Source organism: Astatotilapia calliptera, chromosome 1 (genome assembly GCF_964374335.1).
Source record: "Astatotilapia calliptera chromosome 1, fAstCal68.1, whole genome shotgun sequence".
Lineage (NCBI taxonomy): Eukaryota > Metazoa > Chordata > Actinopteri > Cichliformes > Cichlidae > Astatotilapia > Astatotilapia calliptera.
This window is the reverse complement of record NC_137422.1, coordinates 31,700,364-31,772,452: the sequence shown is the minus strand read 5'-3', so window position 1 is coordinate 31,772,452 and position 72,089 is coordinate 31,700,364. Positions and strand designations below refer to the sequence as shown.

At 39.0% G+C, this 72,089-nt stretch overlaps 3 protein-coding genes across 6 annotated transcripts in view; all 3 read left to right on the top strand.

Annotated features, from left to right (window-relative positions):
• The window catches only part of irx6a (iroquois homeobox 6a), a 5,173-nt gene extending 3,705 nt beyond the window's left edge, over positions 1–1,468 (top strand). For 3 of the 4 annotated variants that reach the window (XM_026173509.2, XM_026173502.2, XM_026173493.2), the window contains 3 exons: positions 1–243; positions 476–587; positions 907–1,468. The exon at positions 1–243 is cut by the window's left edge and continues 435 nt beyond it. In XM_026173509.2, coding sequence (XP_026029294.1) covers positions 1–243; positions 476–582 — 350 coding nt within the window. In that variant the 3' untranslated portion in view covers positions 583–587; positions 907–1,468. Of the gene's footprint in view, positions 244–475; positions 668–906 lie in introns of all 4 variants that reach the window. The other variant, XR_013907996.1, reaches the window with a different exon arrangement.
• Positions 1,469–46,386: 44,918 nt separating this feature from the next.
• mmp2 (matrix metallopeptidase 2) lies at positions 46,387–61,252 on the top strand. The gene is made up of 13 exons (XM_026173479.2): positions 46,387–47,675; positions 47,876–48,102; positions 48,892–49,040; positions 49,696–49,824; positions 50,596–50,769; positions 51,517–51,690; positions 52,546–52,719; positions 52,863–53,018; positions 53,139–53,265; positions 56,769–56,902; positions 57,507–57,666; positions 58,607–58,716; positions 60,160–61,252. The coding sequence occupies exons 1-13, from the start codon at positions 47,523–47,525 to the stop codon at positions 60,261–60,263; spliced, it is 1,971 nt and encodes a 656-aa protein (XP_026029264.2). The 5' UTR covers positions 46,387–47,522; the 3' UTR covers positions 60,264–61,252.
• A 684-nt stretch (positions 61,253–61,936) lies between these two features.
• Positions 61,937–70,918, top strand: lpcat2 (lysophosphatidylcholine acyltransferase 2). The gene is made up of 14 exons (XM_026173470.2): positions 61,937–62,202; positions 62,578–62,720; positions 64,431–64,648; positions 65,156–65,268; positions 65,437–65,497; positions 65,910–65,968; positions 66,445–66,479; positions 66,700–66,754; positions 66,966–67,048; positions 67,447–67,572; positions 67,702–67,855; positions 68,526–68,624; positions 69,333–69,474; positions 69,814–70,918. Exons 1-14 carry the CDS (start codon positions 62,092–62,094, stop codon positions 69,990–69,992), a joined length of 1,578 nt encoding a protein of 525 aa, XP_026029255.1. The 5' UTR covers positions 61,937–62,091; the 3' UTR covers positions 69,993–70,918.
• Positions 70,919–72,089: the final 1,171 nt, after the last annotated feature.

The following is a 72,089-nucleotide window of genomic DNA, read 5'->3' as shown; positions in this document are numbered from 1 at the left end:
ACTCAACCGGAGACTGCCAGCTACAGAGCACCAGACTTATCGGGGCTCCCACTGGACAATGTGCAGGCATTAGAGGCCTTCATGAATCTAGCAGTGTCACCAATGTTGAGAGCCCCTTTTCAGAGGGCTCGTCCTTGCACTCAAAGGTCTATGGCACTAGCAGCTATGGTCCCAAGAGCCTCCAACTTCACTGTTCATCCTATGCTGCACTCCCAGACACATGTCAGTACTCCACCATTGAAGGTATGTCTATCTTTTACCTGCTGAGTTTCACATAACAGATAACATTGATGTTTGTCTTTTCATAATGAGCCACAAGCATACTGTTTTGAACACATTAATGTACACAAATAAAGCAAAACTTTCCATTTTTGTGTTCACAAACACAATTTATGAGTTACAAAGTGGTGAGGGACTTTCTGCCAACTTGTGCTTGAGGTAAGCTTCTTAGATGTGTTTTCACTTGGGTGTGCAGGATTCTCCAGTGGCAAAGCCGAGACACAGTCATCTGACCTCAGTGAAACCTGTGGGACCGTGCAGGGTGACAAGGTCACTGCTTTCAGACCAGTGATGAAGAGGTGAAGCAGGTGAGAGTCTGCACTGAAGTGGAAAAAAATCAGTGAAGTCATGACACACACATACAGCTTTTCACACAGAAAGAGAAGAGGCAAGTAAAAACATCAAACACTCACAAGAATGCAGTTACTCTTTCTCTTTTTGTTTATATGTTGCTTATTTTTATTTTATTTTTTCTATCAGATTAGTGTCAAATATCATTCATAAACTTGGTCAAAAGTATGTCAGTTCTTCTTATGCTCAACTTCTCTTTGGAAATGTTTCATACCATAAAGTTTTTTTCCTTCTATTTTGTGCGTTTATTTCAATCCCTGCTGTTCTTCCTCCTAGATCGCTGGAAATATACCACAGTAACTATTGGGGCATTTATTATGCACTAAATGACACACCGGCCAACTAGCGGCCTCAGAATGACACATGGGAACTACCTGGCGCTGCTGCAGTGTGAGCTGTCAAACTGTGGACGTGGCTATCATTTTGCACAACATTGTTTTTATGGTGTTAAAGACTTTATGCAAAAAATCTAGATGCAAATGTGTGAGACTGGCCGAATAAAAAAACGGCCGAATTTGTGTATGGCAATCGTGTAGTGTAGCAAACTTATTTATTTCTTTACGTATTTATTATTTTGTTATGTCGTCTGTTGGCTAATTATTTACCGTGTTTATTGATTGACTTTGTATCTCTTTTGAATATTTTGTTACAATTGTCTGTGGCTTCGTGTCATTTTGCCAGATGTAAAAAGAGAAAAGCTTGTCGGACTCAAAGCTGGCTATGAACGACTGGATCCGCTGTGGACTTGGAAATATGTTTTGTCCCTGTGTTAAAATGTGAGCTTCTCCTGTGTTTGCCATTCATGACATCTTTTCTAACAATACATTTTTTCCCAAGAGCTTTCGTTTTCTGTGCCGTGATTATTTATACAGCTTAACATCCAATCAGGCAATTAAAAAACATTTGCGTGTGCGGGTTTGATCAAAGTTTATCATCTTGACTCGATGTATAAAGCCGCTGCGCTGATGGAAGGTCATAATTCAGAGGAGGACGTGAGTGAAATCCACAAGTTGTGGAAGAAAGGGGACATCATCTCTCTATTGTCAGCATCTAATCAGAAGTGGCATCAAACACTTTGTTACTGTTCAGGCTAAGCAACGAGGGAGGAACATAGAATGAATGCTGCTTTGTCCCTTGTGAAGCGAGCCTCTGCACTAACTTACCATTGTGTTAATTAAAAGGTCATTTGTAGGATCAAACCCGGCAGAGAAATTCACATGGTCCCTCAAAGTCCCTTTGATTTGGATGTTTTGCCTATAGACCGTCTCGTTATGGCTTAACTCTTCTGCCTCTTGTACAGACAGCGGTATTAAGATGATCACTGTAGTGTATGATCCGTGTTGACGGTCCGAAAAAAGTTTTTTTTTGTTTTTGTTTTTTTTAATCTTCCTATTTCAAACTTTTAAAATCAAATACTTCTGTAGTAAAAGACGTAAGGTGCTGTGCGTATTTATTTTGCGCGTTACTCTTCCGAACAATGTTAAGAAATATTCAGCGTTACAATTCGAAAACGTGTTTTTTCTATGGAGACCACTCTAGAATAGTCTGAGATTAAGGAGAAAACGCATTTTAAATGATTCATATAGTTGTTTCAAATTTGCGAAACGCGTTTATCTGTAATATTACGTTGCAATTTCCTTCAGCGAAGTGAAAGAAGTTTTATTTTGTTTTGTTTCTGAGTTAATCTCCTGTCTTAATTCCTGAAAATCGTTATTACATGAGCAGGAAGAGATTTAGATATGACTGAATTTAATTCTATACCACCAGCGAAATAATACCTGTAGACCAAATAGCCTACAGTCCCGTCATTTGAGGTAGTACTTGTCGGATTATGCTTGTAATAAAAGTCTTTTCCGTATTAAGGCAATTCGGGCTCAGTTCATAGGCGCTGTGGTCACCCCATTTGTCCTTGGCCAATGGCGTAGCTGTCTGTAAATCCAGGAAAGTCTACATGATGAGGATGAGGAAGGTCAGGAATAATAACTTAGGCCTATTTAAAGTTTTTTTTCCAGTTCAATTTCCCTGCTCTGTGTTAATCTGACAGCCAATAAATGATTTGGCTGAAGTGAAAGCCAAAAACAAATATATTTCTATAGGCTTTAATATTTCTAGAAGATTTTAAATACAGACAAAGCTCCTTAAAGATCTGAGACCACTACAGCTGACCCACCAAAAAAGAAAAATAAAGGGGAAGCATGAAACTAACCACTGACATCCTTAAAAACTGAACATCACATACTTTCTACTAATGGTCACATATAATAGATCACATATGCATCCCGTAGGAGCTATATGAAATTCAGTGTAAACTTTATGTAAAGTTTTTTGAGCCAAGTTTTTTGAGCCAAGTTGCATGTTGCAAGTTGCAAGTTGCAAGTTGCAAGTTGCACTTCTTTAGGCTGACAACTGTAATACAAGACGTGTCAAGCTGCTAACAACTTCTCAACAGTAACAGTAACAGGACGATGCTCGTGATGGATTGCATTTACATTCAGAATGTAGGGTATGACATCAAATATTTACAATCACTTTTAATTAAACCACAGGCCGCAAAGGAAAGTGGCCTTATTCTACTGAAGGTAATGATACATGTGTGGTTGGATTAACAGCATGGCAATCTACCTGGTGGGGATAGATAATGGCCATTATGGGTTTATATAGCAGCATATGCCTGAAGCAGCTAACAGGTCAATTAGTCTGTCCTATACATAGAGTTTTACATATGGTGAAAGCAGCTGCACAGAGGAGATGCAGTCAAGGCATACATCAGCCAGCTGTAAATGGAAGCTGATCTGGATGACAGAAACTTCATTACTGCTATTGACATCTATTACATGGTAATGGTTGGGGTAGGTCTACTTGTATCTGTGTGTGCGTGAAGAGGGAGCTAATTATTATGATTATTAATACTAATAATAATAATAACAACGAGCCACACTGGCAGTAAGGATGAGTAAATAGGCATTTATCATATTTTTTGTTTTTGTTGCAAGGGGGAGGGGACCGACAAGATTTTCTTTTTGTTTGTCTGACATCTATTAATCTGAGGCGAGACATGAAATCTGTGGCAAACTACAGTGATACAGAATAATAAGTTCTTTAGGTGGGATATATGCACATATAAATCTCCCTAATACACGCGCTCCTCCTGGTAAATTACATTTTTCATCTGGGAGGGGCGAAATGGTATGTGGCTATGAGAACATGTTTGCATAATCCAAAACAGATTTTAGATAATCTGTGAAAGAGGCACAAATATGCAAAATAGAAAAACAAGCTAAGATAAACATGAACCCTTAAATAGGTTTGAAAATATCAATCTGTGACCATACTTGTCAGAGTGCTTCATTATAATCATTTGGCTTTTGCTATCAAACACTTCCACAAGTTTTTACACTGACCTTAATAACCCCACCCCAGCCCCACATTGGTCTTTTCTGTGCCAAGTTTCTGCTTGCGTCCTATGCTCTTTTCAAGTCAGCAGGCTAGATGACTCGCATTAATGGGCAAGTATTGTGTGAAGTTGGTAAGTTAGTATGTGGAGAAAAAAGAGAAGAACAAGCATTTTTAAGGCAAAGTCTGCTCCAGCCTAGCGATAATCCATTTCACTCCAGTATTGACAGTGACATGTAAAATTCCCATTTTGAGCAAACCAGAAAAACATAACTAATTTTAATAACTATTTAATTTACTTTTTATTTAATTTATTTATTTATTTTTTACTCAGCAAAGCCCATAAAAACCTGAGAGTATTTTAACAATGACTGTTGTATGTTCTACAAAATTAAGCTATAGGTCAATGTGGGTTAATTTCTGACAAAGCACCGTCAGGAACATCCATCACATGTGCACTTTACATTCAGGGCACTACTAATGAACATGGGTCTGCATGCGATGTAAGAGAGCATGAATTATTTTGACACTATATCAATGGCCTCTTTGTATAAATAGGAGCCATAACATTAACAACAACAACAACATTACAAACAATAATTTGCCCTCTAGTCTGACAAAAGAGCCAGCATGGAGGTGCCATTTGATGTGTCCCACGCTGGGCAGCTAGGGCTCATAAAACAAAGTCTTTGTAGCAATGGCTCAGAGTTCATACGAGGGGGACAATATACACACTTCATTACATTTCGTCAAAAGGCGCAATGAAATGTGTGTGGGACATTGTTTCTGTGCATGTCTCCCTCCATGGAATTTCAGATTGCTGATGTCGCTACAAGGTCTCTGCTAATGAGCTTTGTCAAAGACAATTAAAGACTTGGTGGAATGGCCAGTGAGGGGATGAAAAGCTGGCTTTGTGCAGTTTGGGTAGATGTTGCATTGCGACCCCTGATTCTTTCGGTACCCTGTGGTTGACCTGTGCTTCACGTCCAAAAACAGAGAAAAAAAGAAAAAAGAAAGAAATCCAGGCCTCTGTTGCATCATCAGTGCCATACTTGAGGCAATGTGATCTGCTTCAGCTCTCTTTTCCCTTTTCAAAAGTGTTCCCAACAGGATCCCAATGTACCAGACTAGATATTGAGCATGGCACAAACTGATATTAGTGCTGCCATTTCCCAGGGATGTGATTCTTTTGTAGACCTCATTTCACTTTTCCAAAGAGGGGTCTTCAAGTCTACTCTGGGTTGTTGAGTGTGGGAAAGCTGATGAGAGGCAATAGTTTCTGTTTCATCTCTTATCTCAGTTCACTGACAATCTGTTACTGCTTAATTGAATAGTGTGGAATAGTGAGGTTGCCCCCCCCCCAGCTCAAGTGATACTACACTACGAAGGTAAGAGTCTCACAGTAACAAAGCTTTACATCTTTGCTTTCATGGCTTCTCCTGCTTGTCTAGTGATTCTCCCTTGGTGTCGGTTACACTGCTAAACCAATGGGCAAGGTCAGTCTAATACCCATGATCCACTAGTAATACAGGAAAGAGTGCAAGTGGTACTGAGGGAATAATATGAGCTAAGAAGCCAAGTCAGATATCATGAGGTGGGAAAAAAATGAAATCAACCTTATTAAATTCTGGTAGAAGAAGTGCTTTAGTGTGTATGCATGTGTATTGCACCTATAGAATGCAAAACCTGTGTGTCCTTGTTCCTGTTATCTTCATTGTTGTTTTATGTTTGTCTGCTGGCCTGGCAGTTTTCTTTTTCTGACCTTAGGTCAGCATCACCAACATTAGAATAATCTTCTGTGCCATTTTAATGCCCTTTAATCATCCTCCACATCTCATTTTTTTAATCTCATGCTCTCCTTCTGTTTTTCTTCCTCTTTATGTTTGGCATCTGTTGGCCTTTTGTGCCTGCTGTTGACTTTTAAACAAGGTCCCTAATTCAAGAGTCTATAAAAGCCATGTAATAGCAGAAAATATAACACTAATTTTAGATATGAATCACAATATAGGTGTACATTTCTTTGAAGCACATGAAAGAATATTTAGGCATCCTTTGCTAGGCTGACCGATGCTCATGGAGTCTTCATCACTCTAGGTTTATATTACACTCCATAACATCTTTCTGCAATAGCCTATCTGAGCTTTGATCTCCTATAAAAAAGGTAAAGAAAAATCATAACAGTCACACTTTTAAGGTACATATTCATGTTTGATTTTGAGTGAATCTAATTAGCTCCTTCATGCATCATTTTCCAGCAGACACGATGTGACAAACTGCTCAGTATCACTTGCAGAAGGGCTTAAAGTTTATGACCAAATGGATAAAAAAAAAAGATTTCCCCAGTTTTTGGATGGCCTAATAAGCTAAATATTAAACTTAATTTTACTAGCTAGACAGAAACATGACAGCAAACAATGAATGAATAAAAAATTGACATTAAGTTATTCAACATTAAATTAGGTGAGTGATCTCTGACAACTAACATGAAGAGACAATGAGAATTTATTAGCTTGTGTATATGGTGTTGTCTTTGTATTTGACTGTAATTTTTTTTTCTACCTTTTAGATAGTGTTTAGATAGTGAACGTGTTTTGTTAGTTGATCTACCTGCGCAAAAAGTAAAGCAACTGTAACCTTTAACCTATTGTGAAGCTAGGGTCAAATATACATAAAGTTATATTAACACAGTGAGAAAAAAAAGTTTTAAATTACACTCCTGGTGCCAGAAGTAATCCGTCTTTTAGATGAGATTTCACTATAATAAAAATCTGTTTTGTTTCTTTAAAAAAACAACAACTCTAGAACAACCTATACAGAGACATGTTTTCAAGTTTTCATTACATGAACACAAACTACACACCTTGTCAAACTTTTTTTTTTTAAGGATAAAGCAGGATACGCTGTAGAAAGTCACAATATGTTCTTTTTTGCTGCGCTATGTAGGTGACAGACTGCAGAGGTGTTCATTTGGACTGCAGACCAAAACAGTGTTCAGCAACAGTATTCTGCAAAGCAGCAGCACTATCAATTTTCTTCAATTTATGTCTCCAATTTCCTGAGTTCAGCCTGTGCCAACACCACTGTAGAACTGACAGATGAAGTCCAGCATGTAAAGCCAGCAGCTTGTCTCTCTTACAGCAATTGACACGTTTTTTTCTTTTTCTTTTTCAGAGATATTCAGTACAATGAGTCGCAGTAGCACCTATAATGAACAGCTTCCTTCACCTGAACACAGAGTATTTCCACTACATTAGTTTCATTGGCATCATGCGGGCAGGAGGAAAACTCACAGCAGGGCTGTGTAACAGTATGGTGTCGACAGCACACTTCTCCACTGGGCTCTGCTTGGGGGCCTGCCTCTCTGTGTGAAGCTCCTGTGTAGGATTAGACACTGGTGTGCAAGTCAAATGGTTCCTAGCTAATGGAGTCTCCACACCTGCTTGATGTCTACATCGGCCCTGCTTACTGTTACTCATAGCGCTCATATATCAAGCAGACAAACGAAGGAATGCAGAGGCATTTCCAAGAAAAGTATCTCCATGATTACAGAATGTATCATTACTGTGACAATGCTGACCTCAAAAATCTATGCATGCAAAGTGGATAAAAATGACAGAAAGCCATGCTGAATACCTACAAGAAGGCTTCTGATAAAAAAAAAAAAAAAGCAATTTATGACACTAGACAGAGCCATATAGGCTCTAAATCAAATTATGTCCTATAAATATGTGCTATATGAAATGTGAAAAAATGTTTTTATTTATCATAAAACAAAGTGAATGGACTGTCATCAAGAGTCATCAATGAGTAGACTGTGAAACGTCACACAACAAGTGAGTGCAGTGGTTCAAAACAAGGCATTGTTGCTGCTGTGGCATGCCGGTCGTGACGTGGTTTCATACACTGGAGCAATAAGAGGCATCAAAGGGGCTATTGGAAAATGCTCAGCATGCAAAAAGATAAACAGCTGAAGGCAGAGTGAAAGAAAAAGAGTAAAAGAAAAGGGGAGGGGAAGAAGGTGCCACTCAGACCACACATTTTCAAAGTTCACTCTTAAACACAGTGTGATCATAAAAGCACGAGTTCCATTATTCACAGCAGGAATTCTCTCGCTTATAGCAAGCAGGTAAACAAGCCAAACCCTCGAGCTGTGTCAAATGATGGAGCATCATAATTATGCCCTTTTTATTGGCCATCTTATTCCAGCTATGACTGATGTAGCTCAGAACCCTAAAGTGTTTCCATTTGCACTTTCATGTGGCAAACGAGCAGAGAAGCCACAGCTCGCCTGCGTTTCAAAGGTAGACTTGACAAATATTTATGGCCTTATGCGAAGTCACTTTTAATCAGAGTTGGTGACCCGTTCCTTAGGAATGTGGCTGCTGCAACATGCTTATCTACTCCAGAATAAATGATCCTTCAGAGGACCCACTGTGCTTGCATTATGTGGTTGTCTAAAAATAATAACTGACACATTTCTTTAGAATCACTCATAATCAAGAACCCAGAGGAGGCAAATGCAAATTCCTGCTGTAACATGGCAGAAATAAATCAATGACCTCCCTCTACTGGTCAGAGGCCAAACTACAGTAGAGTGAATTACCAGCCCTCTGACTGTCTGTTTTCAAGAAGAGATGAGGAAAACACAGGAAAGGTGAGCCCGAGGTTGTCACTGATATATCATGCTAACATAAATCAGACGTTATCATTTTTGCTAATGTCTGATTTGGACAACTATTTAAAATATTGCATTTTGTTGTATGCGTTTTGAAATTTTGTTTTGTTAAAAAACAACAAAAAACCCCAAACAAGTCACACACTGAATTAGGAAAATTTTCTATTTTGTTTAAAATAGAAATTACAGACAAATGTTCCCAAAACCTTTAAAACGCTAAGATAATTTTACTTAAACATTAAGACAGGTCCTATTCACTTTTCAAAATATGTTTCTCTATATAACTTGGAAGCAGCTTGAGATATGATGTATGGCAAAAGAATCCAAGAGCAGATATGCTGATGAAGTACTATTAATAGAGACTACCTCAAACTCCCCGAGTTCATATCCAAGCCAGTCGAGGCTGTAATCCTATGGTTTAACTTTTTTCACTATTGTCCTCACATGACATCATACAATGTTCTGTGCTGTCTAGTTTGAAACCTAGATTTATGACACCAATATGTTCTTTTCCATGCTTTAACAGCCTATAAGGCAATATGGGAGGGCTCCCATAGTGAAAACAGATATTTTCCTCCATATTAGGAGTTATGGGGAGAGGGATCCTTAAAAATGAAAGCCATAAATCACTTCCCCCTGTGATTATACCATTAACAGGAGCATGGTTTTGTCGTTTAGTTCATGCTAATAGTTTGGGCTTGAGGTTGTGGCCATGAAGCAACATATGTTCCCATTTGCCAGCAAGAGGGACGCATTGCTAAAGCTGAGTTTGTCTTGGTGGTCCTGCGTTAGTGCTGTAGCTTTCTTAGGCTGATCACTGTAGATGTTGTCAGCATCTGCTCTGGATTTTGCCTTTATTTTTTACCACTGTCTTCCAGTTAGGTTTCTATATTGGGCCTGGTTGTGGTCTTCCAAAGAGACCCTCTGAAAAAACACTGGATGCCAGTAGAGTACATGTTAAATATGTTGCTAATTTTAAACTTGGCATAGTGGACTACGAAGCTGCCACTAGCTCACTGGAAGCAGGCGAGGTCAGCCCCACTGCGACCACAACCACAATACAAACAAAGCATATGGAACAGCAGCTTCCAGTGTATTACTGACAGTAAATGTTTAGAAAAAGAACTTTTAAAAATAACCCGGTGTAATAGAATTAGTGCGAGAGGGGCGCCTGGCAACATACCGATTTCAACTGTTACCAAGAAAGCGCTGCTGAAAACAGAACTCTGAAAATCCAACTTTGATAACCTATTTCACTGTGCATGCTGCAGCTGCCCATGGCTGCGAGTAAAGCAATAGATAGTGCCTGTGAACGTTTGGCAAAAGTGAAATGATTTGTATACATTTCTTACCTTGTCCAGCACAACATATAAGCTGCAAACACGCCGCGTGTGTCAGTGAAAAATCAATGCTATTACATAGATGTGCAAACTTTGCTTTGATTTGGATTTGCAGCTTCAGATTTTTGTGACAAGCAAGCAACTTTTATTTCATAGGTTTATGTCAGTCTGTGTGAGCTACGTGACAGTGTGAAACTCCTGGTGATATTCTCTGGTTTCTTTCAGCTGTTTCTTCTCCCTTTTAGCTCACTGGTGGTGACTAAAGTTACTCTGTTAAACAGGATGTTGTTGCTGGGCCCTGCTGCATCTGTCACCCATGGAACTGCAGTGACCTCTAGAGACAGTTCCCACCACATACAGTGTGACGGCAACCTGAAGTGTTTTGGCAAAAATTAAGTGAGGTAGGAATGTGTTTCTGTGTACGTAGATGGGTGCAGGGGTATATGACAGAGCGAGAGAGCGAGATCACAGACCAGATGCAGACTGCTCGAGGGCCAAGTCTAGATGCACTGTTAAATACACGTGCACAGGTTAAGACTAACATGCGTACACATTAAAAGTTCATTCGAGCACACACAGTTAAACAAACAGAAAATGACAAGAGCCTGGGCCACCCTGCAGATCATCCTGATCAGTGTGGGAGCCACGTCTTCTCTGATCTAATATGTTTAGCAAACATCCATTTATTCTCCCCAATCAATAACACAGAGCACCATGTGTTTATGACTCTGCTTTAACTCACTCAGTTCATCTGCAGTTCATCCAAGCTTAAACACTGCTCTGCTCTCTTGCCTGCTTCAGTCAATGATCAGTTTATCACTTTTCTTTCTCTCGCAGATTTTGGGGTATGCTGCTATGTTTTCAGAAGAAATGTGTCCGTATACATCTGTGAGTTAAAATCTTTGACACCACCACTGCGGTAGGAGAAAAGCAAAACTGCATTTTACGCTTCCTTTTAGCAAATAGAAAATGTTTTGATAAGGAAGCAGATGAAGACATACACATTTCCAAGCTCATTTTGATGTGCAAAAGCGCCACGCCAAGAGACAGAGTGTAACCTTCAGTTGCACTATGAAAGTAGAAGGACTCTAGCTGTAAAAAACAATTTTACGGCATCTTCAGACACGCTGAACGATTCACTACGGAGACTTTACACCCCCCAAATTCCCAAGGTATAAAATTATCCTGAATAAAATGTTCCAAAACATGGATGTGAATCAATATCAGATGCAGGCTGACTTTCATTTGAGGAAAACCAGCGCTTACTTTAACTCTAGGCTGGTCAACATAGAGTATCTAGTACAGAATAGAACACATTCACACCACCAAGTGCAGTAAACATATTTTATATGGGTAGTTATTATTGTTATTATAATTATCATTCTGTGTGTACCATAAAACCGGATGATGGAGAATATATGGATGGTTGAGGCTGCAAATAACAGTTGTGGTGGAGGGCTGTAAAGCTGTCCCTTCTCTTCTGTGGTAGAATAAATAACATGCATGTGCTGCATGTGCATTTGCATTTATCAAAAATCTTCTTTCTTCTGTGAGGTCAATAGGTACGATGACACTAAGATATTTATTTGTCTTTACTGCAGCTTAAGAGTAATCAAGTCTCAATTTTTATATCAAAGAAAATCCTTATGTGACAGATGGAATATAAATTAACATAGTAGAAAGCTAGACAATATATATATCCCAGGTGTGATTGTGTTCAGTACTGTTCTTGTGTGTGTATTAACGGTGCAGTATGTGTTTCCCATTAGCAATGTACAGTATAGCAAGGGGCCGATGCACAGATGCCCTGAGTGGTGCCATACGGCCGATGGCTCATTAGAGCTCAGATGGAAGACATGAATCAAAGGAGGAGAGGAGAGGAAACAATCAATCTGCCTAATGGGAATCCCCTGTGAGGAGGCTGGACCAGCGGTCCCAGTGCAGCTGTAGCCGATTTTATATGTGACCTCCCAACTTAAACGACCCACCAAAATGTCCCCACTGCTGTCGTTGCCACCACCACTGAAGAGCACGGGACACACACCAAAAGGCACAAGGCCCCACAACAAGCTATTAGCAAAAGGGCCTCCCACAGAGTATGTGTGCGGTGATGTGGTTTTCCTAGACTTGATGTTTTCATTCATCTCCAATAGCCTCCTGCATGTGTTGTCCATATCCTTTCTAGCAGCGTATGACACCCAGCTTGATGTGGGGGAAGGAGTAATCAAAGAAGCAACAGGGACTGGATTTATAGCAAGGAGGTTGCTTGTGTCCTAGGAGATACACAAATAGAATGTTTACTGTCAACGTGTGAGGTTGTGGCCAAGATTAAGACATCATTGTTGTGGTACAATATAACTAGTACTTCATGGGGTCAAGGTTAGGTTTGGTGCCGTAGTTTACCTGAACTTCCCCCATTTGCTCTTAAGTCTTCAGGCAGCTTTCAGAAGCTTTGATCTGCCACACCACATGCTCTCTGCCTGCAGAAGACTACTTATCTATTCAGTGTAGAGTTGCCAGAAGCCCTTTAAGAATCGAGTTATGCTAAATAGAGGTTGATTTAAACCAGAGGTTGACCTCTGACCTTAGCTTAGAGGATAATGTCCCAGGCAAGGAGAGCAAAGTCCTGTTACCGTCCATGAATCAGGCCCCCACCGACATTATTTCAAAATTGCTTAGTTGCATGGAACTCCCTTTAGTGCTGAACGGACTTTCATAAAATTGATTTTCTGAGTACACCCTTTTAGCAGCTATAAGCTTGAAATATGAACCCTTCATTGCTGAAAGCATTTCATTTTTTTTTGCCCCTGTGACTAATGATCCAGGGAAGAAGTGTGTTTGAAATTCTCCTCAGCAGCCATTTCCATAATTAAACACTGCTAATTATAGAGCTTTGGCAGACTTTAAACAAACAGGCCCAGTTGCCGAGCATGCTTTCACATCTTCCATTTGGAAATTTATGCAAATTGTAGCCATATCATGTGTTTTCCTAGAAGAAACTGACAACATAAAGACACATTGCTCACGCTCGCAAAGATCAGACAGAGAGTAATGGTGAGAAGGAACTGACAAGCAAGCCAGCAGCGGATTGAAGGAAATACCCTGCACAGGTATGATGTTCTGCACAATGAGGATCAAAGCTTCCAAAGTATCAGATGACTGAATATATTCGCATACATGTGTGCATACATGAATATGCATTCATTCATTACTATGACCACCCTATGGTAGTAAAACGCCCCTGTCTTGGGCAACAAACATTTCTGCATTGTTGATTCTAGTGCTATGATACTGCTTGTCAATTTATCAGCCTTTGACAGCAAGCCACTAGAAGCCATTATATCAAACAAATGAAAATTATATATGAAGATTAACATCAAGTCATTTGTTAGGGAGAAAATAATACCGCTGGAAATAAACAGGGCACAGAATTGAGAGCTATGCTGCCAGTAATTCACACATCAACAGCATTTAAATTATTAAAAAGATTGGAAATCATAATTGGCCATATATTTTTCGCATTCTTCTCCACACAAATGACTCGCCTGGGGTACTTGACATTCAACGGTGGTTTGTAATGTAAATGACAGAATGTATTTTCTCCATATCTTAACAGCGGATGGAATGATTGACTACTGAGTATAAGCAAGCTACAGGTGTGGGTCAATTATCATTTGAATAATCGAGCACCAGTGGCTGCCTGGTTTGACTGTGAAGTGTGACACATTTTTATCTCTATGCATTTCAATGAAGTCAGACTGGTACATAAAAGGTTATCACCTAGGAAACATATTTGCCTAGGCGCAAGTTAAACAGGCAAGTGAGATCAGCATAGATATTCAATTTAACCAGTCAACCCTGACCTATAAATATTTCAACAAAACCCAATGAGGACCCCTCCCTCCTCCCAACCCCCTACTTTCCTTCTTTGATCCAATTCCATTTCAGCAGCGGGAGATACGAGGGGAGAGAAAGAGGAAGGACGTGGGGGAAAGAGGAGAGAAATGAGAAAAGAAAGTCAAACATATTGTAGCTTATCTATTAAGTGAATTGTTTAATGCATCTGCCATCTTCTCACCCTAGGGAAGAGTGCAGAGTGAGAGGGGAGAGAGGGGACAGATTTACACTACAGGGCACTAGTGGCTCTAAAGCTGAGGAGGAGGCATAGACAAATCTATGGTTGTGAGCTGACAAATCTGGCCTGACACAGTGCTCTGTAGCAGGTAGACTCAGGAGATGGGCATTAATCACAGCGTGTGCTCTGCTGAGAGCACAGGCACACTGGGGACACCTCAAAGTGAGCTGGAGGTTATACAGGCGAGGGGATTAATCAATACAGCCCGAGCACTTAAAGCCCCAATGGTACCAAGGTACAACACAGTCACCCTGGCCGGCTTGTTCATACACTCGCTCACAGATACATGGAAGCAGAAGCACTCACGCACACCTGTATATTTCCCATCCAATAATGTGTAAAATGCATTCAAAGTTAGAGCTCTAAGCAGCTTCATGTGCATTCAAGAACATTTAGGCAACTCAACGCCATTTCTGACCACTTGTCAGGAAGTGTGCGATATATGTCCATATAGAGAACAAAAGTTAACGTAACTGACTTAACTATTACATACACCGCCTTAACATCTTTTCTGTAACTAAACTAAAACTGTTTGAGCGATAAGAAAATGGTTAATAGACTGGTTCTTATATAGTGATTTTCCACTCTCCCTGAGCACTCTATAAAACTTGCCTCATTCACACGTGCACTTTTATTTATGCTTTTTCTGCGTAAGTGTTTTCTATCTCACATTCTCACACATTCATTCTCCGATGGATGCATTGGAGAGCAACTTGGGGTTAGTATCTTGCCCAAGGACATTTGGCATGCAAAGTGGAGCAGCTAGAGAGCAAACCACCAATCTTCCAATTAGTCGATGACCTGCTCTACCTCCTGAGCTACAGCCACCCCTAAATGAAAACCTAACTGAAAATTCTTCATTGGAGCAGAAGCTACTTCACATACAGAATTTCATTTCATAACCTTACCTCATCTTAGGGGTGGGCACAAGACCTAGAATGCCACACTGTGCTGTAATTACACCATTTCCTTGCCACACCAAGCTGGAATAGTGGGGCAGGTTGCTAGATAACTGCAGTTACCAATGTGCAACGAACCCCTAAAACCGTCTCAAATGATGTGTCGATGGCTAGTGCCACCCCAATCCTCACTCTTTGTAGGAGTCTGCCACCCAAAGAGAACTTGATCAGCAGCTTTGGCCTGACAGCAGATCTGTTAGACCCCCCCTCCCCACTTCATACAGCTAGTAAGCAGACAGTGTAGCAGGAGGTGAAAACTCTAGCTATTTGTCAACGTGGCGCCTGTGTCAAAATGTCAGGCCCGGGGACATTCCCTGTGCAGCTGGGCTGTTAGCTAAGGAGACAGGCCGTATGGTCGGATCAGGAGCATGCTGTCAACGACCAGTCAAACTGCCTGAGACCAGCAATCAAGAAGCGTTTTCCCTTTCTCACTCCCCCTCTTTATCTATCTATCACAACTCTCCTCCATGTGCTCAGTGTGACTCTTATCTATCCGCATTTTTTTTCTGGCTCTCCCTCTGTCTTTTGTTGACTCTCAGCCATCATCCTCAGCCTCTCCATTTTTCAAATTTGAATATTTTGGTCCTCCACATTTTCATAACAACCCATTTCTCTATAAAAAGATACATAAAGGCGATAAAGCCAACCTTTTCTAGCTGTTGGTAGAATGCATTGATGTCAGTCATTTCATCTGTCTGTCAGTGGTACACCCTTTGCAGGGACTTGGTCTTTTTAGTTCGTTAACCTGTTCCTCATCACCGACTATCTTTGTCTGCTTCAGGCACTCTTGGAGCAGCTCATCTCAAGTGGAATCTTCCTGATGTATTCATGGATGTTCTGTATTTCTTCCTGACTCACTAATTCTTGCCCTGCGTCTTTCAGTTGCTTCAGGGTGTTGGACTTTGGGTGGAGACCTCCATGAACTGTGAGGAGTTTTCGTGTCTTGACAGCAATGGGATCTATCACCTCCTGTGGCCAGCTGGGTATCCGATGACTAGTAGAATGTATGTATTGATAGCTCAGATTTTATTCCTAATGCTGAAATCTTCTCATCAGCTGGCTTACCTTTTCGAGGTATTTTCCTTGGCTGTCCAAGGGCCTTCCATCATCATCATGGTTTACATTTTCCTCTTGGAATCTCAGATACTAGGACACCAGACACTACTAGCTATCCTGTATGCCAGCTATCTTGCTTCTGACCTTCCTTCCTTTGTAACCATTTGTCTACACTTATTTGTCTACATCACAAATTCTGTTGATGTGGATCAGTAACACATTATCTTGCTTACTTCTGGCATACTGCTTGATGTTATCCATGTGCAGGAGAAGAATGATGGTCAATACACTCCTGAAATAAATACGCATCAGCTCTTAGTGATAGCTGGCTTGTGGCTTGAGGTCTATGCAAAACAGCATAGACTGCAATTGATTGTGACATGGAGTTGGCCCCTAGTGTTGTCCATCATAGTCCCACTGAGTTCCTGATGAATGTTATTCATATATTATTAGCTTTGTATAGTGCCAAATACTCAAGTATCCATTTATGGGGGACTGAGTTGCAGGCTTACTTATAGTCAATTCAGGTGGTGCCCAGGTTTATCTGACTGGTCTCAGAGTTTCGGTATACTGCTCTGTCAACCAAAAGCTGGTGCTTCCACTATCTGCCATTATTTTCAGTTGCAATTTGAACAGCTGTCATTTGTTTACACATGTGCCTAATCAGGCTGGTTGGTAGGTTATTATGTTTGCTAAGACAAGTTTCTGTATTTCTGAGAGGAAGATAATTGGCCAGTAGTAAGATGATGCCATAACCTTGTGGAGATCCCTCATGATCAGAATTATTTTGTCCTATGTTAGCCAGTTAGCAGGTACGGTTAGCTTCTTTAGCCAGTAAGCATGGATTATATCAGGTGCTAGTGCTGTCCAGCTCTTCATTCTTGCGACTTATGTTATTATGATGTCTGCCTTTGTGATGTTAACGGGTTCTTGTTCTAGGAGGTTTCTGTAATCTACTTTTGGGTCCACCAGGCACTTGGTGTTGTGCAACACCTCTTTCTCCCAGATGTTTTCCGAGTATTGCCCAGTCTCACCTTTATGTGGGTCTGCTCTCATACTATTGTTCCCTAGCATCTGAGAGTACACTATGTATGGGCCATCGGAGAACAGGCCATTAGTTCTCTTCGCCTCCACTTCTCTGGTATATCACTTAAGCCTAATACTGTGAGCCTTTGTTTTGTAGTTTCTAGAGCCTCAATTATGAACATTATGTTGTACTTCTTATCCACCCAGGACTCGTCTCTCTCTCTGACATCGTTTTGTACCTGTTAGCCAAAAGTTTGTTTTTTTTATATGTGTATCTAAGATTACAGTGGCAGTGTCATTTATGGGCTCGTTGGTTTCAGTGATACTGAGGATTTTAGTGGTAGTGGTCTGATTATCAGCGAACTCCAGTTGTGTGACTATCTTGAGTCTGGCTGCAATCTTTATCCTCAGCTGAGTAGAGGGACCTGTTGTTGCAGGTGGTTGGGCATCATGTAGTTCAGTTACACTGCTCACGTCTAATACGGTCAGCTCATTATGTCAGTATTGCACACTATTGTCTTGATGCATGCTCAGTCATCCGGGTAAGGAAATCCCCAAAAGTTGATGCTGTTCATCTGAACAGCTTCAACTTTTTTGGGCTTGCTCACTATTGGTCTGGATCTCCCTGGATCCCCAGCTATTGAGCTCACTCATCTACGTAATGTTTTTTTTTTGTTTTTGTTTTTTTAATGAAATGGAGGTTTAGTAAATTGTTGAGTAGCTTTTCATTCAAGTTTCAAAATATTATTCATAGATAGTGAATTCTGTTTTGTCTTTTGGACGTTCATATGTTTTCGAAAACAACTAGAAGGGTTAAAATCTCACATAGCAAAATAGTAAACATATTTGTATTTGCTCAAAGAGACAAGTCTAGGGGTGATTTCATTGTCTATCAGCCTGGATGAGATGCACTCTCCCTGGAGAGTACCAATCTCAAAAGATTAAGTGCTGAAATAACAACAACAGAAAATCAAATCAAGTAACATATGAAACGTGAAAAAACAACATTAACTGTATTCATGAGCGACAAATTCATTACTCTATCTTTTCTTAAGCTTCTTTGACTTGGCTTTTACAAGGAGAGGGTGGAGGATTTACTGTGGCAAAATGCAAACAGGGTATTTATGGGTCAAACACAGCCTAGCTGGCTTTATGGCAGATTATACCCTTTTTTTCCCTAAAGGGAGCACAAATTCGGTTCGATAGTTGTTTGATAACACTTTACCGCATTTAATTCGTAATTATTTTAGGTCATATGGTCCAAATGCTTCAGGAGTCAGAATGGTGCAAGTCTGGGGGAGGTTGGGGATGACAATAATGACATGGTAGTAATTGTTTGTGTGTGGGTGTGAATGTGTGTTGTTTCTCTTACTCAGGCTTGCCTACCTCTCCCCTTTTCTGTCCATTTTGTTTTTCTTATCTTAACACCCCTCCCACAGTCCATCTGGTACCTTTTGCTCCCCCTAAGAACATGGGCCGGTGGAATTCCCTGGCCTAATTAATGAGCAGACACTCACAGACGGCCAAAGGCTCACATGTCTGTCTCTGTGCACCTCCTTGCCTCAGGAGGCCCTTTATTGAAAAGGGAAATAAATTAGATCAACTGGACAGAATGTACCAGCCAGCAGCATGAAATGTCACACACAGTTTTTGAAAGGCAATTATGCCCTTTTATACTGAAGTTGCTGACTGTCAATGGTTTGTGATTGTCTTTCAAACCTGAACAGATGAAGTGTTTCTTTGTTTACTCTAGAATTGCTTTCAATATCTGTAACACTGTAAAGATTTTTTTCTATATGCTTTGAAAGGCTAGAGTCTAGATCCTGGACAGAACATGTTTATCCAAAGACTGATGGATAATTATATAAATTCTAATTTTGAAATGCTACAGTAGCTATGAGGCCACCCACACAGTCACACTGGGATCTAAAATTATGTCAATAATTTCATCACCCTCTCCCTTCCCCAGTGCCAAACAAGTAATCGAGAGCTCTCAAGAAAAGAAAGAGTTGCAGAAGAGTGACGGGCAGAGGGCTCTCTTGCAGTTTGTCTGGCAGAGTGAAAATGTACAAGAAAGTGTGTTTGAAAATATTTGCCTTTTTCTTGTCTCCTTTTGAGTTGTGACATTATTAGTCATGTGGTACATCAATCATGCAGTGAGTTAATGACACATCCAGCCCATGAATCTTTCAGCTCCTTTCCCCAACTTCAACAAGGCATGCTGGGGCTGTTCCTGCTCAGCAGCTGCTGGAGTGAGGCTGTGCCGGAGCCCGGGTGTATTTGCCAGCAACAACACTTTGATCTCAGCTTGTGGAACAGATAGCTGTGAGGCTGGGCCTGAATCTGGCTAGGCTGGAGTCTGGATGGTTTGCTGCACAGTGCATACACAGGAGGCCCTTTCCCATGAGCCCTCTTCCTTCCTTCCTTACTACAACATGCACTCCATTTGACCAAAAACTGACCAAAAAAGTACAAATTAAAATACACAATATTTTCCTCAGTGTGGCACTTGTGATATCACAGTTTCATATCTGTGCAAAAAGCTTGTGCTGGTGATTTTTATAACCTACACCGTAAGGTTGCTGCAATAATTAACCAATTGTAGAATCTGATATGTCCATGATTTTTGCAATGAACCCTCAGGCCCTACTTCCTATCAGTTTTCTGAAGAAGCCAGAATCTGGGAACAGCCGGCTCCATTCACACTCTCTGGGCAGTTCCACTGACATACTTTCCCTGCTAATGGGGCCACCTGCAGGTCTGCACAGGGCCCAGTCCGGACAGTGTCAGAGGGGAATGCAGACAGAGCAGGCGGTGACGTGGGCGGGTGGTGGTGCAGGGCATCTGTGACTGGCACCAGCATAAGAGCTCTTTCATTTCCCCCTGTTCTGATGAGTGCCATGGGCACACACACAAAGCCAGGCGCTGCTACAGGCCAGGGCACCAACACATGTCAGGAAATACTTTCTCTGTGATCTGAGTGAGCAGGGCCCAAGTTAATGCTCCCCTGACGTTTGGACAGCAGAGTAAAAGCTGCAGAAAATGTAAAAAAAAGCAAAGGACCATGCAGAAAACACAATGGAAGGCCAATAATTTTACTCTTTTAAAACACTAACATCCATTGTAAATAAGTTGATTTTGAGTGCTAGATTCACTCAAGCATCAATTATTTGAATTAGTTGATTTGCACTTTATCTAAATCCAAGTTCCTTTTTCTGACATTAAAACACATTTTGAACTGCGTTTTAAGAAGCAAAATTAATTTTTTCCACTGTGTTTTTTCCATTATTCCCATTATGTCGATGTATATAATATGATTTGATGTGATACCGACAACCATGTTCTATACCCATACATGCACTATATCTATCATCATACAACACATGGTTAGGTTGACAACTACTTTGGACAGATGCAATTCAATTTTGCTGTTTACCCAAAATCATTTCATTTTTACGTTTTTTTTAACATAGTGATTCGCCAGAACCCTTTATTCCACTGTATCCCACCACCCTAACATCACCACCTGTCTACACATCCTCCTTTTATCCCTCACAATCACTGATGCTTTGTTACTGCATCATAAACATATCTTGCTGTTATTCTTCTTGGGAGATTTTGATGCTGTATCATTCATTATGATACAAAGAGAAGATATTGTGGTGTGCAGTAAATTAGTAAAACTACCAGCAGACATACTCTGATGATGCAATACATAATACAAAAGGAAATGGTATAACAAAATATCAATATCCAGTCAAATCTTGTCATCTAAATGTCTCCACATATTCTTTGCACTATAGTGACAGATCAGTGGATATTTGAGTAGTAGCAACATGAACATTATACTCAGGTTCTGTGGCACCAAGGTGTGAATGTTTGAACCTAATCTAAGTTAAACTCTACTGAATCTAAGAGCTATAATTTAAAACACTGGGTTGATACTATTTATTTCAGTCTGCTTGATTACAGACTGCTGTTACAATAATTTAGTGCTAAGTTGAATATTTAAAGCAATAATTACTAAAATAAAGTTCACAGTAGAAATCTTGCACATGGCAGCAATGAGGGGCTCTCAATTAACAAAGCCTGGGAACGCCTGCTGCCTGGGGTGTAATTTCCCTAAACACCATCTTTAGGAGTTAAAGAGGGATTGTAGGGAGAAGACCCTGCCCTGAAGCAGCCGGGAAAATTTATAGGTTTACTTTCCCCATTACATCAGAAAATAATTAGGTTTTGAAAGTAACCTTGTAATTTTATTGGCTGATGAAGTCCATATATCTGTTTTCACCCTTTTGTCATTTTGAACATTGCAAATTTTAGAAAAGTAAACCTCTCTGATTGTATATGTCCAATTAGATATTTACATTCTTCTATGCAATAATATTGCAGATGGTGAGTGATGTTACAGCATATAAGAGTTATAATAGAATAATCATTTTATTCTGTGTATTAGGAATATGAATATGGATGCAGTCTTTTAACTTAACTAAAAATAGAAGGCAGGTTTTTTGCATGTGATGCGTGCCTATGTTTTATCTTGCTGTCTGACATTTAGTCCCCCGTCACGTTCATAACCAACTTGAAAGAATATCATCTTTACAGTAACAATTTAAAATGATTAAATCTCTGAACTATAATTCTTGTTGACAGAGTACTAAGCACATATATGGCGATACACGGTTCACAAAACAGTGCATCAGAGTGGAAACCTGACTCTCCATTCAGAACAAAGTGGAAAAACACAGGCATAGTTAAAAGGGATTCGAAAGGAGAACGATTTAGAAATTCAAGGGGATCAAATGTTAGCTTTATTAGGAGCTCGAGCAGCAGGGCTGGGCGTCATGAAAGCCTGGTCTGTGTTGGGCCCAACTGGCCAGGTCAGGCAAGACACGCACTGAGAGAGAGCACTCAGGCCTGGAGGAGCCTTCACACCATCGACCGAATCCTCAGGGATCATCCCACCCTCCTCAGCCTCAGTATACAGCTGAAGTAATGTCTTTTTCAACAGGTACAGTGAGTGGGAGGCAGCCAGGTAACTCAATGCTGATGGGATCGCTCAGCCTCTCTGCAGGCAGGGCGGTCATTTTTTGTGATCATCGTGTTAGCACGGTCACTTATGAGATGGCAGGCTTTTAAGTAAATGGGCTAAATGAACGGGAAAAGCATTGCTCTGAGCAGCAAATGCAGGTAACGACAATTCAGGTCAAAGATTATTTTGCATCATGCAGGTGTGTGGGGAACAAATTCAATTTTGACAGCAAGGACAGAGAGTAAACCAGGCCAAAGAGGATATCATTTATTATTACAAGGCTTAGCCAAAGCAAATGCTCCCCCACAGAGAACCGCAACAATGGCCTTAATTACATTTTTTCCTCCAACCCCACCTCAAAGTAAAAACATGGATGACAAATTTGGCATTGGGATTCTGGCTCATGGCTACTCTATGTGCCAATTTCACTTTTTTGCTTGTTGCCAAGACAAATCATATTAACACATTACTAAAGAATACTAAAACCTTTTGGCAAGCCACCAGCCTACCGATGCCAGTAAACTTCATTAAAGCGAAAAATGCTTTTAGGAAACATTTTCTCAGTTGCAATTATAAATAAGTTCCTTGAAGGAGCTCCCGTCATGGGTGGGCTAGCAGCCCAGGGGCCATTGGCTTCCAGACAACTGATCACTAGTCTGAATAGAAAGCAAGCCCAGAGAGCCAGCTCAAGTAACTGCTTTGTTACTGAATAAATGTTGCTAATATCAAAGTTCACAAAGGACCATTTGTCAACATGTTTCTGCAATAAAGCTCTATAACTATGGTGATGACAGGCTAAAAGACTTTAAAAGAAAGTCAGCCCATTGGGGAGAGGAAGATAGTTGGCGTGACACTAAACAACCTTGGTGGAGACCGGTTGTGCTTGGATCGAGCAGCACAAAAGACTACTTGAGTGCTTAATTCAGTACCAATTTGTAAGGTAATATGGCTATTTGGGGGTTTTTGAGTAAAACAATCCATGTGAATCTCACATATTCCTATGAAAGTCGGACATGTCTACCTGACACCAAAAGCAATGAAAAAGACAATGTCCCAGAGTAGCTTTCTCTAATTAAATCTAACTAAAACACACTGAATATTCATTTAGGTGTCTGGCAATGCTTGTTTTTTTTTCCATTGTTGCCTCCTTATACACCCAAGGGGCATGGGCAGGCACAAAATAATACATTAATTTAGCTTTAAACGGCATTATTTATTTTTTCATTTATTTGCCAAAGGAGCACTCCCAAACCTGGAAAACTTTCACATTTTACCTCCTAATAAGCACTCTCCTGAGAACAGGATTTAAAAAAGAAAAAAGAAATAAGCTTGCAAATAAGTAAATTTGACAAGATTACAGTGGCCTACATAAGATGCATTATTACACTCCTAAATAAGGTAATAGTTTATGTTTCTAGTGTGACCTATCAGGAAGTTTAGAGTGTATACATCATGGATGTATATACCTTCAAATGTAAGAAAAAAGTATTTTCTTAATATTTTTCAGATTTTTCAAAACTAGCTTTGTTAAAAAAAAATGTTTTCTTCAATTAAAAAAGAACTTTTTTTCATATTCTCATTTGACAAAGAGAGCTACTGAGTGTTGAGACCCACAGATCCATCTACCAAGCTTTTTTCATCTGCAGCTGGCCTCTTGAGATGGCTATGAATGAGGGAGCTGTTGAAAGAGGCCAGCCAACGGGAGGTTGCCATTCTTGCCACTCCATCACGATGTGACCCCTGCATTGGACACACCAAACCAATCAGTGGAGCGCCCTTAAAAAAAATCACTCTACCTGTCCCAAACAATCAATCACCTGTCAGTTAGCAGTCTTCCCCCTGATAGGCAGGACTGAAGTAACAGGAAGAAGGCCTTCATTTAAGAGAGGCCATTAATCTTTCTTCCCTTCTCTTTTTGACACCTGAACCAGATCTACCCAGCAGCCAGCCACTTCACAACAGTCTCTGATCAGAGCCATGTGGCAAGCTGCCTACAGAAAACCAGCACCGTTATGCTACCTCCAAACACACACACGCACCAAGTAATACCATATATACATGCACATAATTTTTTTTCAGCTCACCTACAGTAAACCCTGTGTGACTGACACTGACAGCAAGCTGATCCCCTCAGCTTGTATACACACAAAAACATCTTTACCTGAAAATTTCAATCACTACAGTCAGATGCCAAACTGAGACGAGTTGCAGAGGTTTTAGGAATGACTTTGGATGCTCACTGCAATCGAGGCACCTTAAAATGCCTTTGAGGATAGGGTTTTACCTAAAAGCACATTTGTTTGAACACACACAGTTGCAGTAAAACCCAAATGTTATTCGTCTGTGACTGACACGAAAATGATGTTTCTCTCTAAAAACCCTGATACCGACGCTTCCTCACGAACAGGGTGGATGATGCGATGACAGGCAGTTCAGAGGATGCTGATGATGTGCAATGATACGACAGCTTACAGCTGTGATACCTGTTTAGACAAACCCTCTGACAACAAGATGTGTCACTAAGTAAGGCTTTAGCACAGCCTATTCCCATATGCTTGCTTTAGAAGTATAGGGACTGTTCTCGAAGCCTCTCTTATGATGGTTAGCACTAAGCCGTAGTGTTTACACAGCCCCGGTGGGCTATTTCACTTTCCAGAACCAAAATAGCAGTAATCGCGCAAATCTTCTCGTGAGGAGAGAAAGTCTCATGGATGAGCCCAGGAGGGGAAAGGGACAAGACAAGCTTGGGGATTATTGCCCTAAACTCCTTCACAGCATACTCCACCGTCTGGTACTGTGCACTGAGCTGTCTTGACAGGAGGGAGCCTTATGGCAATTGAAGAGGTTAGACAGGGTCATGCAGCGTTGCTCAGCGGGGATTAGGAGGCGTGTGGCCCCCTTCACTTTTAATCAAACCCTTCCAATCAGGTCAGATTACAATAGGATAAGCAGGTTCAGCACATTGTGTGGTTAATACTGCTCTCTTGAAGGGTCTCCTTGCAACAAGAGAAGGTCTGCATCATGTAAAGAGAATGCATATTGTTTTTATAATTACTTTTTACAAAGTAGGTTAACCACGATGAAGCAACATCTAGAAATTCTGTTTTGGGGACTATGATTTATGTGTAGAACTGCCTTAAATCCTTTTTTGTGTTACATCTTTTTTTCAAAGGGCTTACAGGAGCTTTCTCCAGTCTCTTTACACCCTTGCTCTTTTTTTTTTTTTTTACACTACTGTCCCTCAGGGCAAATACTCTGCCCTTTTATGCTGGTCTTGTGCAGCATGTTTGATTCAATTTGAAGTAACTTTATATCATTCAGGTTAGTCATGGCTAATTCTTATTTACTGCTTATAAATAACATCTGGCTATCAGGCAGGATCCGTTCCTTACAGGCTTTATTAATAAAGAGGAGAAAATTGGTGAACTTCTTAGTTGTGCACAGCTGATGGTTTGATTCGCGTGCACCTCTTTAAATCCTTGTCAAGCAGATCACAAAAGAGTTTTGTCACAACTGATTGTTTTACTAGTTGTTTCAACTTTGCACAGCTTTTCTGAAGAGTTAGGTAAACAGTGTTAACAAGGTAGAGGGTTTCATGGTCTGACTGAACAAAAGCCTGAGACGAGGCACTTTGCCTGTGCTACCATCCAGCACGATCATTATCCTTAATCTGGGAGTCAGGCTGCATACCTTCTGATTTCTCTGTTAGAACATGGATAGAAGAGCGGTCCACCAAACTTCAAAGGGGCAGGGGGAGGCACATGGCTGCTAATTTTTCAGACTGGGCATATGTGGCGGTGAGCGTGGATTTGAGGCTCTCCTCTCACTTCAAAGCCAGGCGCCTTAAAAGGTCTGGCTGTGTTTTGACGTGGATCTGCAGAGGTGAATGAGAATCAAGCACCCGCTGCAGACCCTTCAGAAGTCAGGCTCACTCTGTTTAACCCCCCTCCCCATTTCTCCCTGTGCACACATTCTCTCCTCCCTGCCTTGACAAAGAGAAGAAGAAAAACAAGAAAATTCAATAATGCCTTTGAGAGGCAGGATTACCTGAGGAGACGCCTGCGCTGCTATGCCGCGAGTGAAATCTCATGTGCCCTCCTCTCCTTCTGCTCTCACCACATCCCTTCCTCTTTTCCCTCCTCTCTCACTTCTACTCCCTAGCTTGGCTAAAGACAGGCCTCAAAAAGCACATCAAAACTCTCCTTTGATGCCATGGCAGGCAATTAACCCCTGGAGTCCAAAATTACAGATTGCTTGGGATGTGACACATTTTGGTTGGTTGGGGTGGCAAGTGTGCATGTGCCTAATTTTAGGGGCTGGGGCGGGCGGGTGTATTGTTTGTTTGTTTTAAATCAGGCTACTTCTTTAATGAAGTGATGCCATGGCAGATTTGAGACAACCCATTTCTGTCAGTTTGAAAAGTAAAGTAGGGTAAACCTCTGGAGAAAGGGCTAGCTTCACCGGAGGAAGTGTTTGCACTCGATTATTTGTACTCCTGCTCACTCCTGATGAACAATGCTGCAATACAGAGGGAACAAAGGAGCCAGGCTCCTTGCGAATTTTAATTAAGTCGTGGGCGCAGCCAAACAATGATGAGGTCTATCCCAATTTCAACTGTGTTTTTGTGTCACTCACTCCTCTTGTGTAGCTTTGCATATAAAATAATTAGGCTGGTTTGGAGCAGCAGTGTTAGATTGAGCTTGCAGATAAAGCCCAGCATTCCCTCGACTGATGTACTTGATGAAGTACATTATACGTCACTGGGTATTAACTCAGTATGAACGCCATGTTTGGTTTTGGCACAGCAAAACGGTTTACAAAATGACTCTATTTTGGAAGCTTGTCAGTTGCAGGGCAGGTGTGTAACAAGTTCTTCTTGCCAAGTAGTGCAATGGCACTGTAGCAGAAGTGTGACAAACACTACACGATGTGACAAAAATGTCCCAGTGAAAGACCAGTCATCCTGTGTGACTTGCTTGATGACCCCTGGCAACAGGGGCTGTCTGTCTGATAGAGTGCTATGGCTGTTACTCTCCTCACACCTGACGTTAGAAACACCAAAACACCTGAAATCATCAGTAAAGCATTCTTCCCCAAACGCCTGTACTCGAGCGATAACGTGTGACACAGACAAAGTAACACCCTTAAAGCAGGAAAAGGGTTCTGACGGAGATGTAGACACTAACACAGCAAAAAAGCAAGAACCTACCATTGCTTTTTCTCATGGTAAATATGATTTGTGGCATGCACCAGCTAGCACAAGATTTACTTGTGCTGTCAGTCTAAGTGGTTGCTGGAGTACTTTTCTATGCTGTGGTGTGCTGGGGGAGCAGCACAGCAAAGAAGGATTCATCCAGGCTGGAGAAACTGATCAGGAAGGCTAGCTCTGTGGTCGGCATGAAGCTGGACACTCTGGTGACAGTGGCAGAGAAAAGGACATTAAAGAAACTGCTGCTGCTGGACATTATGAACAATGCTGGGCATCCTCTGCACACGGCCATAAACAACCAGAAGAGTCTGTTCAGTGACAGGTTGCTTCTCCCCAAGACAAGAACTAACAGACTTAAAAACTCCTTTGTCCCACACGCCATCAAACTGTTTAACTCCTCTCTGGAGGGGAGAGGGAGGGGAAACAGGAGGACAAAGGAGGGGGGAACAACTAAGCTGTAGTGCCTCTTCACCTCACTGTACAATACCTTGCGCAATACTTTTTGTAAATAGTCAACAGTGCAATAGACTCAATATTTGAAATGTGCAATTCACTTGTATTTTTATTTTTTATTCCTATTTATTCTATTTATCCCCTTTGTATATTTTATTTATATTTGTCTCTGTATTTATATATGTGTGTGTGTGTGTGTGTGTGTGTGTGTGTGTGTGTGTGTGTGTGTGTGTGTGTGTGTGTGTGTGTGTGTGTGTGTGTGTGTGTGTGTGTGTATATATATATATATATATATATATATATATAACAATTCTGTAACTGTAACTTCGGTCGTTGCTGTGCTTTTTGGAAGTCGAATTTCCCAGAGGAACCCACCCGAGGGATTAATAAAGTTCTATCTTATCTTATCTTATCTTATCTTAAGTGGTCATCTTTATGTCTGTTCCATGCATGAGGTGGGAGATCCTTTCTTTGCATTGCCAAGAACACTCAGTTGCAGGTGCACAAACGTTTACAGTGTTGCATAAATTTAAGACACCATGCAGAAGTGTGATCTAAACATTTAGAAAAGTGTATAGCAAAGTGGTTTTGCCATAAAGCGACAGTTTTTCTCAGCTAAGGACAAGTGAGTCATCTTTTCTCCTTCACTGCAAACCCCTTGCCTCCACTGCCAGATACAAAAAAAGGCTTCTGATCTCCTCAAGATATTGTTTTATGGCAGGATTTTGCGCCGCCCTCCCTTGGCAGACAGTGAGATTACACAGTGATTATAAGCAGCTCAATATTGTATGACAGCCTCTTCTACGTGAGGGACTTACAATCATGTTTCATTAATTCAGCTTGAATGAAGCCTCATTTCAAGCACAGAGAAGCTTAAGATTTATGTGAAATTAATAACATAACAGATGTCTTCAGAATATCATATCCCTTGTAAAATAAAAATAAATAAATAATAACAATAATAATGATAATAATAATAATAATAATAATAATAATAATAATAATTAGGGAACATTATTTTTTTAGTCTTTTGCTATTAAATAAATAAATACAAACTTTAGATGTGGATACAGGCAGGATTACAAGGGTGGAATCTAAGTACTCAAGGACCCTTTACTTACATCATGCATTGTAAGGTACCAGAGGGGGTGTCAACTGACAGATTTATATCAAATGGCCTTATTCAATGCTGCCTTTTGGCTTTAATGCTTGCAAGCCAAAACGAGCATCGTGTTGTTTTTTTTCCATGAGAGTGTAATCACCTTGGGAGCTTGCTGTAACACGGTATGTATCAGAGCTCTCCTTTTTTTAATTTTCATGACTTGCCATTACTTCTCATCTATTCTTTTCTTCTGTAACAAAATGCATCTGTGTTTCGAAAATGTCTCACGCACTTTGTTCACGCTCAGGGAGCCCAACACAAGATAGCCTCAGGCCAAAACTGCTGTACTCCCTTTCCCTTTTGGATGTACTTTCTGTGCATAGACTAAATATGGGGAAAAGAGCTTCACAGACTACTGTCTTGCATAGTGCTGCCCTCCCCAGGTACTCCACCAGCGCAACTCAAACAGAGGCAGTGGGGAGACAGCATTTCTCTGCTTCAAAGAGGGGGAAAAGATAAATCATTCAGGTTGGGCTTTTGTTCCAATATGCCACGGAGCTGCGATCACAATCCCTTTTTCCACTCTCTTTGTTTCCCAAACTAAAGTGTCTGGATGTGACAGTGAATCTAACTTCCTCTGCAGGTTGTTTATGCAGCTCAATCACTATAATTCTTCATATTCGAAATGACACAATTGACATGTTTGCTTTGAGAAAAGTGGAGCTGTGAGATCTTCATGTGCAAAGATTACCCACTTGTCATTTCAAAAAAAAAAAAAAAACAACAAGCATGCATACATACAGTGTGTATTGCAAAATACTTTTACATATATTTAAACTCTCTATTTTTCACAATGCAGAAAAAAGGCAATACGGAGTGACAGCTCTGAGATGGAATGGTATTAAATATGATTAACAGAAAGTAAACTGACTATAATCTTCAGAATTGTTGAATCCATTTGCGCCAAGACAGATAGTGATCATCTCTGTAATTAATTTAATCACATTTATTCTGTTCGTCTAAGTCAGCTTAACCATGAATTCAACTTTTTGTTACCCTCACTGAAGAGAGCCAGCATTTATTAATGCTCTCAGTCAATGCTGTGAACTATGTGTATGTCTTTGGTAGGCAAAGCTGCACAGCTCCTGTCTGAGCCAGCCCGTCATCCAGTCTGGTTAAGTCACTTAAAGGAATACAATGCAAACAGAAAAAACAATAAAAGGAAATCAGAGTTATTAAATTGGATATCACAGTAATGCATAATCTAACTTCATCTCAATGGATCCGGTGGAAATTCTTTGTTTAGCCAGCGAGATGAGGCACTCCAATCACTGAAAAACTAATTCAAATTTATATGAGAGCCGGGTCTATGCAAAAATGGGCTAATGGAAGAATGAGGTGTAGAGGTGCATTAATCTTTATAACGTTATTATTTTTTCTTCATTTCTAGAATAACAATTGTCTGCAGTATAATAGGATCAAAGTGAATTTGCTAATAATGTCTGAAGACGCAGGGGCTTACTGTATGTCAGTCAAACACTTTCTAATGGTGTCTAATTCAGTGTGAACTCAACAACCCTTTGCACTGCTCATTCTGCTTTACACATCAATGGGCACAGTGCCCCTCCAGCTCCTGCCGAGAGCACAGTGGGGCAGAATAAAACACAGCATTGTGCTAAACTGTCTTTAATCAATTCACTATTAGGGCTCGGCTTATGTTCGCTGTGTCCGTTTTATAATTACATCCAGACAACAACTAGTACAACTCCTAACATTCATTGTACATTCTTGCTACATTGCACCATCGCTCCACGAAATCTATAGAAAGAAATCTCTTAAAATAAGCCTTTATGCATGTTTGAATGCATTCAGATTTTAATTTGACTGACATCCAGATACTTCAGGTCAAGAAGGTGAGGTTGGATATTTGAGACATGTGGTGGTAAGTATGAAGGTGTCAGTGTGACATGGTGTTCATTTACTAATAAATAGAGAAAGGAAGGGTGGCAGAAGGACGAGAAGAAGGAAATTCCTGATTATTGCCCCTGGGGTGATGAGTGGAGGGACATAGAGCCCAGAAGCTTTGGCCACTTGCCAATGTTAACTGTACTTGTCCTGCTCCTCCCTACTGAGGGAACATCCATCTCCCTCCTCAGCCTGACACTCCGTTTATTCCCACATTCATTTGTCATGTCCCCAATCAGCTGGATGAATAGAAATGCTGTGACCATGATAGATGGCGAGTCTCATTAAGCACCCTTCACCCCATCCCAAAAAAGAGAAGTCTGCCTCAGTTTTTTTTTTTTTTTTTTTTTTTTTTTTTTTTTTTTTTTTTTTTTTTTTTTTTTTTTTTTTTTTTTTTTTTTTTTTTTTTTTTTTTTTTTTTTTTTTTTTTTTTTTTTTTTTTTTTTTTTTTTTTTTTTTTTTTTTTTTTTTTTTTTTTTTTTTTTTTTTTTTTTTTTTTTTTTTTTTTTTTTTTTTTTTTTTTTTTTTTTTTTTTTTTTTTTTTTTCTCCACACCAACCAACCATCTGCTCAAACTACCTCAAGATTATGACCTATAAAAGACATGCAAATGACATTGCCATGTGCTGATTTACAAGGGGGTTGTGTTCATTTTGGATGTGCTTAATTGCTTCATTTCTAAAATAACTTTTCTGTTGTTTACCAACGCACTACAGATACAGGCTGTGTATAGCGGGGCTGTACCACATTTGATGTGTCTTTTTTTTTTGTTGGTATATTATTATGTGTATATTATTCCGATATTTGGTCTGCAATGGGTTTATCTAAAAATCACAGACCACATCTGAATAGAGTGTAATGTGGATTAGGGTATACTGGCAGAACCACTGGAAACAAAAATAAACACACATAAATTATTGCACATTAAAACATATTTGGAACCTTTTTTTCAAGTATTTCATGATTGCTATAGCAAAAGATTATATGTTATTTCTGCTTTGTTATACATTTGAAACACTCTGTTTGTTTTATGCAGTCCACAGATTTTGTATGCATTTTGTAACTGCCTGTCCATATGTAAAATTGAATTGAATCAAGACAAGCCAAAGTATAAAATCACGTGAAACTAAAATAAACGATATTATCTTGAAAATTTTTCAGTTTTATATACAGACAAGAGTTACATAGATATAACAGTGAAGTGAGTGCAGTCAGTGTGTCTGGAGCTGCATACAGAGTCAGAATGCAGTCATTCTTTATCTCCAGTTATTTTTTTATTCATAATTTTATTATCAAATATTTATTTTTAATATTTAAAATATATTACAAATGACTTTTCTAACTGTAGGACAAACAAACAAAACCAAAACCAAAAAAAAAACCTTTCATATTTCAAAAGGTGAGAACGAGTATGTAGGTGGAGAAAGGCTGGATTGAATTGCAAGAAAGCAGCATATCTGTGGAAGGAAGTCATGCGTGACATGCCTGCACCCCTTTTAAACATGCAATGCCAGTAGGCGCCACAGAATTTTAAAATCACTGAAAAGAATCAATTACCAAAAATGCAACATGGGCAGTCAGGCATGTAACACTTGACATATCTTTGGGGAGCCAGAAATAGCATTTGGACTATCTATTGTGAAATTCTGTAGGGGAGCCAACATTATTCTAAACTAATATCCATAATACATGGTACATACACCCCCTCAGCTATGTTGGATACTTCAAATACGCATTTTGAGAAAGACTAATACCCACTAACCAAAGGTTGTTTCACATTTGTTATATCAGATATGATGATGTGTTCAGCTGTTGTTAAATCATAGCGGGTTTTACTGAAATTCCAGATATCCTAAAATCATATTTATAAAGGCTAGCAGTTTATTTTCTTTGCATTTTTTATATATTGTAAGCAACAGTGATTATTTTCATTCTTCACCCTTGAATGCCAGACTGTTCGGAGTATGTCCACATCAAAGCTCCCAGTGAAAAGTAATGTGATTTCAGTGGCTTTTGGATTGCTGTTAGCAACTAAGCATTTCAAAATAACCCCAATATTGCCCAAATATTCTTGTTATGTACATCACATAACCTTCTTTGCTTCCAATCAGCGTTGAATCCTTCCTTCAGCTTTATTTCAGCAGTTACATGTCTAATCCCATGTTAAACGCGATGACACATAATAAACGGGGAAAAAAACATCAATCCATGGTCAAGCCCTAAATCTCTTTTCCATGTCCGTCCTGAGTGAACAAGCAATGTTATTTAGTGTGAAACAAGGCAGGGACAAGGATCAGAGCTCTTCTTTGAGCACCCATCTGAAGACTGAACCACTGTTTTCGCATCATATCCGAGTGTATACAAGCTGTAAACCCACGTTGCAATGGCCTAGGCCCTTTGTTAACACTTGTATATTGGTCCTTCTCTTGATCAGACATACAAATATTGATCGCTACAAATTTCTGACAATGTCCTCATTGCCAGAACAGCAACCTTGAAAAAAATAAGAGCTAATGTGGAAGAGCATTGCCTATCTAGCTCTGTTTGTGTTGTGGAATGACACCCCTCAACCCCCCTTTTTTTTTGCTTAGTGCCTGTGGATACTTATAGTGGCTGTTCTTGTTTGAGGGGCATAGCTTGATCATTCATTATTAGCTCATGTCTGTCACACCAAACAATGAATAGACTGCTCAAAATTGATGACTATATAGAAGTGCATATGAGCAAAAAAGACTTTCATTTAGTGCCCTACTCTCCATGTACGATGTGACAGCAGTGATGGATATGACACTATACACCAGATTTATCTTGGAAATGGAATAATTATGCACTTAATGCATGGCTGGTGGTCTGCATTTATACTGATAGTTAACAGGGCAGGCAGCACTATAAGCAGGGTGGAAGGGGGGGTTGGACTGTAAAATCCCAGAGGCCTTATAGCCTCAGACCTCATTGGAAATCTTTAAATACTAGAAAATACATTTTCTTTGGTCAAGGTTAAGATACGAGTCTGCATTTGCCAGGTAACACCCTGACAGTGTCACCTCCACAGGGATAGCCAGCCCATCGCAAGGTGACCTTAGAACAGTTTATGGCGACTAATTATCCTGTAGAGGGAAGCTGAGGGTCATAACACCCAACAACACTGACAGGAGAACGATACAGAAACACAGCTAACACTGATCAATATGCTGCATTACAAAGTCCTCCATCTTTGTTTTCTCTTCTCTACAGGACAGCCATCAAGATACCTAATGTAGAAATAATGTAGATTTCCATCCAATCTCCTGTAAAGGCAGTGCATAAACACCTGGCATGCAAAGGCTCAGTGTTTCAAGAGAATGACTTTCCATTACAAGTTCTCAGTTTGACTGTTCTGCTCAGGGAACTGAGCAAACAGTTTTACATGCAGCGCTGCCTTTACAATTGAATGTGCATTTCGCAGACATCAAAAAGATCTCAATGGCGTGGTGGAAGGCTTTCTCTTCATTTTAACTCATTCTAGCTTCAGACAGTTTCTTGTCTTATACTGTAGGGGGAGGATGGAATCCTCAGTAGTGTCACTGAGTGTTTTGTAGAACTCTAGACAAATAATCCTCCCTTCTCCGAGGCGTGAATGTATTTTACAGGTATCCGTCATCCAAGTGTCAATCTTGCCTGCAGATTTCACACGCCACTGGCACCACCGCACCTCTGCCTGCTTGCTTCTTGATTGCATAAATACTCCCGGTGACACAGTGGGCTGCATCCAATTCCACACCTGCTCAGACTTCACAGGGAGAGTTTAAAGAGAAGCATTCGCTAATCAACACAAAGTGCACTATGAAGCTTTCGTATGCAAGACTGGCTTCTCAACTCCTGTGTGCTTCTTAAAAATATATCATCATGTGATGATGCACATCATCAGCATAGAAATGAGGGAAGCAAATTAATCATTTGGGAAAAGGGTCATCAGAGTGCCTAATAGCTCATACTAGCTAAATATTATCTGTATGCACACCTCAAAGACAGCAACTCTGTAATTAAAGTAATTGTCGTCATTAGCCTTGCATTTTTTTTAAATAATAAATTCCCTCAGGCTTAGTATGATTGCATTGTTGTGCTGAGGCAATTTGAAAAGCCACAAATCCACCCTGGTGCTAAGCTATGTACAACAAATGTTACAATGCCAAATTCCAGGTACAGGATGATGAACAGCAGCTGAATGGGAAAGTGGTTCAAATCCATCTGGCAGCTTCCTATTCATTTCTGTTCCTGTGGTTTTAGAAGTGTGCGGTGGCGGTGCATTGCCTTTGATCAGCTGATGGAAACAATGAACTCTCCTCAGCTCTGTGGCACGGGGGTTTACCTGCCGCTAAGTGAGGTATCACACCCAGGGACCCAGCACCTTAAAGAGGCTTTAACCCTGCTCTGGATCAGGCTGACATGATTCATGTAGGTTGGGTGTGGATTTGAGTCCCTGCTGTGGCACAGCGTCTTTCATGTCAGGCTGTTTATGAGAATATGGAGATGGGTTTTGCGTGCTCGTGGGTGTTCCTTAAAGCAGCGATACGACCTCAGGCTGGGCTTGATCCCTGACGAGTCAGAATCTACCTCTCGATGAATCTCTTGTAGCACACTTAATACCCGTAAGAACATGGTGCATGAGGCCCCTCATCTTGGTAACAGAAAGGAATTTGAGAGAAGATTAATATTATGAACAGTAATATTCCCCTGGCGGCATCTGCATGCGCCAGGGATTACAGGGCTCCAGGGTGATTACTGGCAGGGGAAGTGGGGTTACAAGTCCAAAAAAAGTTTTCATCTTTACCCAGGGCACAAGAGCACACACGCAGAAAGACATCTAAATATATAATAATATAGCCTGTGTACATGTGTGGTTAAATCTGTGCCTTGAGATGCCCTGTTATGTGCATTGTGGTATGGCTTTTTTCAAGTGTTAATGTGATCAGCATACATAATGGGGAAAAAATAATCTTAACACTAAGGTGAACGGCTGAAAACTGGACTGTCAGTGCAACTACTACTGTAAACCAGAAGGTCAGTCAGTAACACGTAAACCATACTAATCTACATCTGACCTATTGTGCATTCTTTCCACTAACTTTGCACTACATGGACACTTTGGTAACATTGGTTACTTATCATAACATAGAAGGTTACTGCATTGGTTTTACACGACAATTAAGTGCCAAACCACTATACAATTTTATTTATTTTACTCAAAAAGGTGATATTTCAGTAAACATATCTATTATTTTATAAAATCTTAAACAACATTGGAAACAGTGACTAAAAAGTTTTGTCCTGTTTCTACTTTTTTAGCTTCTATTTCAAGGTGAAAGCCAAAACTCTGCATTCCTGTAAGTGTGAATTACCCCGCCACATGTAATCTTTACAGTAGCCAGTGTCTCAGAGTGTAATCTTGTTTTTTTTCTTCTCTCTCTCTCTGTGAGAATATTATTAGTTTAGTGAATTAAGAAAGGAAGCCTACAAGGCAAAGCTAATCTCCCATAGGATGGCATCAGAGATCCCTTGGGGTTACATTTCTGGCCCAATGTAGATATCAGTTTTCTGTTCGGCATGTGGACCTGCTAGGCTTAAGATCCTGCTCTATCTAAGCCCCATTATTCCCCACGCCACCGGTCTGACGCCAAGCCACGCGTACAAAGCAAGCCAAGGAAATCACCTTTAGGACCTGTCTCGTGACGGAAGACTCAGCAATTTCCTCAGCACCTCTTGCATGTGGATAACACACAGTCCACTTTGACCATGTGCAACCAATAAGGTGGCCTAATGAAGGCCAGGCTGCACAGGCAAAAGGGGCAAAACAGAGGGCTGAAATGGGCCTCTCATGTCTGAAATTATCCAGAGGAAAGTGGTCTGACATGCTGTTTTGCTGCTAGATGGTGGCGTGAAAGAAAAGAAACAACACTGTTTCCATTTAGTGTTAAGACTGAATCACAGTGTGCCAGAGATTGCGCACATTTGTGAGGAAAAACAGCAGGATATTTCCTTTCGTTAGATTCCAGTGTTGACTTTGTGTATTCCACAAGGTCTTAGAGATTGGATAGAGGAAGGAAGGTGAGGGGCGCTGTGCTACGCTGCCTTGCCGAGTCTAAGTTTGTCAGCATCTCTCAAGCTTGAAGTTCAAAGAGCAATTTGATAGAAAATCTGTCTTGGCAGTGGTTTCCTCTTGTGTATTTTCCAGCACACTGTTTCCGTCAGACTGTACCCAGTGGTCATCAATTAGAAAACTGAAGGGTGCCATCCACACACTATAGTGCAGCCACTGTTTGAGTGTTAGTAGAGTAGATAACTGTTCTGAAAATTCCAGGCCTCTAGTCACACAGGTCCAGTAAAGAACAATATTCCATAATACCTTGTGCTGCATTATTCTCTTCTGTTTTGTTTGAAACCTCTGATAAAATAAATTCGTTCTCTTTTAAAGAGAATTAATCTAATTTCCCCACCAGCAGTAAAGAGGATGAAATAAACCTGACTTTAAGACATATACACATAGGTAAATGCTGTGCAACCTAAACTTTTCTATTGTTTGCAAGTTTTAGTTTTGTTTACACACATCTGTCATTTTTTAAATTAGTATTTAGTTGGAAAACTTTTGAAGAAGTTCCTAATAGCGATCAATTGTTACCCAACCCCATAACTGCTAAAGTGATTTAAGTTATTTGGCTGTTTTGGTTTTCTGGCAAGTTAAAATATTTTCGATTTATTGTCTTTGCAGTACTTTCAGCCACAGCAGGGCTCTATCTATCGGGTGATTTGTGACTTGGTGGCCAAAAAGCTATACACATGATTATAAATGAACTGCAGTGTTGCTGCATATCTGCTTGAGAGGCAAGCAAGCGTCCTTCTGCAAACAACTTTACCATATCAGACTAATGATAGTGATACTTATGGTAATATTCATGGGGTTTTTTGTTGGTTTTAGAAGGATTTAATATTTTTCCATATCTTATTAGAAAATTTTAAACCAGTTTTTAAAAGATTGTAAATTGCAATATGTAAACAAAAAACTCAAAGACCACATAAAAAACACAGCTGTTTAAGTTCACCATGTTTTATAAGAATGGCAGCTGCCAAGTCTACACTATACCTCTCTATGCCATGCAAAGCAAAGACTGAATTTCAAGTATACAACAACAGCATGTGGTAAATTTTAAAAGGGAAAATTATCCTTTGGTCTTTTACCTAAATATCATTCAAAGTCTAGTATGAGGAAACATCCCAATTCATAATTCTTGATATATATCATTAGTGGTATAATGTGTTGGATGAATTACTTTGCAAACACAAAGCGCCTGGAGCGTGACCTGTGAAAATTCCACACAATGCCTCTCCAGAGCTGAAGGAATTCATTTTCATTTCCCACCGGCTGTCCTAATCACCATGTCTCACTGTGACAGAGAGTTTACACAGGCTGATCACATATCAAGAATAAGACCTTAAATTGGTTTCAGTGCTGTCAAGCAGTAGTAACAGTGAAATGTAACCAAATTAAATTTTCTTGACCAAAACTGCATCATTAGCATTATTTGACTGTAATTGCATATTCTTTCTTTCTTTCTTTTTCATGATAAATTAGATATGTCAATGGATATTGTGATGGGACTGGCATATAGGACACATCATAGAAAAACCATCTGCTACAGCTCTGCATCCTCTTTAATCCCCTGATCTTCAATTGACATCTTTCAAATCTGCAATGAGATATACAGATTTAAAAGAAAAAAAAATCTGATTACGCACAAATGTTATATATTATAGAGATTGTTAGCTCATCATTCTTCCAGAATTAAAACGCAAAAAAAAAAAGCAAATATCATCACATGCATTTAAAAAAAAACAACATTAGGATAACAAACTGCCTTCAATAATAACAAGAAATCAGAAACATGGAAAAGTCCATCTTTGGTGTTCCAGGTCGTTTTAATGACAGCAGTCCAGGGATTAGAGATGTGAATGGAAACTGAGTAGCAGTAAAAGGAGTGATATAAGCATGAGAATAGGGATGCTGTAGAAATCAATATAGCATTGCATTTGCATTGCTTTGATCATGTACAGCAGGACCGCAAGATTAAGTAATACAGATTCTCCCTGACAGGCCGATCATTAACACTAGTTTGCAATCTGTGTGTGTATCCGCTCGTCCTGTCTAACGCCTTGGGAAAGACAAGTGTTCTACATAAGTGAATTTAGGAGGGCACATGTAAGACAGTGGCTGTAACAAGCTGAATGGTGAGCTAGGTGTAAATCATTGCCTGACTTCAAGCTAGTTTGGTCAAAAGCATATGAGTTGAAAAAAGAGGGTAAGTGAAATTAGCATCTTTGCCTATAAATCTAGAAGTTGCCTTAAACTTCCATCTTTCTGCTTTAAGTCATTACACTTAACTAATTTACAGTTTTTCTCAGTTGCTTTGATGCAGTTCTCACATCAGGAGCATCGTTCTCACCACTCTTAATGTAGTTAAGAGCACATTTCCCCATCCACATTAGCTCTTTTCAATTACCTTAATGCTGTCCAACACTGCATATGTGTTTTCAGTTAAATCATTTAAAACTGTTATCAAGTAGGTATGAAATAGTAAGGTCAGTCACACATGCTCCGTGGCAGTAGTGAAATGGCCACTTATTTGAAAGCAAATAGAAAAGTTCAGATGAAAGAAATAGAAACACATACTCCCAGCCTTGTATCGCACGTACATGTCATGGCACTGCTAATTACACATAATCATATATTGTACCGTGTTGTAAGTGTGCTGTACTATACAGGAGTCTAGGCTATGCTCTGAGGTTATATATATTTTTTGTTCTCTGTTTTTTGATACTACAAGGGTCATTTGCAATACAAGGATAACAGGAAGAGTGAAAGTAGTGAGACCTGCTGTAATTTATGCTTTGGAGACAGTGGCATTCACAAAAAGACAAAAGACCAAGCTGGAGAAGACAGAACTAAAGCTGCTTAGATTTTCACCAAGAGTGACCAGGAGGGATAGCATCAGAAATGAGAAAAACATTAGAAATCATATCAAAGTGACAGCTCAAGTTGAGCAGTTTGAAGACAAAGTTAGCGAGACAAGGCTGAGATGGTTTGGATATGTGCAGAGGAGGGATGTTGTACAAAGGCTGTTGAAGATGGAGCTGCCAGGGGGAAAAGAGCAAGACTACAGAAAAAGTTCACAGACGTAGTGATGGAAGACATGAAGAGTGTTGGTGTGACAGAAGAGTTAGGGATAGGGTGAGATGGAGGCTGACGCGCTGTAGCGACACCTAAAGGGAGCAGCTGAAAGAAAAAGGAGATAGTATCACATAGTTACACATGTATCATTTTGCTTTTCTGTATGAATTGTGGCCTCAGTTTCCTGTTCTTAGCTGACAGGAGCGATCCCCAGCGGGGTGGCTTTGTCTATTTTGTGCAGCAGTTTCACATGTATCATTGGCCTTTTCTGGATTCCAGCAATTTTGTATTGTTTCAAATAATCTTCCATTTCTGCGTCTGTACATGTTTTACCCTAAATTAGGCCTACATTTTTCAGTTCTCTTTCCAAATCAGAAAGGTTTTGATAAAACCTTATAACCACTTGGTGTCAAAGTCTTAAAACTGTGGTTAAAAGGTTTTTATTCATTGGTTCAGAGTTCAAGTGATTGACTGACTTTGAGTGTTTTGACATATGTGAATAAAGACTTTTGCACAAAGTCTTTTTTAGGAGCTTTTGTTAGGAAAAATATCTCAACTGTTTTGAGTATTCTGACTACTGAGTGATTAGAATGACATTAATGTGAGAATTGCATCAAAGGAATCAAGGAAAACTAAGTATACTGATCCAGGAACAGAAAGTACTAATTCATATTGCACTGATATTGACATATCAACTTTCTGGTCACAGTCTATCCATTTTTGCGTAGTCTCAATGCTCATATTCACATAAACAAATGAAATACAGAGAAGTGAAATAAGGTCTCACTATGCCCAGATGTGAACATTACTGTCTCTAAGAAATTGCAAATATCAGAAATATAATGTGTAATATATAATGTTGTGGATTATGTTTTTTTATATATATATATCAGCTCTTACTTACTATTGTGCATTAGGGAAAAAAGAAGAAAGAAAAAAACCCACCTGCCCTCTATCACACTAGGATCAGCAGATTAATCTCGGTAAGATGTAACACACACAGATGGTCAGAAAGAAAAAATTAGAAAAATATGCCATATGAATACATTTGTCTTGTGTAATATCAAATAAGATTAATCTATATGGCTTGATGCATTGGTATACTTAGCATAGAGACAAAGTTAATTTCTTTATAGGCCAAATAATCCTACCAAGATTTCCTGTAATAAAAATCTTTTATGTGGGAGTATTATATAAATTGATTGCAAGCCATCTTTCTGGTTTGCATGATTAATTTGTACTTACATTTCATTGCTGCAAACACAATGCACTCAGGATATACTGAGGAATTACTGGATTTCTGCTGCTAATTTGTTGTTGTTGTTGTGAAAAAATAAATAAATAAATTGCCTGTGGAGATTTTAGTTATTACACTACTGAGTTTGTTGTTTAAGAGGATATAGACAGAAATATGATATGCCAGTTTAGAGAACCACGGTCACAGATCCCCAATGGTCAGTGGGGCTCCACTTCCTGTCAAAGGTCTTTTTCAATATCCTACAAACATGGTGCTTTGCATGCTATCCTGTAGTTAAAACACAGGGGGGCTGTGGGTTGCAGACGCAGTCCTAAAAGTGACTCAGATCACAGGTAGCAGCAATAGAAGGAGGCATGACTTCCACGGGTGGAACACTGACTCATACATCCACCCAAGTCTACAGCTACATCTCAGAACAAAGCTGTTTTCATGCAATACATGCTACACTCTGGCCTTATGGTAAAACAAGCCATCCCTGTTGATAGATATGGAATCTAATGTCAGGATAGAAAAGGCCTTTTGCAATACCCATAATAAATCCAAATTATGTCAAGGATAACATCAGAAACTGACTCACCTTATAACAGAAAACGCTCAGGCTTTCAACATCTTTTGCCTTTTAAAAATGAACGTATTGACCATCTATATCTACAGATATCTGTCAAAAGTGCACACACCTAAAACCATACATTTAAAAAAAGCTGTGTTTGTTAAACTGTGTTCATACAGGATACTCAGCATTTTTTGTACTTGCCAGAGGGGAAAAGAGTACTTCAACCTTTTCTTCCTAACAAGGTGAGAGAGGTCAAACTGGAAAAGCACAAAAAAACCTTAATCAAATCACGCACCCCCCTGACTTCAGAGGTGACATTGGGTTTGTTATTGACACAGAAAAGGAAATTCAGTTTTGTCTGGAATTTGCGATGGTACAGCCAAACAATAATAATGTATGACCCATTGAGCTTTAAAGGAATTACGCTTATCTTCCAGGAAGCAGGTTTGGTGAGTTAACTGTTCGGATTTATTTCGGCTTTACATGTGACTGATGACTGAATTTGGAGAAACAAAAAGCAAAAAAAAAAAAAAAGTTAAATTAAGTCCAGTTGTTGAAGCATGCTGCAAGATACACATCAAATTAAATTCACACACTCTGTTTTTGTGTGTGCCATCTAATTAGATTAAAGCTGCTTACCAGAGCATACTGCACTTTCTTGAAATAAAGGCCTGTCAACTTTCCTGTCAAATTTCCCCAGTAAAACAAAATATTAAACCGAATCTGTTCTTGTTTGGCAATTAATGATACAGTGTGACAATTCAATACACTAAAAAGATGCTCAGAAACCAGGAAAGATGTTGCCAGGCCTCGTGGCATTCTTTCTTTAATGAGTTAAAGGAAGTAATTGATTTCCCAAAGGGGCGATGTTGTTTTGGAAACACTATTTTCATTTTGTTCTAATGGACAATTACTTAACATAGGATTGTTTTTTTCTATTCCTAATTATACTCCAAGGGAAAGAAAAAAATCACCATTTGCATAAAAAGTGGTGTTCATCTATCAACTCGAATTATAGGCAGAAATATTCACAGGTAAATGGTTTCTGGAGGCTGGAATCCTGTAGTAAAGTTATAATTGTCTAAAGCGTTTACTAATTTATATGTTAAGAGAGGCAGAAGCTTCCAAAGCTGACATTTGCAAACTACATAATAGCTAATGTGCCGCACAGCTCTCAGAACTGTCAAGAGCACCAGACAGATGGCAGCATTTCAACACTCCTTTCAGTTACTTGCATCATGCACTATTTCATTTTCATCCAACAATCCAGGTAGCAATGTTCCTGACTTTTCAAGGCTATCCATTTACTGTGACGGCCAAATCAGATCCTTACTGAAAAATTCATCCCCAAATGTCAGCCTGTGCACAACAAGCAATCGGCACGGCGCTCCAAAATACCACGGTGAATATTTTAGAATAACTAAAAGCAATCCAAGGTAGACATTTATTTTTCATATGCATGTCCTTGTACCTCACGATATCTTTGAGAGTAATTTGTCTTTGATGTAGGCGAGGCATCAATATTTGAATTTCTTAAAAAATCACACTGGATCAAGGTCAAGCCCAAGAAACAAGTTTTTTAGTTGGTCTAAGGTTTGTTATTTGAACCTAAACTTTTATATATACTATAGATAGACATAATTTATATGTACTTGTTAACATATAGATATTAAGCTACAGAGATAGCTTTTCTGCTGCAAAAGAGAGAACAAATTGTGAAATGCTGTGGCACGGTCAGCCATCTCTTCACTTGCTTGTTTCCATCTGCTGTTGCCAGTTTCTGCCACAGAGTGGTGCAGACGCTGCTGTCTTGGAGTGAGGCAGGGCCAGCCCCGTGTCCCATAAACACACACAAATCATTTACATGCTGTACTCATCAAAGGCAACTCTTCCTCATCTCCGCAGAGATTTGCTGCTGATCTGAGTTTCCAATATTGCATCTCAGAGCGTTGCGGCTAACCTTTGCAACTGCCAAGAATGTGATTAATTTTTTAAATACAGCTGTTGACCTATTATTGAGATGGAGAAGAGCCACGCGAGACACTCATCTCCTCTCCGCTGTATAATGGAATGCATTATTGCATCAGTGTTTACAAGGCGTGCTAAAAGAGAGACAGAATGAGGGAGAAAGCATTAAATAAAGCAATTCAGCTAATGTCGCTTTGGGCCTTGTGCACACACAAAATGCCAATCAAAAGTCGCAATTCTTTGATTCATTGCAGTTTGCGCTGGCAGTTGCATCTGAGAGAAGAGCGGTGACACAATGTGGAACAATAATTACCCCGCAGTGTTAAAGTCCTCCAGTGTCTTGGTGCTTTCATAAATAAAATATGTTCAAGATAATGGATTTATGCTCAATAATTCATCATCAGAATGTTTCAAACCAAGTGATATGTGTCGCAGTATTCTGTAACACAGCGCTTAGCCAAATTAAGTTATCTTGAAACAGATTTATTGACAGGGCTACTGCTGTTTTCATTTACTCAGCAACCATTTCTTAATTACCCCTGCAAAACACATAAAACAAACAATGCCAATGGACTGATTCTAAACCACTCAGTGTCATTATTAACTACACACCGTGCATTCGAGTCCGGACCAAAAAGTACCAAACATTACAACTCGCTCAAACACTTTGAGTGGCTCTGAGTTAGAGTGAGAGGAGAGCAGTGGGACTGGGATATTTGTCATTCATGACCTTGGTGCTAGCCAGCCATACAGGCAGTTTGGTTTGATGACCCATCAGAGAATCTGTCTGGGTCCTTGCAAGAGCCAGAGGACCAGGGTGACATCCAGGTCTGCGGTCTGTTCAGCTGGACGGGGGTCAATCAGTGGGGCTGAAGATCCAAAGCCAGCTGGAGAGCCATGATTTGACTGGCCTTCATGTCCAGAGTGTCCCATTCCCAGAAGCAAGAGGAGGCCTCACTGGCACGTTGGAGAAGGCTGCTCATACTCATAATTAATTGCATGAGTTTGTATGGTGTAGGACCAGCACAAGCATATTGCGGTTTTGCATTAGATTGCTAGAAAGACAGAAAACACATGCATATATATAAACAATGAAGTACAAATCATCTGTGTTAGTGTAAAGCAAGCCCTACCAATGTGATTATGGTTAAATCAGTTGTCTCAGCCACAAACAAATACAAATGGGACAGATGCACTTGCAATCAACTGCAACAAGATACCCACTTTAAATAAAAACAACTCCATTTCATCAAAACACACATATGCGGTGCTTAAATCTAGAAAAGGCTTAAACATCCAGCAGAGAATGAGGGAGAGAGAAAAACAATTTACATGCAAATCAAACCTTATCATCTCCATCTCTTTATGCCACTTTTGCCGACAAAATTGCATTCATATGCACAAAGGCATTCAATTACTGTAGCTGTGGCTCAACTTTTCACATACCAGCATTTTCTATTTGGAGAGGCAGGCCCATGTACATTTAATAGGTAGCCATTCTGTTCCCCGGCTCTGCGAGAGATCACTGCCAGTGTGTCAGTTAGAGGAGATGGCAGCATGTATCAGTGCATGAAATAAAGCTCATGCTCCAAAGTGACAGGTCCTGGATATTGTTGGCAAATGGATGTTAAATTCACTCTGCAACCACCAACAGCAGCCCTGGCTATGAAAAATTAACTGTACTCTGGCTAAAGGGAAGGGAAATTGCTTTGCTAGATATACCACAAAATCCTGTTTGTGAGCTATCCATCTGTCAGATCTCTTTGCAAAAAAAGTCCTTCAGCTCTCTCTATTAAAGAGTCTGCTCTCATATGCTGTTCAGAGTAATCCAGTATGAGAGCGGAAACAAAGAGATGTCAAAGAGAGTTAGAGTAAATCCTAAATCTGTGCTGTAGATTACAAATCAGGAAAGAACACTGGCTCCAAGGGCCACAAAACAGACCAGGTACTTGTTATATGTGAACCACTAGAGGGCACCAATCACCACTGTTACTATTCAATAGTTAAAGTAGGTTAGTTCACTTAGTGTACATTATAGTCTATAACTGTTGGCTTTGGGAAGCAAAGTGTTATACACCAAACTACATAAGAAACATTGTAAAGGATACATTTTCCACTGCACAAGAAATATTTTGTAAACCTTTATTTATCCAGGCGCGTGATTTCCAGGGGGTTTAGGGAGGTTATGACCCCCCCAATAATTAGACCCAACCAATATAATCCTCCCAATAAAATTTCAGGTATTACCAGCAAAACAGTATAATGTTTAATCATCTGGGAATTTACCCAGATTTATTTCAGCACAAAGTTACACTGATGTATATATACACAAGGCCTGGTATTATATACATGTTTTATCTGCAGATTGCTGTCGTTAAATAAAATGTCTCATGAGGTTTGAAGTCCACTCATGGTAAGCAGCAGTGTATTTATTTATTGTTTTGTTTTTTTTTTTTTTTACCGTGTATTTATTTTCTATAACATGTATACTGGGATAAGTCAGCATTAGCAAATCTCCCCCCGGCACACACACACACTCTCACCCTTATTAGTTTTCATGGGTACAATACATATGGTTCACTTGGCTCTTTCTAGCTTCCAAATATTGAGACCAGTTTCGCATCCTACCAGTAGATGTCAATCTACCACTTTGAATAACTTCTGGCCTTTCTGCAACTGGGTGTCGCTGTTTTTCTCTCCTGGCAAGGTAATATATTGTGTGGTGACGCTCAGCAGCTTTGCGTCAATGAATTCCAAATTAATCCAGTATAATGATTTCCTCCCTCCTCCCCCTACCCACCGCATCGCGAATGATTATTTAGAAATTCATGAATAGGGATAGAAAATCGGTCGCTGGAAGTCAGAAAGTTAGAAGGGAGGCGTGGTGATGCTCTCAGACAGCAGTGAACAGTGCAAAAAAAGTACCAAAAAAGTCGCCCACTTCTACCAGTTATAAGGTTATTGGCTGAATTGGTTGGCAGAACTTACTTTAGTAAACAAATAGGTGATTTTAAGTCTGGAAAGAAAAATCATGAAGATCATTCCCAAACAAACAAAAAAGTCAAACAACATGCTGAAACCTCTTGGCATGCAGGTTATAGTTTATCTTGGAATCTGCACATATTAATTTAAGAAATGCACACTTAAAAAGCAGGTCTTCATTGGTTTAATTGGTCAGCTTGGCCCAAAATTGGTTAATTTCGCCTCTAGATGATTATCCTACTCTTTAAAAAAAAAGATAAAAGAAACAATTAAAAAAAAGAACATTTTTATTTGTTTGTAGACGTTTTCTGGTAAAAGCGAGTGACTAAGAACTGTAGTCGGTGAATCATTCAGCATTTGATTTGCTGGTTCGTCCCCATTTCTTTCCCAACCTGGAGACTGCGCAGAAGGCGTCGGGGGAAAAGTGCATGTGCAAGCAGAACTAAGAAAGTTCGCAGACCCGAGGTGCAGGATGTCCCGTTAAGGAGAAAAAAAAATCCTGCTGAGGAGCAGAAGCAACACAAGCTGACGGGCTGCAAGGACTGCGAACGGCACTTACCGCACAAGATATACTGTTAACCAGAGAAAATGGGCTTTCCGACGATATTTAGTTGTCGTCGGAGTCTTCTCAAATTGTTTTTGCTTCAGTTCATCGTGTTCCAAACAGTAAATGCTCGTCCTTCTCCTATTATCAGGTTTCCTGGAGACGATACCCCCAGAACAGACAAAGAAGTTGCTTTGGTAAGTTTCTGTCTTTTTTTTTTCTTCCTTCCTCAGGATATGTCTAAGTAGGTCAGGCAGCAATGAACTGTTTTTACCCCTGGAGTACCAGAAATGAACAGGAGTAGTTTTCACATTATTTATTTCTTATTGCTCTAATTTTATATAAAGATACCATAAGAACGCTAACCTATTATTTTATGTTTTTATCCAAACTTTAGCATTATCTAAACAAGTTTTATGGATGCCCACAAGACAGATGTAATCTTATGGTGCTCAAGGATACCCTGAAGAAAATGCAAAAGTTTTTTTCTCTGCAAGAAACTGGAGAGATTGATGCCAAAACTGTAGAGATCATGAAAAAACCCCGCTGCGGTGTCCCAGATGTGGCCAATTATAACTTCTTCCACAGAAAACCCAAATGGCAGAACAAGGACGTCACCTACAGGTCAGAGAATTAACAATAACACACATGATTAGAGAGGCTATGGATTATGCTATAATGGGAGTGAGTGCCAATCCACTGTGACTCCAAATTAGTTCTCAAACAATTGCGGAGGTTTTAATCAGCTTTGCCTGCAAAATGGTTATGGCATTACCACTGGGTGTGATCTAATAGTTTTTGAGTTACTTGGCATGCTGCACTTTAGGAAACCGTTTACTGCACAGCACTATTTTAAAAATCTGTTGCTTTAACAATTGCCCATAAATCAAAGTTGTTGTACTGAGACATATTTGCCCCTGTCTAACCCTCTAAAACCGACCCCACCCTCTCCACAGCCTCCATTCCACACTACCCCCATCCACACAGTCTTGAAGTGCTTGCATCTTTATGTCTCGCTAACACCAGCATTCCTACACAGTATGTGTCAGGTCCTTTGTTTTCATTCTGTTTGAGGTTTACTATGATGTGGATGTAGTTTATTTATATCAGCGGTTTTGCATGTTCTGATCATTCCAGCCTCTCTGTCTGTGTGTTTATAAGAAAGACTGGAAGCCAAAGACAATAACAACTATGAGATCTTAGACTGTTTTCAGGAAAAGGACTGTGTAGACAGGCATACAAATGGGTTTGCGGCTGAACATTGTTTCAGGAGGTGCTTTTACAGATTACTCATATTGGCCTCTTTATTTTCCATGATCTTTAGTAATGAAAGGAGAATTTGCAACACTCACAGATTGTCCTGATTGGACAATTCAAGTCATGCTTGTTTTTTTTGTTCTACTCAATTTGTAGAATCCTGGGTTACACTCCCGATCTGGATGAAGAAGTCATAAATGATGCTTTCTTCAGGGCCTTCAAAGTATGGAGTGATGTCACGCCACTCACTTTTACTCGCATCATGGATGGAGAAGCTGACATCATGATTAATTTTGGCCGCAATGGTATACTATGTGTATAAACATCACACTATATAGATATTCCATTTGTTATTTGAAAACTATTGTACATCTGTACTCAGGTGGGTTTACGAGAATCACAATTAATAAAGAAATGTATCAGTTTGTTTTATAATAATACAATTGTAAGCCCTCAAAATCCTCCTTTTATTGGATCTGCCACATCTTTGTAATAGAATAAAGAGATTGTACCACAGGATAAAATTCTAAGAATGTTCCTATAATAATTAGCACAAGTCAATATTTAAACAGAAGCTCACCGAGTTCTAGACTAATGCTGAAGGAGCAAAAACATACATCTTTTTAAAGTAACATTCTTTTCAAAGTGACTCTACATCCCGCCATCCTGTATTTTAGGAATTCTTTAAAGACAGTGGGGATTATGGTATTAACCCAGTTCATTCCAAACATTCCAGCTAAAATAACCACTTGATATTTACCCGCATTCTGTCTGGTCACAGCTGACTATATTCAGAAAGAATCTAGTAATTATAGGGAAACGCAACTGAAAATCGGCCGCTGAAGAAGACATGGAATTGTTGTTTCAGAAACAGAAATCTTTGAATACATGGACAAATGTCACATCATGTCTTAAGCAGTCAGTATACATGTTTTGATTGGTTAATGATGTCATCAATAGAGCATGGAGATGGTTACCCCTTTGATGGCAAGGATGGCCTCCTGGCTCATGCCTTTGCTCCAGGCCCAGGAATTGGTGGAGACTCTCACTTTGATGATGATGAGCAGTGGACACTTGGAGAGGGGCAAGGTAATGCAAGAGTTACAAAAAGTGCATGCAGCAAAACCACCAGTGATGATTTCTTAAATTTATTTAGTTCTTCATTTTTTTGCTTAGACTGTTATGTAAAGTTAATTTAAAACTTTGTCAGGTGAGAATTTGAAATTGTAGAAACTAATATAACTTTCAGATGCTATTTTCCAAGCATCTTTTTCTGGCACCTGACATCATATCAAACTACAGCCATCTGGAAGCTAAATTTAAAAAAAGAAAAATCTCTATTGCACACATTTGTATTCGCATCCATTGACCCAGATAGTTTTACTCCCAAGTACTTCCCCTTTTTAACATCCTTATGTCTGGATATTTAATTTGTGTGGAAATAATCTATAAACCTATTTTCCATTTCTCTTGGTGCTAGTCTTAAACAGATGAACAGATGAGGATCTCTTGGATGAATTTTTATTTTCTCAATATGTGTTTGTTGTTCATACTGTTACATACAAATCATTTGTACCCTGCATTATACAGTTTGGTTGGACATTTTTCAAAGCCTACTTTGAAACTGCTTTCCAAATTCTAGACAACAATATTTGCTTTAACTTACAGGAAGTTGAAGCTTGCTATGTTATGTTAGCTTGCTTGCTATTATTGTAACAAAAGTTACCTTCTAAACATGTGTGAAACTAATGCTACAAAGTTTTATAGTGAATTGAGAAACCATCATATGAAATCAAACACCATAGAGCAAATATTCATATATCTTCACTCCTTTCTATGTATGCATTCTTTGTTTTACAGTGGTGAAGGTGAAATTTGGCAATGCTGATGGCGAGTTTTGTAAATTCCCTTTCCTGTTCATGGGCACTGAGTACAACAGCTGCACAGCTCAGGGTCGTGATGACGGTTTCCTATGGTGTTCCACCACTTACAACTTTGATGAAGATGGCAAATATGGCTTCTGCCCTCATGAATGTAAGCTTACCCAGTGGGTCCCTTTTTTGTTAAAGCATATACTATATGTTTGACATGCAGCTGTGATGTCTGTTTGGACATTTTGCTTTTGAAACTTGTGATTTTTGTGGCCCCACATGACCTTAGGCGTGATGTGCCCTACTTGGATCTTATTGAACCAGACAAAACATTTAATTAGTCTTTCAGTACTGGTAAAGCAATACTTAATATCACATCATAGCTATACTCAAAGCTGTTCTGTTGTTTTTGAACATGAAGAAAGTAGGTTGGCCAGGAAAATGCTTTTTTTTTTTCTTTAAATTTGTTTTATTTGGAGTGAATTATGGAACATTTCTTCTCCAAGTTACTGCCCCACTTTACAACATGAGGCTTTGTCAAACATTTTGTTTATCTCTGTTATGTTGCTGTCCATGGTACTAACATGATCAGATGCTATTACAACTAACTGCCAAAATACACATGTTCAAAGTCATTTTATGTGATAAAAACACGAGTAAGGCCTGTTTGCACTGGAGTTTTCTATTTTGTTAAACTTTAGTTTTGAAGTAAAAAAAAAACCAAACAGTTCCAATGTACCTATTTTGTTAATTCAAGTTTATTGTGTTCCCTTGTGTTATATCACTACTTAGTGATCAAGGGTTTTGTATTACAATTGAATTTCTTATTTTAGTTAGAAGAATGTAAAAACAAATACTGTTTTTAAATTTATTAGGCCATCTGTAACTTCATTTGGTTTGTGATTTGCAGTACTTTTCACCCTGGGTGGAAATGCAGAAGGGGCTCCATGTAAATTCCCCTTCAACTTTCAGGGGGAAAAGTATGATGGATGCACCACTCAGGGCAGAGATGATGGTTACCGCTGGTGTGCCACTACTGAGGATTATGACCGCGACAAAACGTATGGCTTTTGTCCTGAAACTGGTAAGTGGTGTGTCATGTGTTGTCTCTTATTCACATAACATATAGTAAAATGAAAGATAATCACATCAAGTTGATGTCCACTTAGGTGTGCATAGTGGTCACGGCCTTCATTATGCAATAACACTTAAATAAATAAATATTTCACTAGCGGTGCTTTTTTTGATGAGCAGTGCATAGTGCCTTGCCATATGTTGGGCTACAGGAATTCTGCAGCTGCGGTTTTTGGTTATGCTCGTGGTGGGCTGAATAGCTATAAAAGTATTTTAATGTGCAGTAGCAGGGCCTATTTTCCATTCTGTCAGTGGGGCTTGTTTTAGGGTTGAGGTACTGGGGTAGGGAGAAAGGCATACAGGGAGAGGTACTACCGTTGGTGCTTTCATCTGATTTTATTTGATTAGGGATGAAGCTTTGCTGTAGAGTCCTGTGTGAGAACTTGTACCGAATAAGAAATTATACTGTTTTTTTGTTTTACTCTTTCTTTCTTTCTTTCTTTCTTTCTTTCTTTCTTTCTTTCTTTCTTTCTTTCTTTCTTTCTTTCTTTCTTTCTTTCTTTCTTTCTTTTAACACAAAACCACTCTTGCCAGACTGAAAATGATCTCTCTTTGAAAGAAAATCAATTTGGATGGGTGCATTTTGGTTGTGTGCCTAATGGATTAGTTATTGATGTCGTGTGTGTTGTGCCAGCTGCTTTCATCGTGCTATTTCTGAACATCATCTGCACTCATTTCATAATAACCCAAACTTTTCCAGAAAGAAAAAAAAATCACTTTGCATAGTGAATTTATAAGATAATTAAGCAACTGAATTCAGTGCTTATTTTGCATTTACTGTTTTGCATTTTGTTGCTGTTACCAGCAATGTCAACAGTGGGAGGCAATGCAGATGGAAGCCCCTGTGCCTTCCCTTTCACCTTCCTGGGAGACACTTATGAATCTTGCACCACCTCTGGACGCAGCGATGGCAAAATGTGGTGCGCTACCACCAAGAGTTACGATGATGACCGCAAATGGGGTTTCTGTCCTGATCAAGGTAAAAGAATTTGCCAGTGGTATTTGGGGATATTTTTCCCAAGAGCCAGTGGATTGGAAGACACTGAATCTATCTTTTTCTTTTTTTTCTTTTTTTTACTGTGGAAAGATAATAGATATTTGTTTAAACTAACTTGTTTCTAGGCTACAGCCTTTTCCTGGTAGCAGCCCATGAATTTGGTCATGCTCTTGGTTTGGAGCACTCTCAGGACCCCGGTGCACTGATGGCCCCTGTTTACACTTTTACTAAAGACTTCAGGCTCTCCAATGATGACATCAAAGGCATCCAGGAGTTGTATGGTGAGAGAAAATGCCACATAGAGTCTAATACCAATAAGTGCCTGGGAAAATGATTGTGTTGTCAGTGGATAATTTGCAGACCCCTTTAAATAATAAATACTGTGGTAAATCTGACAACAGGTGTGCCAACAGACAAGCCTTTGCCTCCAACCCAGGGTCCTGTCACTCCAATGGATATCTGTAATGAGCCAGTGATCTTTGATGCTGTAGCACAGATCAGAGGAGAAACATTCTTCTTCAAAGACAGGTAATCATCTCAGTTAGCAACTTGATGTATCTTTAAAAAAAAAAAAGACTTCAATGTAAGAAAAGTCTGAAGCCCAGGCAAAGTGTTCTAGATATGCAAGCTGTAATGTTCCCAGTTGCTCTTTTGAGTCTTAAATGTGATGTAAAGGCTGAGTTTGTGAACACTGAAAGCACTGCCAAAGTCCTGTTAAATTTCCTGTCTGTGATCTGTGCGAAGAGCGATAAAGAAAACGAAATTGCCTGCTTCAGGCTGTATCACGTGACTGAAACACAGCAGCCTGCACCAACTGGATTTCACAATCACATCACTGCAAACAATGAGCAGTTTAACATGAGGTTTCTTGTTAATTATGGTTTCTCTTTTTACAGTCTTGTGCCACTTGAAGATTGTGAGCATATTGTTGTTTTGTGATATGACAATTAGTAAGAGTTGAAAACAAGCTATCCCTCTACTCACGCAGTGACAACCAAAGTAGTCATCATTCATAAACAGTCTACACTCCTCTTCTCCACCGGCGCCAGTGAATCCAAAGTCATGTAGCTTTACTATGTGTCTGCTGGCTGACTCTGTAGAAAAGAAGTTGCATAAAGTCCTGTGGTTCGGTCAACAGTCTTCGTGAGTCAGGGTACTTCCCGTAGAAAGATGAACAGTTTCATTGCAACAGCTGAAGTTTGTTACAAAGAGCTTACCCCAGTGGCATGTTACAAAAAGGAACTGTTAGGACAAACAAATGATGGGTTAGCTGTTGACATTGTTGACACAAACACTATAATTTCAACGTTAAGAGCTGCATATCCTGTCACAATCATTTGGAAATCAGCTAAGAGTAGATGCATCAGCAAAATGCTCAAGAGTCAGTTAGCTTGGCTTTTTTCACTGAGTTACAATATTTTTCACCTTGCTGTGGCTCTAGCAGAGAGTGTGCAGCGAACCATGAAACTTTGGATCAGTTGTTGGTCATCAAGTCAGCTGAAATGATCTTTTTCTTCCATCTGAAACATTATATATCTTATTTAACTGTTGGGACAATTTTTTTTTTAAAGTGAAAATTTTATTTTCACTTTAAGCATTGTTGAAGTCTGAAAATGCACACAGTCACATTAATGTAAAGGCAAGAACAAGTTTCCGACATACCTCGGCTCTCAGGTCACCGTTGTTTAAATGAAGCCATGGAAAAATAATATCTTAAAAAAGAAATGACATTGTGTCTAAATGATAGGATGACAGCAGTGCTAAGCATCACCTACCTGGGTGGAATGTAACAGATGATTAAACTGTCATTTTGCAGAGAGATGGTATTCAGAGCAAACTGGTTCAGTTTAAGGTGGCTAAAAGTTCCATATACATATGTTACACTGAAATTTAGCTGAGCTGTAACATATTTAGACATTTTCCTGTTTGCCAGATTTTTTAGCACCATTGTGCACTAATCTAAGCTGTTGTGTGATGTTTTCAAACACATTTAATTCAATATGACGTGAATTTTAGGTTGCTATGTGAAAATTTAATCAAGCAAAGTTTAAAAGTTATTCTGAAGATCAGGGTGGGAAAATGAGGACATAGTATTATGAAGTTACTGTAGTGAACAAACAGTATATCTCACTGAAATCTGGGATCGGTAAAGTTTTAGTACAGGCCTGTTGGTCCAACTTCATAAGTTGCCTGAAGGGCATGTCAGAGTTGTATGCTGCAGAGTTCTGGTACATGCTAAGTTTTATAGCTTTACAGAAAGAGCTGTACCCTCTGGGCTCTGGGGCTAAGCTCACTTGACTCTCCCACTGTAAAAGTGGAATCTCTCATTCTGTTAGCTCAGCATATTTATGTTGTGAGACAAATCTTAACGTGATGCAATGAGTAATACTTGCAGCACTCCCTGAGCTCAGCATATAAGTGGGTCTGTCTGTCTCAAGGCTTAAGGAGAAGGTACTTAGAAAGTCTGACTTATAGAAAATGTTTGGCCAACCTGCTGGTTAGGTCTGTTCTGAAGCGTAAAACCAGTAGAGATTGTTGTGACTGTTGTGCAGAGGCTGGTGAAAAACTGTTAAGAAAGACTGCTGTTTTATAGAAGCACTTTTGTTGAATGGTAGTAGTTAAAGATAATGACAGTATAAAAATACAATAGGCCTCACAAACACTGCCAAATACCTGTGACTGAACTTTGCTTTTGAATGTTTCATTATTTTCTGACTTTTTTGGTGCACTTTAAACATATTTAGACTCAAAAATGATAAAGATCTGTTCTCCATCTACTTTATTCTTTTTCTTCTGGTTTGTGAATGTCGAATGTTTTCCTTTTTTATGTACACCACAATCCATGTCTGAGAGGATGTAGCGTTAAACCCCACAAACCAAACTTTTTGTTTTACCATCATAACTCTCAAAGAAATACTTTGGTGTACCTTTTCCAGCTTCCCTGACAGATACTATTGTTACTCTTTCTTCAGTTGTGAAATTCTTTCTATCTTCTTTTTTGTTTTTGCTCTGTTATACAATTTTAGTGCCTTTTCCACAATGCATTTTAGGCAAACTTATAATGTGGGTCAGTACATTGAGCCATTTAAATCAATGTGTTAAAAACTTATATTTCTCACAAAGCTCAGTTGCATTGTCATAATCATCAACCTGTATTTTTACACAGTTCAAACAGGACTTTGTTAAGAACAAATCCAAGATCAATGGATTATCTACTTCAGATGTTCGGGTTATTAGTAATTACCTGTATGAAAATACAGGTAAATAAAAAAAGAATAAAACAGACTCAGAGATCTAAAACAACAGGAGTGCTTTAGAAAAATCACTTGAATATTTTCTGTACACGTATTCCCCTTACCACCCCTAGGCAGATCTTGTTTTTCCTTTTATTGAGTGCATACTGGAAGAAAAGAGAGGGAGGAAAGGATAAAATTAAAGCTCTGCTACAGACTGAAAACCCTCTGGATATTGTTAGTGCACGAACAGCAAACTGATCTGCAAGAACACAAATAAAATAATGACATTCGTAGATGGTTGGTTCAGACTGGAATATGTCTCATCTTTCATCCTGACAAATGTAACTTTGGGCAAGTGTTATGTATGCACACTTCTATTTATGCTTGTTTGTAAAGTTTTATTCTCATCTTCACTTTATCATTATGACAACTGATCTTTGTTTTTGGCAAATCTTTGTCTGTCTAAAAAATAGGTCAGTGGAAAAGAGTATGGTAAGCTGCTATTGTTGCGCAGCTGTGTATTGGAAATCCGGGCAAGATGGGTCTTGTTCCGCTGGCGTCTGCAGCCTTAGTCCTAACGAGAACCAGATGCTCATGAATCAGACCATTGTGGCTGGCTCGGCCAGCGAAGCACTTGCACTAAAACCCCGATCTCTTATACACATGCTTTTTCTCTCTCTTTCTCTCCCCACCTCCTCATCAGCCCCTCTGGTCCTTTCACTCTTACTTCTTCACTCTTATTTCTTCCCTAGCCTGTCTAACTCATGATTGCTCATCCACCCACTCTCTCTGCAGGTTCCTGTTCAGGTCAGTCAACTTTAGAAGCAAACCCAATGGGCCAATGCTAGTGGCCACCTACTGGCCTGACCTGCCCGCCAAGATAGATGCTGCCTATGAAAATCCAGAGGAAAAAACAGTCTTCTTTGCAGGTATTCTGAGGAAAGCAAGAGACTTTGAAAAATGCACATTTAGATCTGTTTTAATATTGACATAACCCCGCACTTATAAGGTGATGAAGGAAACAGATGCATTACTTTTAATGAGTAATGAAGATGTGTCTTCCCCATTTTACCACTTGGATGCATTTCCCCTAATGGTCAGCTATTTCTATTACCTGAAACTTTAGGAGGCACCAGAATGTAGGCCAAACACTCTTAAGTGCAGTGTGGACTCTTCCAGCATACTTATTAGTGGTTTATGAAATATTCACAGCATTTTACAAATATGACAACTTTCCTGAATACTGATGAGACTTACATGATATATCCATCAACTCTAAAGACATTAAGATGGTTTGGTAAATGTTCGACTTATTATCTCACTGCAAAATTGGTTCATAGAGTTAACCCTTGTGTTGTCCTCGGGTCAAAATTGACCCCTAGGTGAATGGCAAACAAGTATATGGGAATCCCGAGGACAACACAAGAATAAATGATTAAATGTTGATTTAAAAGTTTAGTGATTTTCATTAGAATAACATATTGTATGTATCCTAAAAGTGAGTTCTCTTTTTATCTTACTCTTCTCTCCCAGGCAATGAAATTTGGATTTATAGAGCTGATCAGTTGGAGACAGGCTACCCGAAAAGGTTGTCCAGCCTTGGCCTCCCCACTGACCTGCAGCAAATCGATGCTGCCTTCAACTTTAGGAAGAACAGGAAGACTTACTTCTTTGCTGGAGACAAATTCTGGAGGTAAGGAGAGTTAAAGTTTGTGCAAAGATTTGCATTTAATGTAATTAAAAGCCCTGTGTGACTTGACCTAGCTCTTGCAATTGAGGTCATAAACTGTTGCAGTTGTGTGCTATATCTGAACTGAGTTAGTGTTTGGTGTGACCTAAACGGTACAGTAACTCAACAGCTTGTAGTTTTTGCACATATGAAGCCGTAGTGTTTGTTTTATCTGGGAAAGTGCCATCATATGTGTTTCTGATGCACTTTATCAGATGCAAACCAACGAATGTCATTCAACAACAGAGGGTCTTTAAAAAAAAAAAGTGAAATCATGGCTATCTCACTTCTATTGTGCATATTGCACTGGTCTGCAGGCTCTTTGGCCTAAACAAACAGGTACAGCATGCTGGCCATGTCCACAGTCCCTGTCCAATTGTAAATCGACTTTTTGGTGCATTTACAGCCACAAACCTTGAGTAACTGAGAGTAAATCATAATAACAATGCAGCCAGAACAGTTTGCCCTAACTAACGTCCTATGTTATTAAATAGCAATGATATTAGTCATTATCTGGCTGATGTGCACACACCCAATTTTTAACAGGCTAAAACAGAGAGCAAAGCAAAGCAGCAACTGTACTTTGATAAAAGGACTGTGCATTATAAAAAAACATTTTTTAAATTCTTTGGGTATGGGAGCGACCTAGTTAACAGTCTGGATTGTTACTCTACTTCTTTTACTTTTATTCTCTTCTCTAAATGATGCAAGAAAGGAACAACAGTTTATGAAACTGATGGTCAGATTAGCTACTAAAGCTCTGAAGGCATCCTCTGACAAAAATGTCAATACACTACATATTTTTGGCACAGCATAGAGTTGTTCGGTGCTAAATTAATGCTATTAATGTAATACATGTCATATGTAAAACCTCAGATGTGATTTCATTGTTGTGTGTTTACAGATATGATGAGACCAGCAAGACAATGGACTCTGGCTTCCCAAAACTTATTGCGGATTCCTGGAATGGCATCCCAGATGGCATTGACTCTGCCTTCAGTCTTAATGGCATTGGTAAAATAATACTTTTAACAAGTAAATTTGACCAAAATATGGCAGGAACAGTTATTAGTATGTGAATGAATTTGTTGCACGATTCATACCATTGTGCCATTGCTGTACTCTATTTTCCAAGAAAAAGTGATTTCAAGTTTTCAAGATATGGCAGTATTTAGGGAAAAGGATAAAAAGCTACACCTGCAACTTTGTTAGTTACAGAGCATTGTAGTTCTTTCCACTGAAAACAATATATGAGTATAAGGTTTCATAGGTATATCATTTTAGAACACTGTCATATTTTAATTAGTACTAAACAAAAAGAACAGCTCAAACTAAGCAGGAGAAGTTTGATTCCGCCACATTTCATGGCAGCCCATGCCAAAGGAATGTCAAGACATTTGACTGGAAAATATGAATCAACCTCACTATGGTAGGAAAAGTCACAGGTTCCCCAAAAGGTCTTATTTTCTGGGAATTGTGAATGTTTGTACCAGATAATATAGAAAGCCTTCAATAGCTGTTGAAATATTGGAGTCCTGAGCAAATGGGAAACTTCCTGACTCTACCGCTTCTAGAGCCATGGCTCCAATATGCCAAGAATATGCCACACAACTGTTGCTATGCTCTGATAACGACACTAGTGTTTTTATGTGTGTGTGATTACTGTCTGCACAGCAGCATTCCTTCTGGTAAAATTGCAGGAAAATCCAGTCAGCTCTATCAGTGAGTCTGGCACTCTGCCTTTGTCAGTAAAACTCCTCATATACCAGAATTGAGCAAACAGTGACGCCTTCTAGGCAAAAAAAAAAAAAGTGTTTAGAGGAGTTGGCTACACAAAGAATGTCAGGAAGGCAAATAGACCATAAGGAGTATTTCTGAAGTCAGGGAGTGATCAGTGGTTTTATAATGACAGAATTGTTGCATTTTTTGTGAGTCAATATCACAGGTTAGTTGACACTTACTTTTACTGCTGGTGCAAAGTGCATTGCAGCCACTGTAAGAAGTAAATGGTGAATTTTTAATGTGAGACCACCAGTAAATATCTTTTGAGATTCTCACTGTCAGCCATGTATACTTGAGGTCAGAGGTGGTTAGCAAATTTTTGCCTATGGCAAGCAACCAGGGACTTTTTCATTGCTTCTCTCCTAACATACAGACAGTGCTGTAAGTGTCACATAGCCCCTTCCCCACACCGTAAACAAACATATTTATATAAAGAAGGTCTTTCACCCTCTACAGAGGCGCCTCTGTGTACCTCCTCCTTAGCATAATTCAGAGAACGCGAGGCTTGACTTTGGCTTCTGATTGGGTATTTTAATTCTTGTACGCTTGTACAGAAGCTTGTTTATTTCACTGTTATTGCGTGGTAGTTTGTTTGACTCGAGCAAATTTAATAAAGAAAATTCTCAGCTTAGTAAATGTTTTAAACACAATGTGTATTCTGCTTGTCTTTCACAGACTACAGCTACTTCTTCAAAGGCAACCACTATTTCAAACTAGAAGACAGCAGCTTGAAGATCGTGAAGTTGGGTGAAATCACAAAGGACTGGCTCGGATGTTGAACATTTCCAAAATGTCTCACAACTAACTTGTGTAATGGTGACCTCTTGAGCCTCATGAGGACATTATTGTAGTATTGAAGACAACTTAAGGTCGCTGCAGTGAAAACTGTTGTAATTTTTCTATCATGGCAACTCTGCACGCTTTCCTGCAGCCTGTATAACCGGTCTCCAGATTTGTAGAACGCCACCCCTGAACCTTCTTCGTAGGCTGAACATATGCAACTGGATATTTGCTACATTTCTGTGTGACTTTGACATTTTATTTGTTATGCTGTTATGCAGATTTATTACAATATGCACCCCATCTTTTATTATTTTATAGATTTTTTTTTCCCAAGTCAGACATCAGGTATGTCCACACTGCTTTAAAATGCAGTGCTATACTGTGCTGGTCAATATTGCCTTTTTATACAAATTTGATTTCTTTAACACCATAAGAGGAAATCATGTTGGCTTAGAATTATTTCAGTGTAATTAGTGCAGTTTAATAATTGTATCTGTTTAATTACGTTTTTCATTGTTGTGCGCTACATTTGAAAGAATGAATTTGCACAATGTGACCGAAAATGGTGCTTTTAGAGATCGCTTTTTGCATATAGTCATATATATACATTATATTCTGTATAACTATGTCTGATCGGACTACTTAGTATCCTCTGGATGTATAAAAGTAGTATTCCCAGACACATTATCCTTCATTTGATTAGCACTTTGTTTAGGACTATACAAGGGAGTGGCACAATAGGAAGACCAAATTATTTCCGTGTCAACTCCATGTTACATTTCCCTACACTAATGGTACAGAAAGATTAATGGCACAGGTTGCCTCTAGAGGCTGTATAGGTTTCATGCATAATGGAACCATGACAAGAGTACCGCAGTAGTATTGCTTAATTATCTTTTTTTTACATGTTTTTTCCTTGTGATGGTTTGTTTATGCTTTTTGCACTGTCATCAATAAAGATGGTCAATATAATAAATCTACAAAATTGTGAATGATTAGCCATGATATGTGATCCTTATCCGCTAGGTACCAAAAAAAAAGTGGGAGATCATATACCTTAGTGCACTGTATACATACTCTTGCAACACATTAGTGGTAAAAGTAGATCTATAATGCTTGTGTTATGAACTTACACCAGTGTTGCTTTGTCATAGAGTTCATCTTTATGATATATAGTAATGCTGGCACTTCTTTAAATTTTAAGGTTCTATAAGTAACAAGCGGGCTAACTTTAAAATAATCAGATATAAAATTCATTGAATAGAGCAAACGGACTTTATCTAAACCCTTGCAAAGACTATAATTTGTTATGAAACTGTGCCATCTTGTGGACATTTATGATAAATGTGTAGCCTTTGCATAAAATCAGTTATTTGCTCGTGACACCGCGATCGTCCTAACTTTCTTTAGCATTTACTCCCCCGGGAGTCCTAACCAGTGTTATTTTATCAAAGTACACAACCTACGAGACAATTTTAATCTTTTCCTATCTGAACCAATTTTTTTCGAGGCATCTAAATGGGATACCACTATATTTTAGATACTGTCGAAAGGGTACTGTCTAAAGTCAGTACCTTGCAAAATTTAGTGACAGTGTACAAACATTCACTTAACAGTCTTAATTCCCCACTGCACAGCGGAGGTGGAGCTTGAAGCTACCGGTTTTGCTCTCGCGTGCTTGAGTTTTGTACTCGTCGTAACTCGCGCTTGATACCGTTTGGCTCAGCAACAAATGAGAACAGGTTCTCTGTTGAGGAAGTGAGATGGTAACATCACGGGGCTACAAATTAGAACTTCAGCCGTCATTTCGCTCACTGGACTACGATGCCACCGCAGCGAGTAGGTGCCTTGCCGAGGCAACAATCTCTGCTTTTGCCTGCGGTCATCAACCCGTTTGTCCAAGACACCAAACTAAGCAACGCTGCTATAATTAAAGTGAGTATTTCTTCTTCTTTTTCTTTTTCTTCTTCTTCTGCTTTTTTAAGAGATTGCACAAAGGCAGGATTTTGAAGAATGCTCGTTTGGTAACAGTGTTTCATAGTGTGACATAGTGCACTCAGGCTGCTGTATCCAGGGCCTGTAATCTTCTCCAACACGGCTTTGACAATCAGCTTGTAAAGCCTCCTATGCAGCACAACAGACTGAGCCATTGGGAGCTTTCTAGAAAGCTTTCCAGCAATGTGGATTTCTAGGCTCGTGCATATTTCTGCTAGGTGGGAGGTCAGTTTTCAGCCAGGCAGCAAGTGACTTGAACACCAGGGAGGTTTGGGCCTGTAATTAATATGCATAAATGTACTCCTCTGCCTGCAGTGTGTCTTGTTGGGAATTTTCTTGGTCCCTCTTCGAGCTATCTTTATAACCCTGGTTCTGATGGTGTTATGGCCAGTGTCTGTCATTGTCACCTTCAAGCTGCCTCTGAAAGGAGCTGTGGAGCCAAGCACAGGATGGAGAAGGTAACTATGGATACCAGTAACATCCAGTCTTTCTCAGAGTTGGCCACGACTTTATCACACCTAAAGCAAAACAATAATAATATATTTAGCTTATTCTTGACATCAGTTTTGTTTACTTGCAAATGATCTTTTGCTTATTTCTTTTTTCAAAACTTGGTTGCCCAGAAAAACTGTTTGGCTAATCTGGGACATCAATAACCCATTTGCCTTTTTTACTGCAGACATTTTGTTTGCTAAGCAACTGCATTCACCTTGCACGCCATCTTATCACCATCTGTCAAAGTGAATTGAACTACTACTACTAAACGCTTTGAACATATCTATCAAACAATAAACATATTGAACTTTAAGTTTTGCAAAAGTAATGAATTGTACTGAGGTGAGAAGAAGGATAAAAAGTCAGTTTTCGCTCATATGCTTTACAGAAGCAAAACATGCCAAAAAAAATAATAGTTCCTGTAATAATGAATTAGCAGCTACTTGTGTTCATGTCGACTCATGCTTTTCTAGATCATATCCTCTTCACAAGCAATACCTCACCTCAGTTTCCTTCAGAAAGGAACTAGTCGGTGGGGGGTTAAGGGGAACTGGAAATGATGTTTTAGCCACTTTGTTCACCTCTGATGTCCAAAAGTAATAACAGACATTATAATTATAATAATTTTCTATATCTGTTTATATCTTGTATGAAAAGGACTCATTCCACTGGACTTATTAAACAGTATGTCTGTACATATAGTCTGAAAATGACAATTAGTTTTGTAGTCTATATTTTACTTGGGTGTGTGTTGGCTTCTTCACACTTGTTCACAGTGTAAACAGTTCTTGTGATCTTAGACTACAACATTTTTCATACATTTTGCAGATGACTGACAGAAAAAAAAATATAAGTTTAAACTATTGAAATCTTGTAATCTTGTGTCTTGTCTTTTTTTTGACAGACAGGTTAGGCTGTTACTACAAAGCTTTATATCAATGAATTTGTGTTGTATTGCAGATACCAGTGAAAATCGCCACCCTGCTTTGTCGAACCACAGGTTTTTTTAACCTTGATAGTTTGTTTGCATTAGTAAAATGATGAACCATCCTTCAGCTTAAAGGCTGTATACTATTTTCGGAGCCTGTGACAAATTGCTCAGAAGCACAGAAAGTGTGACATGATAGTTTAAAGCAGGGCATAAGCCCACACTGCATAATGAAGGAAGTGAAACTTAACCATAATAACTTGACTGATAGCATACGTTAAAACGTTTTACTGTAAGAGCCGATTGATTAATGTATCTTTAAATATTCATGTTTGTATTCTCTTTAATTTGTTTCATATTAAGTATGTGAAACTAAGTTCATAATGTCATTCATCATTTTGTATCTCTGACTCCATAGCAACACCCCTTCCTTCCTTTCTACAGTTTTTGAGGAAGCAATTGGCAACAGTAACATACTTTGCGCTTTAAGGTTAAAGAAAAGCACGAAATTGTGAAACGCATCCTGTTACCACAACACATCAGTCAATATACTGAACCGATAAACAAAGAAGGTCTAAATAGACCCATTAAAAATATTATACCAGCCCTTTTTATGTAAAGAATTTAGGATTTTCTCATGCAAAGCTTCTTGCACTGTTGTGTAGAATAGACAGTCACTTCCCATTCACATTTTTTTTCATTCACAAAAATTCAGCAATTTAAAAAAAAATTTTTTTATCTCCAGATTTTTGTGTCAAAGAGTGATGGCTGCCTTGGGGAGGGCTTACTTCTTCAGCATGGGTTTTCGAGTGGTGGTCAAGGGTAAGCAGGCCAGCAGCCATGACGCACCCATCCTGGCTGTGGCCCCCCACTCCACCTTTTTTGATGGGATTGTCTGCGTTGTAGCTGGCCTGCCCTCCACTGTCTCCCGTGTCGAGAACCTCGCCACACCCATCTTTGGCAGTAAGATACTTTTTGCATGATTGTTTCGAACAGGAAAGTAGGGACAAACTGTGTTTGTTATAGTCCATTTCCATCTGCCTTCACCTGAATGCACAGTTTCCCACTCTCTATGAAACGTGGGAGAGCTTGTAATATATATACAATGGAATGTCATTACTTGCTGCCTGTACTGGGTATCAATTAGTCCAGTACTTTGGAGTTGTCATTGACATAAATCCTTGTTATAGTAAGTAAAATTTACAAATGCACTCTATGAAGTAAACACGAGCTAAGACATTGATTAATATAAGCCTTTTCATCCATCTTTTTAAAAGTAATAACAACACATAACTCATTTCATATCTGTCACATGTGATTTGTTAAACAGTGATATCACTCTGTCTTATTTAACACTTACAAACGAATGCAAATAACTAAAGCCTGTGCACCAGATTAGTGGAAAATATGATCAAGATTACTATATTCTTTTGTATGTTCATTACCATTAATCTTTTGTTCTCTCTTTAGGGTTCCTTCGGAGTCTCCAGCCAGTGCTGGTATCTAGAACAGACCCAGACTCCCGGAAGAACACAATCAACGAGATTAACAGGAGAGCCAAGTCAGGAGGCCAGTGGCCACAGGTCTGGCACTGCAGTCATTCTCAATAAAAATGACTTTTATATGAATTTATTCATTGTTTCCAAAGGAGAAAAACTGTATTCAGTGTTGACTCAGATTATTTTAAAAGCAATCTTTGCAATTTTGAGGGGTATTATTTTACCATTCAGCAAGGATGCTTTTTTTTTCAGGTTCTTATATTTCCAGAAGGAACATGTACAAATCGCTCATGTCTTATCACGTTCAAACAAGGTAAGATATAAAATGTACATTTTGTGTAGTGTAATCATTAGTTTAATTTCTATCAGCATGTCAAATGCATTTAAAAAAGATAACAACATTTTACTATACAAAACTTAGATCTACTACTGTATTATAGAACATTTAGTATTTTCTCTTAACATAAATCAAATCCATTTAATACATCGATTTCATAACAGAGAGTGCTTCTTCGTACGTTATTCCATTTAATCAATATTTGATGTGGTTTGTGTTTTAACTTTTGGTTAACTGATGCCTATAAGAGTGGTTCTGTATGTGGTGAGAGAATGGAGAAGTCAGAGTAAAATCATATAGTTTTACAGCTATGCACTTCATGTTTAACTACACGCTGTGTGGGTTTTTTTTTAATTTTAATACCTATTGTTCCCCACGCCACTTTTAGGTGCCTTCATTCCTGGTGTTCCTGTGCAGCCTGTGCTTCTGAGGTATCCTAACAAACTGGTAAGTAGGGTTGTGACAGTAATAGATTTTCATTTTTCGTACATATACATACACAGCCAGTAATATCTGTTCAGTGATGTAGTGCAAAACTATAGGAATAGTGTATATATTGGATTCCCTGTTGGATTTGTAGATTTGCTCACAAACAAATGAACAGTCGTATTTTTTATGATAGTTTCATTTTATTGGAGAACGACTTACTTTCTAAATCTTTTACCTTTTTTTGGTTGTGGCTCGGCAGTTCAAAGCTTCAATTCCCTCCAGATTTTCGTGAGGATTGTGGGCTTGTCTCATCATTGTGTTCACTAGGAAATCTAAAAGCATGACATTCCTATATATTTGTAAATGATTTTAAAATTTATACCAGTGTTGTAGTGGATAATATAATATGACACAGTCCTATGTGCAGACTGTCTTATACCAAGGTTAAAGATTCAGGAATGAATGAATAATATACTTGTGTTTTTTCTCTGTAGGATACAGTGACTTGGACATGGCAAGGATTCAAGTCGTGAGTATGCTTTATAGAGTTTTGCCTCGTCCAGTATACATCACTCGATCTATAAGTATGCATGTCTAAATATGCATATTTATAAATTGCATGCATTTGTAAACTGTCACTTTTTCCCAGAAAATAAACATAATTATTGCACAATTATATGGCTGCCTTATTTTTACAACACTGTAGTTCTAATGAATGAGAATGTATAACAGTTTTTTTGATTATGCAGGAAAACACTTCTGCTTTTGACACTGTGCCAGCTCTACACAACAGTAGAAATTGAGGTAAGAGATTTTCTGATTTCTCGTAGTGTTTGTATAATAACATTATCTCATGAAGTCGTTTAAAGAGTTTTAGTTGTTTTGGATATATGATGTACTCAAAAGGACTCTTTTAAACTAAGGCTAGCAGAAGTTTTTATTTTCCTTTTTGGTTTAAGTGTACTTTTTGTTTGACTGTTCTCATACACTTCTCATCTGTTTACATGCTTCCCAGTTCCTCCCACCTCATATCCCCACAGAGGAAGAGAAGAAAAGCCCCGCTCTGTTTGCCAGCAGAGTACGAGAAACTATGGCCAAGTAAGTGTTCATTAGTCTTAAGCGTATAATGTATTATGTAAAGCAATTTATGTTGCCTTTTCGTAAAGAGGTTCTGTGCAAAACCACATTGCACTGCATATTGCTCAAATGCAAAGTGGAACAATTTGCTATAGAAAGTAAAAGTACTGTATAAATGTTTAAATAAGTCATAAATATAGTGTTATGCACATGCAAGGCTACTAAGCTGATAAGAAAATAAACAAGTGGTCAGTATTGGAGAGTGAGTGCAATTTGTCAAACTAAATTTGCATTTTTTACTGTCTTTAGGTCTATATCCATGCACAGTGAATCTGGCTATTGCTTTGCTATAATCTTTGTGTGCCTCCTTTGACTACTATAGTGAGTTGATTAAATGTCTGCAAACCTTCTATTTTTAGGGCTTTGGGCGTTCCTGTGACAGACCACACATATGAAGATTGCCGCTTAATGATCTCAGCTGGTGAACTCACACTTCCGATGGAGGCTGGCTTGGTTGAGTTCACTAAAATTAGTCGCAAACTCAAGTAAGAACATGTAATATGAGCGTTACCAAAAATTGCAGTTAGTACTGACCAATGCAGCTTCAAAGGGTTCTTATTGTTGTTAATGTTGATTATGATATAACCTGTCACCATTATGTTTGGCTCAACTAGTCTGAAGTGGGACAATATAAGGAAGGAACTTGACGGTTTTGCAACCATGGCCAGCACCTGTAAGGGGGGACGCATAACTATTGAGGAATTTGCCAGTTTCTTAAAGCTTCCTGTCAGCCCAGTCCTCGAGGATCTGTTTAGACTGTTTGACAGGGTGAGAAACTTGTATGTTAAATATTTGTTAAACATTATATGTTGAAATCAACTGAACATTACCCTTTTCAAATATCGCCGTGGCGTGGCACCACTTCACAAGGTTTTAAAACAGCCAGTATTTGGCCTGGCCAAGCGAATGACATTTATTAGATGGACACATTTGAATGTGAATGATCAGTAAAATAGTGAAGTTCATTTTACTGATAGCTGTAGTATTTATGTAAGTTTAGGCACTTTAGAAAAACTTCGCTTGCAAACCCTTAAAAAATAAAACACCTTTTATATTTATTTTTATAAAGCTCTAATAGGGTATGTGAAATGAAGTGAAAATCCAATACATTTCTGTGTCACAGTGCTGCACCAGTTGGAGGGGGAAAGCTACTGAGTTTCATACTTTCTGTTCTCTTATCTGTGTTCATCACTTTCAACATGAATCAGAGAGCATGTGTTTACTAAAAACTGAATGTTACCTTGTATCATGTGCATTTCATAAACTTGTTATCAAATCACTATAGTAGTAAAGACTTAATCAAATAGTATTATCACTATTACCAGACACCGAATAACAGCAGACAACAAGCGCTTGCACCATAAATGATTAAATGCTGTCGATCATAATAATCTTTACATTTAACAGCTCATCTGTTCTAATTGACCTCTCTCTCTAGAATGGAGATGGCACTATAGACTTCAGAGAATATGTTATCGGTGTGAATATCCTGTGTAGGCCATCTAACACTGAGGATGTTCTCAAAATGGCTTTCCAGGTGAGACCATACATTTCTCATACTGATGTGTTCATATTGGGGGCTGAATATTATGCAAATCTCTTGGAGTGAAGCAAGAAAAATTACAACAGCTCCTTTATTGACTCGCCCAAGGTAGCACTACTATGGTTTTTGCAAGGCAAATGACCTTCAAGGGTATTTATACATTTCTGTATAAATACCCTTCTGTACACCTAATATGTTACTTCTATTGCATCATGCATTTCCTGCTGATAGTAGTTTTATCACTCTATCATGATAAACTAGTAGCTATGAAGGATATATCTGAGATGCTTAAACTGTAATCTGTGACAATTTGTGAGAAGTATAAACAGTGCAACTGTTTATATATGAAATATATACCCCAAAATATAAAAAGCATATACACTTTGCAAAAGGAATAAGTTAAATGCAAAAAATGACCAATGTTAAGATAAAATCAACCAGCCCAGCCCTTACTGTCTGTGCACAGCAGCAGCTTTAGTATAGCAAGAACAAAGGCAGCATACAATTCACAGAAGGTTGCATAATGTCAGGCTAACAATGTGTGTCTGCTGTGAACATTTTGCTGGCCATAAAGTCAGATGCAATTTGAACTTACTAATCAAAACTTACTTTCTCCTGCTTCGTGCAACGTCCAAGATCATTTTGAAACCTTTTTCTTGAAAGTCGTTACTCATTTCTCACTTTTTATTATCTTTCATGCAGCTTTTTGACACAGATGAAGATGAGAAAGTCACCCATGACGAGTTTACTGCTCTGCTGTGCTCTGCTTTGGGTGTGTCAGATGTAGACATGACCAAACTTTTTGAAGCGATTGATGCCGACGGCTCTGGTTTCATTACCTTCAGTAAGTAGAATCTAATTGAAGAGAAAAGCCTAATGCAAAGCTCCCGTTATGTCTTGTGGCCTCTTATTTGATTCCTGGTGATATTTTGTCAAGAAAATGTTAAATAAATAAAATAATAATAACAATAATAATGGATTGCATTTATATAGCGCTTTTCGAGACCCTCAAAGCGCTTTACAATTCCACTATTCATTCACTCTCACATTCACACACTGGTGGAGGCAAGCTACAGTTGTAGCCACAGCTGCCCTGGGTCAGACTGACTAAATTGTTCAAAAAATAGTTCATTATTATTGTGTGTACAGCACTCTGTAGTTTTTCTCTGTTCTGATTCTTTAGATGAATTTCAAGAATTTGCTGCAACCCATCCTGAGTATGCCAAGCTCTTCACCACCTATCTGGAACTTCAGAGATATCAAGCTATCCAAGAAGCAAACCCAGGTGATCTGGAACTTGCTGGTCAGCCCAGTTCAGGGGAAGAACCAGAGGAGAGCACATCTGACAAAAAAGATGACTAAGACAGACCATAACTGTGACTTTTATTTGACTTCACTGAAAAGAGAAATGAATACAAGGCTGTTGCAGTCTTGTCAGCATATTCAAGTCACTGCAGCAGAAATGGTCATATATGGTGAAGCGCTTGCATTTTTATAGTTTTAGAAAGCTTTGATTTTCGATTTTAGTGCCTTATAGATAAAAAGCAACTTACCCCCAAATTTTTTCTGTCAGTGTATTTTTGTGTATGCTTTGCTATGACACGAAACACAGATGGGGTGTGTCATAGCAGGACAATATGTCTGAAAACTGGTCATTGTTTCAAATAAGGTTTACACCTATTCTTCAGTCATCACTGTGGTTTTTGCTGGGTTTTTACTGACGGAGATGAGCACAGCCTTGTGCACCTTATCCTTTGTCTTTGTAATTTTTCTTTAACAGAGTGGGAAATCTTGCCAAATCAACACAAATTTTAAATGTAAGCAAAGAGTCCTTGTGCTTCTTTATTACAGTATAATTAGAGTACTGTGAGCAACCCAGATATGTTCTGTTTTAAAATTTTGTCTACAGTGAGCATAGATGCTGTGCATTACACTTTTCCCACCCTCGGTGCTCAGGGACACAGAACTTGTAACTCAGCTGTATAATTAGCCAGAAGTTTGCTTTGCATGTGTATCTATTTGCATTTCTACTGAAGATTGTTGTTGCTGAGACAGCACCACGTCTGTGCAGCTTTAAGTTTACTAAAGCAAATCAACCACTGAAAATAGGGCAATTTGTGAGCAAAAAGGCAACGGTGCTTCTACACAACAGCATATTCCAGTGGGGTATGCTTTCAGACCCGATTAACTAGAGGCATTGTTATTTATTTAGTGGGTTGTATTGCAATTATGTTTTGCTTTTTGTTAACACTGCAAAATGTTATTTTTAAAATAAAACAAGAACACAATCCTCTTTGCCATTTTTTTTTTATTCATCACAGAGGAAACTTGTAATGACTTTCATAGACTTTGTTTCTATTAAGGCATAAGTGCAATAAACAGGCTACAGCTGAACTGCTGTTTTTCCAAAATCACCACAAGGTGTCAGTAGTTACCCATTGCAGTTCTGTTGTGTGTGCCTTTTTTCTTCACCCACTTGACAATGTGAGTTAAAATACCTTGTGTCTATTTTGACTGTACCTTACTTTGATGTTGGCGCTAGACAATGAGGTTTAAACTGGGGGAGGAATTAAAGGCAGGCATGTACTGATAAAATTGGATAAATGTTGTTGTGCATGTTTGTAAGATTTACCTCATTACTGGCCAACATGGATGATTTTTTTAAGCTATGGATATCTATAGCATGATTCAGGGGTTTTTTCTGATTACACTTGCTATGGATTTAAATGTTAAAATTATTTGAATCAGAGAAATATTTATGCAAATAAAATAACATCCTTGCATGTCTTGAAAGAATGTGTCCACTTTTATCATTTAAGAATTTGTGGAATTTTCAATTTCTAAAAAAAAAAAGATTATAATCACTTATCATTTGGTACATATTGATCTGTCAACTGATTGGTGAAACTGTTGCTTTTACGTTTACCTTACGTTTTAGCACAACTGTGTGATCCTCCTCACCTGATCTCAGCAGAGAACAACCACTAAATGCAACTTTAGTCTTAATACAATTTTGGTTACTTTGTTCTCACATCTACAGAAACACAAAAACGCACAGTCTTGCTTTATATGCACAGACAAGGCAGAAATGAGCGATGGAGAGCGGCCTCTTCATTGAAAGCCCGCTGTTACACAAACTGTGATTACCAGCTGTGATTTCCACCTTCAATTTGTTTTAACCTTTTCAAACATACAGACGCTCATTTAATTTTAATCAAAATTGATGAGGTGGCATGGAATCAATTAAATCACATTGTCGCCGCGCTTACAACAGTGTGACTCCCTCCCTACCCCCAGCTTCTGCTCTTCTCTTTGGCCACATCTCCCTCCATCCTCACACTTTCCTCTGGATGGTTCTTGTATATTGCTGTATCCATTTGAGCCATGCCTGCAGGGCAATCCTGTCGCAGTAGATTGTGGGAGAGATGTGTTGGTAATCTGATTTGGTCTCCTCAGGAC

Coding starts and splice junctions, on each gene's coding strand:
- mmp2 (XM_026173479.2), top strand. CDS start 47,523: ATGGGCTTTCCGACGATATTTAGTTGTCGTCGGAGTCTTCTCAAATTG. Junction 51,691..52,545: donor TGGCTTTTGTCCTGAAACTG/GTAAGTGGTGTG, acceptor TGCTGTTACCAG/CAATGTCAACAGTGGGAGGC. Junction 52,720..52,862: donor GGGTTTCTGTCCTGATCAAG/GTAAAAGAATTT, acceptor ACTTGTTTCTAG/GCTACAGCCTTTTCCTGGTA.
- lpcat2 (XM_026173470.2), top strand. CDS start 62,092: ATGCCACCGCAGCGAGTAGGTGCCTTGCCGAGGCAACAATCTCTGCTT. Junction 67,573..67,701: donor AAAATTAGTCGCAAACTCAA/GTAAGAACATGT, acceptor TGGCTCAACTAG/TCTGAAGTGGGACAATATAA. Junction 69,475..69,813: donor CTCTGGTTTCATTACCTTCA/GTAAGTAGAATC, acceptor CTGATTCTTTAG/ATGAATTTCAAGAATTTGCT.